The following is a 72,089-nucleotide window of genomic DNA, read 5'->3' as shown; positions in this document are numbered from 1 at the left end:
AGTGATGGAATGTTTGTAAAAGACGGATGAACATTGAGAGAAGGATCCTTTGGATACAAGCATCCGTCTGTCCAGAGATCCACATTCTTCTCCCCTTGAGTGCGGCGTTCGTTGGCTGAAGGTAATGTACCCAAGTATGTTTTCTTTGTCGGAACATACTCTTGAGGTAGGCGTAGGAAAAGCCCTGGAGACCTACCGCGTGAAGAGCTTGCTGGGACATTGGTCACGTCGTCAAGAGGCATTGTAGGATGGAGAGATGGAGCTTGAAGGATGGAGAGATGGGTGCATAGGTGCAGCAGCAGGTGCAGGTGCAAGGGGGATGGGTGTAGGAGAGGAGCTTAGATTAGGAGAGAGAGTTTTCAATTTTGGGGGGAATTTTCTAAACGTTTGGAGGGAGTCAAAAAATGTTGAATTTTGAGTAATTTAACTTAAAAATCTTTTTTTTATTATGTGTATATGTTGGGGGTACTTTTTAGGGGAGAATAGAGTTTTTTTTTAAGTTTTTGAAAAAAGTCATTTTTTTGACCTCTTTGACCCACGGATTTGCTTAGGTGGCATGGGAGAGTTAAGAGGCCACTTACAAGTTGGCCAAAAAGGTAGAGAGAGAAGACCCCCTACCCCCCTACTTTTCAAATGGTTTACCCCCCCCTTCCCTACTTTTTAAATGGTTACCCCCCCCCCCCCCCCCCCTTCCCCCTACCTTTTTAGGGGTCAAAGGTGGAGGAGACCCTACCAAAATAGCCCCATTCAAAGCCTTTGTCCCCCTTAATCTTGGCAGGCTTCCTTTAAATTAGGGATTCTTACAAGGCCCATGGAGAGTCCATTTTTTTCCTAATGTTGTTCCTCACATCCGTTCAGCAAAATCTGCAAAACAGGCTTGGGATATTTTGGCTAGTCTTTATGCAAGTCGCAATGAGGCTAAAATTGCTTTGTTGCGTAAAGAGCTGGAGTCAAAGATTATGCATGAGGAAGATGATATGGACACTTTCCTTGCTAGTGTCAAGGATATCAATGAGCATCTTATTTTTGCAGGTGAAGTCATTTCAAACTGTTCCCTTGTGTAGACTATTCTTGATGCCTTACCAGACTTTTGCTAGTACTTGGAGACTTATGACCTAAGAAAATCCCGAAGTTGTCAAGTTTGATGCATTATGCACATTGCTGTTGCAAGAGTCACTTTCCAGAAAAAACAGGACTAGGCAGCGTGCAGTTGAACAGGCTTTTATTGCTTCTCAAAGAAAGGGTGGTAACAGTAATGCGGCCACTTCTTATGGTTCTGTTGCGAGTGGCAAAAATTCTATTCCTAATGCTTCTGCTGGAAGCAATTCGTCTGGAAATTCTGGTGATAAGGGAAAAAAGAAGATGTGTTGCCATTATTGCAAAGCTAATGATCACTTGATCAAGTAGTGTCCTAAGTTGAAGGCCAAAGGAGGCTAAGAAGAAAGAGGGTGGTTCCACTGCAAATGCTGGTTCCACTACAAATGCAGTCATTGTTGAGTCTTCTGTAAAAGGAGACTGTAATGCTGATGTTGATGCAGAATGGGCTTTTAGCGCAGAGTGCACTTACAATCCTGATTTCCATGATGCATGCTTGTCAGTTGCTGCAGATTCACATGTGTGGTATTTCGATAGTGGTGCTACAAAGCACATTACCTCACATCGTGAATTGTTTACCTCTCTCGAGTTTGTCCCTCATGGAAATTCAGTCACTTGTGCCAACAATGCCTCTTATCCAGTTCAAGGAGTTGAAAAGATTGTGCTTACTGCTGCTAATGGCAGTTCTTTCACACTTGTTGATGCACTTCATGTACCTGGGATCAAGAAGAATCTCTTGTCTGTATCCGCACTTCCTAGACTTGGACTTGTAGTCAAATTTGTGGATGAGGGGGATAGATGTACAGTTCATGATCTCAGTTTCGGTGATGAAATTGTTGCATCTGGCATTTTGTGCCGTGGGCTGTATAAGCTCACTTTGTATGACAAGTGTGGACAAAATTTTGCAAATGCTATTGCAGATTCAAGGGCTATTTCAGATGCAAAACTTTGGCATGCACGTTTTGGTCATCTGAATTTTACCAGTTTGCTGCGTTTGCAGAAATCTGATATGGTTGCTTCTTTGCCGCCTCTTGAAGCACCTGTCAAACATGTTTGTGAAGGCTGTATTTTGGGTAAGATGCAGAGTTCTAAGTTTCCAAAGGATGGTTCACTTCGGGCCACATGCAGGTTGCAGCTTGTGCATAGTGATGTTTGTGGGCCCATGCAAACTCCGTCCTTGGGCAATTACCTGTACTTCGTGACTTTCATTGATGATTACTCCAGGCATGCATGGGTATTTCCGCTTAAAGCGAAGTCCGAAGTTTTTATGTGCTTCAAACATTTCTAGCTATGGCTGAAAATGCCTCGAAATGTACTATGGACACCCTCCGTTCCGATCGAGGGGGGGAGTATATGTCTCATGCATTTAATGCATTTCTTGCTAGTCGTGGGATAAAACACCAATGTACAGTGCCTTATACGCCTCAGCAAAATGGTGTTAATGAGAGGAAAAGCAGGTCACTTACGAAAATGGCATGATGTATGGTCAAAACTCAAGCTTTGCCAGATTCTTTTTGGCTTGAGGCCATCATGTGTGCCACTTATGTACTTAACAGGTGTCCTACGAAATCTTTGCAGTCTATTACTCCATATGAAGCATGGCATGATAGACATGCTTGGGTGCCACAAACACAGGGCAGAAAATTGGATGATAAGGCTATCAAATGTATTTTTGTTGGTTATAGTGCTGAAAGAAAAGGTTACAGGTTGTATCATCCGCAAAAAAAAACGTATTCTGGTTCCACGGGATGTAGTGTTTGTGGAAGATTATGTTCAGCCCTTGCTGTCATGTACTAGAGACAGTAATGTAAGCTCACAGGACATTTATGACACTTTGTTTCCTCTTTTCAGTGGTGGAAATACGAATGTAATTTCCAATGAGGCAAATGTACAGCCTATGGGGGTTTCTAAAAATGTTATAGATCAGCCTATTACTGATGTAAATTTACATGATGTGCTTGATGAGGAAAGGGCTGAAAATGAGCAGGCTAGATGTATGCCAAAATGGCTGGTGCACACTTTGCGTGATAGTAAATTGGATGCACCTTTGTCTAGTCGTACTCATTCAGGCTCTCGCCATGCATCATATGCATCAGATTGTTATGCTTTGGTTGTGTCTAGCTTACATGATGTTAAGGAGCCTCTGTCTTTTGATGAAGCACAAAATTCAAAAAATTGGATGGCTGCCATGCAATCAGAATATGATGCACTTATAGAAAATGACACATGGAATTTATGTGATTTGCCTCCTAGAAAAAAGGCCATTGGTACGAAGTGGGTTTACAAGTTGAAACGCAAGCCGGATGGTGAGATCGATCGCCATAAGGCTCGACTTGTTGCAAAGGGTTATGCATAGCAAAAAGGCATAGATTATGAAGAGAATTTTTCCCCCACTTGTCGTATGACTACTGTGCGTTTTCTATGTGCATTGGCAGCTCATTTTGGTTGGGATGTACATCAATCAGACATTGTTACTGCTTTCTTTAATGGTGACATATTTGAGGAAGTTTATGTAACGCAGCCTCGCGGTTTTGTCAAAAAGGACAAGAGGACAAAGTGTGCAGATGTAAGAAGGCTTTGTATGGGTTGAAGCAATCTCCTCGTGCTTGGTATGAGAAAGTTGACACTCATTTGGTTAAACAAGGCTTTCGTAACAGTCCAACAAAAAGCACATTGTATGTAAAGCGTAAGGGTGATGTACTTCTCATTGTGGCTCTTTATGTCGATGATTTGTTGATCACTGGACCAAATGAGAGACATATTGTTGAATTTAAGACTGATTTTAATGCTACTTTCAAGATGAAAGATTTGGGGCTGTTGCATCATTACTTGGGTATACAGTTTAAGCAGTGTGATGGTGGTATTGCCTTCTGTCAAAAAAGTTACATAGAGACATTGCTATGTAAGTTTGGACTTGAAGATTGCAAACCTATTGCCACTCCCATGGAAACAAGTTTGAAGTTGAGTCTACATGATGCTGGTGATCCTGCTGATGTCACTCTACTGTTGGCTGCCTCATTTATATATGCAACACGAGGCCAGATATTCTGTTTGCAGTCTCACAGGTCAGCAGATTTATGCATAGCCCAAGGTCTAAGCATTGGCAGGCTGTCAAGAGGATTTTCCGCTACCTTAGTGGCACTTTACATCTTGGCTTGTTTTATCCCAAGGGGGGACCATTGCCGCCAGACTTACATGCTTTTTCGGACTCAGATTGGGCTGGTTGTTTTGACACGCGAGTGTCCACAAGTGGTTTTTGTTTCATGCTTGGCAGTTCATGTATATCATGGTTGAGCAAGAAGCAACCTAGTGTGGCCACTTCGAGTTGTGAGGCTGAGTACGGGGCAATCTTCACAGCTATGGTTGAGTGTGTATGGCTCAGACGCCTTATGGCTGATTTGGGTGTTGGACAGGACACTGCCAACACTATCTATAGTGACAGTCAGAGCGCATTGGCAATTGCAAGGAACCCAGTTTTTCATGCTCTCACAAAGCACATTGAGGTGCATTACCACTATGTCAGGGAGAGGCTCTCAGCAGGAGAGATCAGCTTGGCTTATGTGCCAACACAGGACAACCTTGCGGATCTTTTCACAAAGGCATTTTCTCATGAGAAGCTTGAAGCTTTCTGCAAAGCTTTGGGCTTACTCCCCTTTGTGGATTGATCATGTCCTCAGGGCATGGCACTTCCCTTTACTCATGTGCTAGCTCTCGTTCACCGCATCACTCTAGGGGAGGTTTTTTACCATATACATGTGGTAGTGATGTGTGTGAACACACTAGGACCGTCGGGGCATTTTTTCCCCTCTTTAGGAGGTTTTTTCCCCCGAGCTCAAGTTTGTGATAAAAATACCTTCTGGAGACCAAGATACGAGCCAAAGTTCATGTGCTCTGGTCTTAAAACTGTTTTGAGTATTGTTTCATGTGCAGTCCACCAAAATTGATCTAACTTTTGATACACAACTCCAAATTGAGTCAGGTATAGCCATGTAGAAATCTTGCGGGCAATAGAATACACCACACTTGGTTTTGGTTTTAAAGCTGACTTTTAGGTACGCAAAACTAGTTTCCTGAGACCAAAAGAGTCATAAGTTCCTAACATCTGAGAGACCTAATTAGAGGGGGAAAGGGATAAGTTACACTAATCCAAAGTGGGCTTGTCAAGGACTATCTTGAGAGATTTGAGTAAGCCTTAACCATGACAAATCATCCACCACCAGGGTTTTCTACTCCACTCAACAGACATGAAAAACACAGAAAACATTGCAATGCCTTCAACAGCGGGATTGGGAGAATACCTAGAGGAGAGGCATCCTCTGATCAACAAACCAAGTGTGAGATTCATCAGAACCAATGAAAGAAGCCGACTCCAAAAAAGCGCAAATAAAAGTAGATGAAGGAAAATAATTTCCAAGTTTGGCATCAAAAGTTCAACAAACTAAAGAGCAAGAGAAGGATAAGGCTGCGACAAAAGATCGAGTGTCTCCAACAATGATCAAATTCAGCATATGTGGAGAAACACGACTTAAAACACATGTTCAATTGTCATACATCCAGAAGCGACAAAGAATATAATTTCTTATGGAACGTGGATAATGATGGGAAACCCACCAATCAAAGAACTAGAAGAAACAGTGTACACAAGTTCAAAAATTTTGATTCCTAGCTTCGGCGTGGCAGAAGCCGTACTCAAGTTGAGTACCGGAGAGTATAAAGATACTTTCCACATAATCGACTCACATCATATCAAAGAGAGTCTGATCCTGACAGAAATCTGGAGGAATAAGAAAAATCTTCAACAACAACACTAAAAGCCTTAGAAGAACTTCAGGTACATGCAAACAAGAAACAACCAACCATTGCAAAAAAAGGTAAAGCTAAGGTAAATGTTGAAGAAGATCACCCTCACAAGACGACTTTACCTTCAACGAGCCTCCCTCAAACTTTCCACGTAACGTCTACATCAAGAGCCACACCATCAACAATGCAATGGAGACCAAAGCAAAAAGTCTATCAACCAAAGTTGCCATCGCAATAAAATCTCCAGAAGAAGCCAAAGATAATCAACCATGTGTTAGCGTCCAAAGAACACATCCAAGTCAAAGATCCAGTTTGGATACCAACCTCAACAACAAAAGGTGACCAGGTGGGTAGTATCAAAGGAGTCAATCACTACTCAAGGCTACTTCCAAGGAAGCACCAGCGTTTGGGCCAAAAAGCCTAAAGTAACAACATAGATCTACTCGCCTCAAGAAAGAAGTTCTACAAGGAATAAGCCAAGCTATTAAAGGATAATAAACAACTCAAGCAAGAGAATGAACAACCATAATAGGCAAAAGAAAATATCAAAGAAACAAGCGATGCAACAAGTATGGGTGCCGAAGTCAGACCTCAGCCAAGGTACCCAACACAAACAGGTAAAGCAGCGGATGATTCCAATCAAGCTACTCTAAGCACAAGGGTTTTATAAAGGTAACACACAAATATGGCTACCAAAAATTGTAGCTCAACCTAAAAAATAGATCAATCAGGGAACATAGAGCTCCACCCAAAAGCAAGCAAAGACAACCAAGAGCCAACAAAAGCCAATCACAATTGAGGGTCATACAACCTCTAGATGGATACCTCATTTTCAACTACAAAAACAAGGCTTCTACGATGGAAACAATCAGATACGGCTACCAAAGCCTAGTGTCCATCAAGTCATTGAGCAAAAGAAGCAAATGCAAAAGACGGTCACACAAGTACCTAAGACAAGGTGGGTTCCATAATCGCTAGTGGAAACTCAATTACAAGGAACCCACACATATCGACAATCGCTTCTCATGGGAGATAAAGTAAAAACTACAACAGTCCCTACAAATGTTGAAGGACTTGTTACACAAAGTAGTATGGATATACGACAAGCAAGTCAAGAGGAGCCAAAATTTGCCACCCTACTTGACAAAATGGTGGCATCCAAAGACCAACACAATGGAAGGTGTCTAAATTTTTAGAACTTATAGAATTGGGATTATGGCCTTGAACAAACAGGTAAGTCCAAGTCGCCAAACATACAGAAAGCTAAGCCACTAAACGAGTGAGGCGTTAGTTTCAAACCTTCATGCAAATATTCTCATTTAGTTACTGCTCAAGTTGAAAGATTTGGGCATAATTACGTTGTGTCGCTCACGTTGGTATAGGTGAGCATAAGAGTCAAAGTCTATGTAAATTATGTGAGGAAAAGAGAAGGAAGTAGTCCAAAAGTCACTCGTGCACTAAGCACAGTGAGATATGAGTGGAGACGCTTCTACATCAAAAACCCTTATTGGAAATGTGCAAGCTATTGTGACATCTTTGATATCACATATTCTACATTTGTTCCTTGAAGCACCCATTAAATCCCTCTTTCGCATTGCATGCTTTTGTTCAACAAATTTTCATATGCATATAGAGTGTCCCATAATTGACACATGCATTAGACACTCTTCCTTTGTTTCTCCCAAGCACTCACATTGCATGGCAGGTACTTCAAGTCCAAATGCTCAATTTCAATAAGAGCGTATACCAAAGGAACCTTTTTTCCACTGGGGTTTTTACCTTTGGTCATCCAGGTTTTCTGGCCCTAATCTAGAGACAACCATCACCACACTCTTGTATATGTTCCTTCTACATCAACAATAAGGAAATGGCTACCCAAGTCATTCGTCAAAGAGAAAGGGGCAGATCTCCATATGCTTATCAAGAGTATCTTTTATCTTCAAGAGCGACAACAAAGCTCCACTAAAAAAATGGCAAGTGAAAGAATGGCCTACAATGGCAAGCAATGACGACATCACAAGAGATCTCTCAACAACAAAACATAAGGAGATCAATAGTGTTGAAGCTAGTGAAGTATTTCAAGCCAACCACAAAGGCAAACACATCAAGAGAAATCTTCACGGCCAAAAGTGACACTAACAAGAAGAATGAGCAACATATGCGAAATTCCCTTGATAATTAAAGTCAAACACATGCATCAAGAAGAACATAGAAGATATAAAGAACTCAAGGAAGGAGGGGGCGTCATCAACGACAAAGCTCTTCCAAAGCTAAAGACCAACCTTGAAGACAAAGCTGCAAACAAACCTAAAAACGTGGTTACACATGGTCGTGTCAAGGGACGACATGAGCTAAGAAGGAGAAAATGTTACGGGATTGACCGAACGAGCGTCACCTGGCCGAACACGTAGTTGGACACCACATTTGTACTCTATTAATTTTTCGAGCTAGTGTATTGATACTCTGTGTAAATCTTGATTCCAGAGTAGCAATAAATTTCCTGAGTTGTAACGATGTCATGATAATTGTAAAGGTTCGTGTGAGCCGGCCCCTGGCCATTTAAAATGTCATAGATATAAAGGTCAATAACTTTAATGTGAAAAGAAGCTTATCTTTAGAAACCAAGGGAGCTCTAAAAACGTACGCTCAAGCTACTAAGCTGCTCCAACTTGTAATCGACTTTTCTATTGGTTAGGTAATCCATTTTCAAATCCGAAACTTGCATTGTGTTTTTCTCTCTTTGCTCTTTCATTCAAGTGTAAGTATTATCAGTTTTGTTGTGGTTCACATCTACGCATTAGTGAGCCTTAATTGCAAATTTTAAGTGCTTAAATCACTATTTTATGACGTTTTGACCATAATAGAGTGTTCTTAGACCATAGGGCAACCTTTCTATATTGATCTCTTAGGACCTTTTTCATGATGGATCGTGATTTTGGTACCTTGTCGGATTGCGATCAGACTTGGTAGAATAGTGTCCCTCCTCCTAAAATTTTATTACATTTCAAGTCCATTCAAGTGACGAAATGGCATGATCACTTAGAGTTGTGAGAAAGGACAAACAGATTTCCTTGATCATTGAGTGATTGATTTGCTTATAGAGTTGTTGTGTTAGTTTGTTAACTTCACTTCTTGAGATTGACAACGTCAAGAAGCCTCCATGTCCCATCCGAGTCACTTCCCTGAGTATTGACATTATATTAGTGTCATATTGCTATGCTACAGACATTCGTCGCGGCGACCCGCTAACACTTTCTTTACTTAAAGGTCTAGCACAATTGATAGTAAAAGATTTTTTTGTTAGTTTCTGAAGTACCAAGCTATACTCACAGATATGTCAATTTGTTCATCTCTATATTTTACTGCTTAATGTAAATTAATTTTAATTTAATATTATGATGAAATTGAAAACCAGTGCATAGTCTACATCGTAGGTTCTCCTTGAGTTAAAGCCAAGCAGTCAGTAATGAGATAAAAGAGTATACAATCCGAGTTAAAGTAACCCTGCCAAAACTGTATTGTCAAAATAGTAACCATATGATCTAAAAAAACTACTTTTAAAATAACCTTTTATTGTAACCAAAAGTTTAATCATGTCCAAACCATCCATAAGCTAACCAAAACTTGTATGCAAAAGCAATATCAACATTGCTTTTAGGATCAGCAGAACCAGTATTATGTTGGTATCAAATGTTTCAACAAAATCAAAATCCCATAAGATCAAACAAAGCAATGCACAATAGGATAAAGAAAAACCTTACCATGCATAAATCTATCCTCAGCCAAGGACAGCAATCTCTATGTCTAAAGTAGGATACCTTAGTATTGAAGCATCATCCATCAAAAAAGGCAAATTCTAATAGCATATTGCAATAAGTTGTAGTAGTAAAACTCCAAAACCATGACTTTTGAAGCTAAGGACACATCTGCCCTAGTAACCAGAAAGGAGTCCGTCACATTAACTAACACATCATCCCTATTAGTGAGGTAATTCACAATATCTACATTCTCATGCTCAGCAAACCGGTTAGTAAAAAAGGCTAGATCGAGCCAAAATTTCCTCATACGATCAGGTGATTCCCATCAAGGAGGAAACCAATATCATGCAATAATTCCCATTTAAGATCTGAAAAAGATCACAATGTATAATTCAACAATAATAAAGGTATAGCAACATCATAAGTAGAGCCCGATAACTCTAATCACCTGCACAACAAGCTAAATTTATAGTTCATTGTTAGTAAAGGTAAATAACAACCAATCGGTGTGAAAAATATATTACAAAGTGACAAGAAAAATAGGTATTTCCACCGCAGTGCAGCCAAAATATTTATAGCTATATTTATAGCTGGTGCAACCGACCAGTATGCTCAAAAACATCCAGATGTAATTATCCAAAAAAGACCAATGTTCCACCAATCACTCATCTTCGAGGTTTTCACAGCCTAAACTTGTCCACACGTTATTTAATTAATAGCATCATTTTTTATCAAGCCAAAGCAATCGTCCAACCAGTAAGCTCAAAAAAAGATTGTCTTCTAGGTAATTATCCAAAAACCAAAGCTCAACCAATCCGACCATCCTCCAAGTTTTATAGCACAATCTTATCTACATGTTAATATCAATAATCATTCCATATGATGATAGCTTGAGAAGCAATCTTCCAATGCAAAACAAGCATAGGCCATACAAGCATAATCAATAGTCCCAAGTCGAGATCTGATTATGACCATAAGGCATAGTTTATGAGATTGAACTCCAATCAAGTTTTTTAAAGAGATCTAGTGCTACAATCTTTTACCAAAATACCACTGCGAGAAGAAAACCTCTAGCCCAAGATAATGATCATAATTCCACCCTATATAGGAGTATCAAGAAAAAAACATTCAACAAATCAACCAACCATTTAAGGTAGCCTACCAGTCACATATCATGAGTCTAGGGTAGGTTTTATTATAAGTAATAGATCACAAAAAATAGCCAACTATGATAAAAAAACAATAGCTAGCTATGCTAAGTGGAGGGTAAAAAGGACAGAGAAATAAAAAAATCCTATGCATACAATTCAACACGATAAATGATATATAACCCCAAGCATTTGAAGTAAGATTCTTCCAGTATTTCAAATAGTGATTAGAAGTGAGTAAAGCCCACAATACCTAGCAGCAAGTTAGCGAACTCGCAAAGAATTTTTCGTACAATGATCCTCGTTTTCTTATTAGCATAAACCCACTTTCACCATCTTTCACTCAAATTGTTTTGGCAAACATAAGTAAAATGAACCAAGACTTATTTTTCTACTTCATCATCGATCTTTAAGTGTTATCAACAAAACCATCACAACGCAACGACCAAACAACGACCTGTGATGTTGTTGCCCCTTCGATAGACTCCTTGAGATGCAGGATGATTGAAGTCCACAACAGTTATTCATAACAGAGTATCACTGTCAAAGAGCAAATACCATCTCTCTCTCTCTCTCTCTCTCTCTCTCTCTCTCTCTCTCTCTCTCTTTAACATAGAGTAGCCCTAATACTAAGTAAGGGATAGAAAAAATCCCTCACCTTTTATAAAGCCTCAGAGGAGGAGAATGTTACAACCAAAGTCTTGCTAAATGGGAGTCCAACAAGCCTATACCCTATGCCTTAAGAAGAACATTAAGCAAAATTTATCTCAACCAATAAGCACCTCACAATAACAAGAGAGTGTGACTACAATCCCTGTAGGGACTATCATGTCAAAGCAAACTATGGCATTCATATTATAGCATGTATGCTCTGTGTGTGTGTGTGTGTGTGTGTGTGTGTGTGTGTGTGTGTGTGTGAGAGAGAGAGAGAGAGAGAGAGAGAGGCTTTGAATCAAGAATCTGCTCAGAGCGAAACCATACTTTGAATAGAGAAGGACAAGCCTACGTAGCACCATCCACCAAGCCAAGCCTTAGCTAGTGTAGCATTATTGTTATTCAAGAGGAAGGCACATCGGTTCACTAAGAGCTCAAGAACGACATCCCATGACAGGGAAAGGGAGAAAATTGGGTACCCTAAGGGTGATCACCACACAAGGAAAGGGGCATAAGCCACGTGGTGTAGTTATCAAGCAAAGAGGGAGCACGATTCTACGAGTAGCAAACCCCTACAAGCAGCACGAAATATGCAGGTCAAGAGTAAGGGAGATAAAAAATCGAGCCATAAGTTGAAAGCACCACCAACCCCATTTGAAGAAAATAAGGGAATGATCACACCACCATCAGCCGAGTAAATTAGCTAGCGAGGGAGTCCTAGTTTAACACAAGTAAACCAATATAGTGTGTATATGAGTGAAGGATGAAGCATTCATAGCAAAGTATTGTGTGTGTGTGTGTGTGTGTGAACCACCCCTTATTTTGCTATTCACTGAGAATTCAAGAATTGAAGGTGAAGATTGAAGAGAGAGAATTTACGCGCAAATTGTGTTTAATCACACAAAGTTCACCTTCGGGATACAATTTCCATTCACAACCATCAAACTACAACAAAACATCAAAAAGAGATTTGTAATACTCGTGTGACAGAAATATATAACTGACTGTTTAATCATCCGAACTCAAAAATGCATTCATACAAGTATACTCAATTTCCCCAATGCAACGGTAAGACGTGAGTTTTTCTGTCAATTACATACAGACACTAGACATTTATGAGAAGACACCAATGAGCCCTGCAGAATCACCAAAACAAATAAGAGTGTGTAGATAAGTAGACACCTTCGGTATATTCATACATTGTCCTCCCACAGGCTTAAGCAACCAACCAAAAGAACTGCAGTAAACTATAGCTCAAAACATTCCTAGTTAATGTTACGTGATCGCAAGCCAATCTACTACAGCACAGTAGAGAGCCCTGGAACTACTTCCACTTTGAGATATTAATGAAAACATGGAGCAATAAACTAATCAGCAGGCAGAAGAAAATCAGAATTATATAAAAAAGCAGAAAAGAACGTGTTGCACTTAAGGGAGGTGTACATACAAGGCCCATTAGAGATGAGCCTTTGAAACGTCTTTGTCCGGGAAACCTTGACAACCGACCTGCCACATAAAGCAAACCACTTCAACAAAAATAGTGGTCTGTCTGTCCACCTTCAATGCCAACTTGCCCATATGCACATGAAGGAAACAGCTTAACAGTATTACAATGAACCTGCTGAGATAGCAAGAGGCTGGCATTATTGTGGGTACAATTTTCCCACTTGGAAAACTCAAAAGTATCTCGAGTCAATTAGCAAACGCTTTCTAAATATTTCTACGCCAATGTGGGTCCAAGCCTTCCTAACCTGAAGAAAAAGGAAAAGGATAAAATTCTGGCATACAAGAGAGAAAACCAAGGCAGACCCCAAAAAAGGCTTCATGGGCCTCAATGTCAAATAGGAGAAGTGTGTACACCAAGAAAGGACAAGGCCAGGGCAGCAAAACAAGGCATTTCATGCTCTTCAAAACCTTCTCATTCCAGCCCGACTATTGACACGCTCACGCTCGCCCCAATTCCCTTGCCTATCATTTGCTCTTGTCCAAATATCTGCACCACCTTCTTGCGAATACTCAGGTGCACCGCCCACCTCCGTAGGCAATGCTCCAGTACGCCGCCGAGGTCTTTGAAGTGAATCAAAGCTTCGTCCACTTTCACTGGAACCAGCCAAAGAGCCTATCCTCTCCAAGCCTTCCTGATTTCTGTTACCTTCAAAGTGAGTAGGACGTGACCACCTATCACCTGAATCCATGTTTCTACCTCCATAACCAGAATGTGAGCGTGGGCTTTCAGATGAGTCGAAATTCCTCCTTCCTGATTGCGAACCTGGTCTCTCTGATGGATCATAATTTCTGCTCACATCACTGCGCCCAGATCGAGAGCCTGGTCGACTCCCTGGGCGACTCCCTGGTCGGGACCCAGGCCGATCAGATAAATCATAACTCCTACCAGCATCACTGCGTCCTGAACGGGACCCTGGTCTGTCACCAATTTTCTGAGAGAAACGCACCTTGTCATCAAGGGCCCTGGTTAATACCTCTAGCTCTTTTTCTTTACTGCGCAACTCTTCAATAATATTTTCGTTGTTCACATCTTGATCGAGGACCACTCCATTGACTGGCTGGCCACCAGCTTCCTTTTCCTTCTTACACAGTTCTGAAAGCCTCTTTACTTCCTCTTTCAGTAACAATTCTTTCTCTGTTTCTGGCCTGAGGATTTAAAAGCTCTAAAAATTACTACGTACAACAATTACAGTTCTCACGCATTATAGAACCTTGAAATCATCAAAATGCTTACTGTTTAAACAACTTCCAAAAGGAGATTTATAATCCTGCCCTCAAGCAAAGAAAGAATTATCCTTTAGCATAGCAGTATTCATCAGGAGGCTTGCAAATGTTCGTGATTTAATGAAAGACTTCCCTCTTGACTACACACACAGTTAAACCTTCGATCTGTTTTGAATGGCAAATGCAAGCGATAGAAATGATTACCCCTATCCCAAGACAAGACTATGGAATTGTTTTGATTTTTACATTTACAACATAATTCCTACTAAACTTGGAGCTAAAATTGTAAGAACCAATAGTCACTAATTTCGGTTTCCTTAAGTATGCATACAATTGTGCTAAGAACCCTTTTACATTAACCTTCAAAGAAGCTATACACTGTAAAGTCTGATCTAATGGTATAAAAGGCTGTAAATACAATCCAAGACAGATAGTTTCATGTTTACAATACGACACGATTTAGTTTGAGCTTTCCAGAATTAGCTCATTATAGTATTTTATGGAGGCACATATTAGCTGGAAAAGACAGACCAGAACTGCTCACTTAGCATATCCTTCGGCCATGCTCACCATCCAGCTTACAATTCAACTTCTAAACCCACTTCATACTAATGGCTATTCTGCCAGTTGAAAAATCACAAAAAGACCATCAGCCATTCTGCACCATAGCATCAAACTCTGATTGCATGGCAGCCAACCAAGTTTCTGACTTTTGTGCCTTGTTAAAAGAATCTTTTTCTCACCACATACTTGAAACAGCCAAAGGAAACAATCTGATGCACAAGATGCATGGTGAGAGCGATGCATCTTATGCATGCAATTCACTCTCTCCTAAAGTTTACACTAGCCATTTTGGCATATTTCTAGCCTCATTAATTTGTGCCCTCCACATCAAGTACATCCCATAAATCTGCATCAACAACAGGGTGATCTCTCAGAGAAACCTGCATAGGCTGAAAATCTGTCTCACGACACTCTACATGTGATTATCCACCAAAAAGAGGCAACAGCGTCGCGCATGTAGGCCTATCTCCTTGGTACATGAAAGGAAAGGCTCACATCTCGGCTAACCAATATACACCTTTTCCATACGTATCAGCTAACCAAAATATGCTTTGTTTACGGACTATACAGCAGTCAACCTATAACCTTTCCATATTGTACCCAACCAAGGTACATTTGACAGCCTTATCATCCAATTTTCTGCAATGTTTCTCTCTGATTGTAGGTCATAAGAGGGTCATCTTCCCTCATCCTCAAGTGGTTCCAAGCTATATCCAAGATCACTATGAACCAAATCTAGAGGATTCAGTAACTCTCTATTCAATGGCGATGTGGTAAGCCAAGTCTGTTACCCGTATATGCAATGCTCACACAAACTAAAATCAAAATAGCAACATGCGCAAAAACTAGCACCCCATGGGTTGTCAGTACAAAAGTGCCACGCCAACACCTGTCAACGCGATCTGCAGAAGCGTCCATACAGCCTGCCACGTTAGTGCAGATCGCGGAAATCCATCTTGCAAGCCACGTCACCAGTTTTCACGTAAGCTAGTGTGTGTGTGTGTGTGTGTGTGTGTGTGTGTGTGTGTGTGTGTGTGTGTGTGTGTGTGTGTGTGTGTGTGTGTGTGTGTGTGTGTGTGTGTGTGTGTGTGTACGTGCGCGTGCTTTGCCTATCGGACAGGGGTACCATAAATTGTTGGGAGTTAGGATTTTAATCCTTACACTACTTTAATAATTGGGCCACTCGACGGGACTTTGTAAGTTAGTAAGTCCTTTTGCTTCTTCTGCTTCTGCTAGGGTTTAGGCCCCTCGACTGGGATCTGCAAGTTGACTACGATTATGACTAGGGTGCCCAAACCTTTTGGTCTTCAATAGCTTGCATCAACCGTTTGTGACATCCCCCCTTCTTCAAAGAAGAGTAATCGTCCGCAATTACATCTAGAAAACAACTCAAGTTAGCTCAAAAGCATCCGAGAGTCATTTAGTTTTTCATATCGGAATTCTTGATATTCCGAAGTAGCAAAATTAGCCATCACACCCAGACGGCATTGATCTGCAATTGGTGTCTCCATGCACTAAAATTACATACCCAAGAAATCTCACTCAAGTGGCACATCACGATGCAACACAGCACCGCAAACAACGTCATTGAGCACTCTCCCAAACAGACATTCTTAGGCATGAAGCTACTCAACAACTACTTCCTCGCTCCCCCCGCAAATACTGTAAGGTGCAACGGATGTGAAAGTTGAACTTTGCTCAAGATGAGTGCTCCGAACAGTTCTCAAGGGTCCCTTTTACTTACGGAAGGGAGAGCCTTCTGATCCTTTAGTGAGAGAGTGCAATGGACACAAACAAAGTGGTGAACACTGTGAATGAAGGTAATGAGACTGAGAGATAGAGAGAGAAGAATACGACACCAGAATGTTGTCAAACCCTCCTCCAAAGGCCCCACTCTCTATGGCGAGAGCGGTCTACTATTGATTGCACAAATCTCTACAATGCTTTGGACTTGCCGACGATGTCGACGACGATGAGGACGACACGAGACGGGCTGAAATCTGAAAACGCTAAGGGCTGAAATCTGCAAATCTTTATCTACTAAATTCTGACTCTATGTCGGGGACGACGGCGATGACGACGACGACGCACTGAAAACGCAGATGCTGAAATCCGCGTTTTCCGGGCTGAATCTGCAAATTGTGGCTGATCTGACCGTGCGGCGAGGATCTACTGCGGGAAGGTGAGATCTGCAAGGTTTGGGACTTCTACTGCGGTGTGTGATTACTGAAAATTGAAAACGCTGATGCTAATCTAGGTTCTATCGCCGAGGAACTGCAAAACTGTCACGTGACACATCTAACCCTATGTGTACGTGGACAAGCTACACCATGACCAGGGTTCAGTTCAATCAACTCAGTCTAAGAATAGAAAGTGATCTGGCACTTTTGTGAGTCTGTTTGCAGACCGTGCATGTCCAGACACTTAGATTAGATGCATAGGTTGCACACAACAAGACCATCAGATTTCCATCAGAACCGTCAGAAGCATTTTTAAGTGCATAGACCTATTTTCCCTATTTTTGACATTGTTCACTTATTATTTTTAAGTGACTTTTGTTGGGAACTAGGTAGGGCAAATTTCATAAGTTTGTATATAGGAAACCTAGCGCTAGCACTTTCTGGCAGAAGAGGCAACAGGAACTCAATTCAACGGGCACCTTCTCAACGAGACCCCCCCCAAGCAGTTGACCTAGTGTTTTCTACAAGGAGACCCAAATTAAGCCTTGGCGTTTTTGCATTGCAGATTAGCAGATCCACAGCAAGGCACAGCAGATCCAGAGCAAGACACAACAGACTTCCTAGAGTTAGCAGATTTCCACAGCAGATCCAAGATCAGCCCAGCGTCTTTGCATCAATCTTACAACCTCAATGTTTTTGCAGATCTTCGCAACAGAATCAGCCCTAGACTCAGCGTTTTCAGTTTTCAGTAGTTAGAACCCGCAGAAGAAGTTCCGAACCTCGCAGACCTCACCTTCCCGCAGCAGATCCTCGCCGCATAGTCAGATCCCGCGAAGTTTGCAGTTTCAGCCCGGAAAACGCAGATTTCAGCATTTGTGTTTTCAGCGCATCCTCGTCGCATCGTCGCCATCGACATTGTCATCGACATAGAGTCAAAATTCAGCAAATAAAGATTTGCAAATTTTAGCCCCTTACCATTTTCAGATTTCAGCCCGTCTCGTCATCGTCCTCATCGTCGTCGACATCGTCGGCAAGTCCAAGCATTGTAGAGATTTGTGCAATCATAAGTAGACCGCTCTCGCCATAGAGAGTGGGGCCTTCGGAGGGGGGTTTTGACAACATTCTAGTGTCGTATTCTTCTCTCTCTATCTCTCAGTCTCAGCACCTTCATTCACAGTGTTCACCACTTTGTTTGTGTCCATTGCACTCTCTCACTAAAGGAACGGAAGGCTCTTCCTTCCGTAAGTAAAAGGAACCTTGAGCACAGTTCGGAGCACTCATCTTGAGCAAAGTTCAGCATTCACTTCCGCTACACCTTACATTGGTATCACAGCTTTGGCAGTGTTCTGTATCCCTCAAGGAAAGAACCACAAGAACCACATAATTTTTTTTTTGCTTGTTGCGGTCGCACGTAACCCAAGACCACTTGGGCGTGTCGATTCCTAATCGTGTTTTTGAAGAGTGACAGAAATCCCAAGAAAGAAGGGCTTGTACAACCTCCCCTTGTTTCTCTTTTCACTCATTGAGAGCGGACCATGCACTTTGCGGCCGGCCAATCGACGTGAGGTGGGAAAAAGCAACCTTGGTGTGAGAGCAACGCCGCCAAGGGATGCGCCCGCAGAAAAGAGAAGAGCTCAGGTAAGAGAAGATCCTTCTCTAACACAGATTGCAAGCTAAAGAAGAACCTCAAGACTTCAGAACCTCAAGAACATCAAGACTCAAGAACCCAAGAACCACAAGAACCCAAGTTTCTCATGAACTTAAGAACCCGCGACTTCACTGTATGGTCATCACCCGAATCGGAATGGATACTTCGCATCGAGGTGATGAGCATGGCAGTGGCGAAGAAGAATTCTCCCCACCAAGAGGTTTTTTTTACTCTCCCCCTTTCCCATCTACGCCAAGGATTGCACCAAATCCTATGGAGGCTTTGGTCAAGTCGATGATGGACATGATGGTACGACAAGGTAGACAACGAGAAGTGTGGCAAATCTAACCCTATGTGTACGTGGACAAGCTACAGCATGACTAGGGTTCAGTTCAGTCAACTCAATCTAAGAATAGAAAGCGATCTGGCACTTTTGTGAGTTTGTTCGCAGACCATGCATGTCCAGACACTTAGATTAGAAGCATATCCTCTAGTTGCACGCAACATGACCATCAGATTTCCATCAGAACCGTCGGAAGCATTTTTAAGTGCATAGACCTATTTTCCCTATTTTTGACATTTTTCACTTATTATTTTTAAGTGACTTTTGTTGGGAACTAGGTAGGGCAAATTTCATAAGTTTGTATATAGGAAACCTAGCGCTATCACTTTCTGGCAAAAGAGGCAGCAGGAACTCAATTCAACGGGCACCTTCTCATCAAGACCCCCCCAAGCAGTTGACCTAGCGTTTTCTACAAGGAGACCCAAATTAAGCCTTGGCGTTTTTGCATGCAATTCAGCCCTTGGCGCTTTTGCATTGCAGATCAGCAGATCCATAGCAAGGCACAGCAGATCCACAGCAAGACACAACAGACTCCCTAGCAATAGCAGATTTCCACAACAGAGCCCAGATCAGCCCAGCGTTTTTGCATCAGCCTGACAACCTCAACGTTTTTTCCAGGTCTTCGCGACGGAATCAGCCCTAGACTCAGCGTTTTCAGTTATCAGCACTTAGAACCCGCAGAAGAAGTCCCGAACCTCGCAGACCTCACCTTCCCGCGACGGATCCTCGCCGCACAGTCAGATTCCGCGAAGTTTGCAGTTTCAGCCCGAAAAACGCAAATTTCAGCATTTGCGTTTTCAGCGCGTCGTCGTCTCATTGTCGCCATCGACATCGTCATCGACATAGAGTCAAAATTCAGCAAATAAAGATTTGCAAATTTTAGCCCCTTGGCATTTTCAGATTTCAGCCCATCTCGTCATCGTCCTCATCGTCGGCAAGTCCAAGCATTGTAGAGATTTGTGCAATCATAAGTAGACCGCTCTCGCCATAGAGAGTGGGGCCTTCGGAGGAGGGTTTTGACAACATTCTAGTGTCGTATTCTTCTCTCTCTATCTCTCAGTCTCAGCACCTTCATTCACAGTGTTCACCACTTTGTTTGTGTCCATTGCACTCTCTCACTAAATGAACGAAAGGCTCTCCCTTCCGTAAGTAAAAGGAACCTTGAGCACAGTTCAGAGCACTCATCTTGAGCAAAGTTCAACATTCATTTCCGCTGCACCTTACATTGGTATTAGAGCTTTGGCAATGTTCTGTATCACTCAAGGAAAGAACCACAAGAACCACATAAATTTTTTTTTGCTTGTTGCGATCGCACATAACCCAAGACCACTTGACCGTGTCGATTCCTTATCGTGTTTTTGAAGAGTGACAGGAATCCCAAGAAAGAAGGCCTTGTCCAACCTCCCCTTGTTTCTCTTTTCACTCATTGAGAGCGGACCGTGCACTTAGCGGCCGGCCAATCGAGGTGAGGTGGGTAAAAGCAACCTTGGTGTGGGCGCAAGGCCGCCAAGGGGTGCAAGAAGATCCTTCTCTAACACAGACTGCAAGCTAAAGAAGAACCTCAAGACTCGAGAACCTCAAGAACCTCAACACTCAAGAACCCGAGAACCACAAGAACCCAAGTTCCTCGTGAACTTAAGAACCCACGACTTCAGTGTATGGTCATCACCAGAATCGGAATGGATACTTCGCATGGAGGTGATGAGCATGGCAGTGGCGAAGAAGAATTCTCCCCACCAGAAGGTTTTTCTGACCCTCCCTCTTCCCCATCTACGCCAAGGATTGCACCAAATCCTATGGAGGCTTTGGTCAAGTCGATGAAGGACATGATGGTACGACAAGGTAGACAACGAGAAGTGTGGCACGAAGAAAGAATGGCAGTCATAGAGCGTGAGTGCGAGCAAGTACGCTTGGCGGCCACAGAAAGAAACACAGAGTTGGATCGTGAGTCCACAAAAAGACTAGCCGAATTGGCTCACGAGCGCAAAGAAAGACGGTTAGAGCGTGAAGCGTAGACAGACCAACACATGCAAGAGTTTGTCCTACTATTCTCTAATGTGCAGGCGTAGATTGAAGAAAATCAGGAAAAGGAGACTCAATCTCTTCTTTTCCAAAGCATTACACATGATTTGATGATGAATTGCATGATTAAGATGTGATTTCTCACGAGCATGATGATTTGTATGATTTGATGTGATTGTTCACAAGGATGATGTGTTAGTTGATACTTTCTCTAGTGAAGCTCACCTCATTGCAGATTCGATCAATCACGAAGAACCGATCTTGGCTCTCGAGTCGAGGTCTACAAAACCCCCTCAGGTAGAACCAATCTTGGCTCTCGAGCCTAGGTCCAAAGAACCCTCACAGGAAGTATTATGTGTTCGAGTGATTAGTCAGCACACATTGTACGAGTGTTTCACTTGTGATCGTTTCCTGTATTTTAGTCACCGTCCTTATGTGATCCCTTTTCAAAGGCATGCCATATTGTACGTTGAGCACGATTCACTCATGAATGAGTACGGATGTATGCAGATTTCTCATGAAAAGCTGAAAAGTATGCATTCAAGGAAGTCACATTCCATGTCTCTTCCTTTGCACGACATAGTCGTAGAAAGAGCACAAGAAGGATTGAGCATCAAGCATCGGCATTTCCATTATGATTTGCCACAGTTGATTGATTTAGATCAGAAAGTCAAGATTCAACCCCATTGTTTGCGTGTGTTTAATGAATGGTTTCACAGTCCGTCACTTTGTTCATTTGCATTGCATGCACAGTTTTTCGAAAAACTAGATTTTTTCAGTCACTTTACATGGAATGGGTATGTTCATGTTTTTGTATTGGAAGTGGTTTCAAGAATTTTCAGCCTCGGAGATTCTTGAAGAAGGTAGACGCATGACTATAGACGAAGTTGAAGTATTGAAGGAGCCACAGATGACTGTCGCTTTCGGCGCGGCCCAAAGAACCAAGCGTTGCAGACCTTTATGAAGTTCAAGTATCGCATGACCCACGCATCAGAGTGGGCCAACGAAGAGTCCTTTCCAGGATTCCAGACACTCTTGGCGATCTCCCTGACGCCATACAGTTCGGTAACAGTACCTCACTTTGAAAAGGAGGGGATGTCGCGTGACACATCTAACCCTATGTGTACGTGGACAAGCTACAGCATGACCAGGGTTCAGTTCACTCAAGTCAATCTAAGAATAGGAAGTGATCTGGCACTTCTGTGAGTCTGTTCGCAAACCGTGCATGTCCAGACACTTAACTTAGATGTATATCCTCTGGTTGCACACAGCATGACGATCAGATTTCCATCAGAAGCATTTTTATAGTGCATAGACCTATTTTCCCTTTTTTTGACATTTTTCACTTATTATTTTTAAGTGACTTTTGTTGGGAACTAGGTAGGGCAAATTTCATAAGTTTGTATATAAGAAACCTAGCGCTAGCACTTTCTGGTAGAAGAGGCAGTAGGAACTCAGTTCAGCAGGCACCTTCTCAACAAGACCCCCCCAAGCAGTTGACCTAGCATTTTCTGCAAGCAGACCCAAATTCAACCTTGGCGTTTTTGCATGCAATTCAGCCCTTGGCGTTTTTGCATGCAGATCAGCAGATCCACAGCAAGGCACAGCAGATCCACAGCAAGACACAACAGACTCCCTAGCGTTGGCAAATTTCCACAGCAGAGCCCAGATCAGCCCAGCGTTTTCGCATCAGTCTGACAACCTCAATGTTTTAGCAGATCTTCACGACCGAATCAGCCCTAGACTCACCGTTTGCAGTTTTCAGCAGTTAGAACAACCCGCAGAAGAAGTCCCGAACCTCGTAGATCTCACCTTCCCGCAGCAGATCCTCGCCCAATGGTCAGATCCCGCAAAGTTTGCAGTTTCAGCCCGAAAAACGCAGATTCCAGCATCTGCATTTTCAGTGCGTCATCGTCGCATCGTCGCCATCGACATCGTTATTGACATAGAGTCAGAATTCCGCAGATAAAGATTTGCAAATTTCAGCCCCTTAGCATTTTCAGATTTCAGTCCGTCTCGTCGTCGTCCTCATCATTGTCGACATCGTCGGCAAGTCCAAGCATTGTAGAGATTTGTGCAATCATAAAAAGTGGTTTCAGGAATTTTCAGCCTCGGACTTGAAGAAGGTAGACGCATGACTCTAGACGAAGTGGAAGTATGGAAGAAGCCACAGAAGGTTTTGTGTCGCTCTCGGCGCAGCCCAAAGAAGAAGACTTTGCCGACCTTTATGAAGTTCAAGTACCGCACGACCCACACATCAGAGTGGGCCGGCGAAGAGTCCCTTCCAGGATTCCAGATGCTATTGGCGATCTCCCTCGACGCCATACAGTTCGGTACCAGTACCTCACTTTGAAAAGGAGGGGATGTCACGTGACACATCCAACCCTATGTGTCCGTGGACAAGCTACAGCATGAGCAGGGTTCAGTCCAGTCAAGTCAATGTAGAATAGAAAATGATATGGCACTTTTGTGAGTGTTCGCAGACCGTGCATGTCCAGACACTTAGATTAGATGCATATCCTCTGGTTGCACACAGCATGACCATCAGATTCTAGTCAGATCCCATCAATAGCATTTTAACACTGCATAGGCCTATTTTCCCTATTTTTGACATTTTTCACTTCTTATTTTTAAGTGACTTTTGTTGGAAAGTAGGTAGGGCAATTTTGCTAAGTTTATATAAATAAAAACCTAGCGCTAGCACTTTCTGGTAGAAGAGGGAGCAGGAGCGCAAGCTCAACAAGCAACTTCTCAGCAGAACCCAAGAGGCCTAGCGTTTTTGCATCACTGCAGCAAAGCTAGCGTTTTTTGGACAAGAGCCCGGATCAGCCAGCGTTTTTGCATCTGCATAACCCGACAACAGTAAGGAATGGATCAGCCCTAGTGTTAGCAGTTTCCCACCGCAGAACCCCAACGTTTTTGCATCTGCAAGGACCTAGCGTTTTCACCTACAAGCAGCCCGACGTTTGTTGCACAGCAGATCAGCCCCGGTAGTAGCAAGACTCAACAAGAAGCCTAGCGTTTTGCAGTTGCACGACATCCGGCAGCAACAGGACCAAGATCAGCCCTAGCGTTTTTGGTTTGCAGCACAACCTCGGCATTTTTGCAGATCATCGCGACAGAATCAGCCATAAGACCAGCGTTTTCAGTTTTCAGCCTTTAGACACCGCAGATCAAGTCCCGAACCTCGCAGATCTCACCTTCCCGCAGTAGTTCCTCGCCGCACGGGGGGATCCATCGAAGTTTGCAGTTCCAGCCCGAAAAACGCAGATTTCAGCATCTGCGTTTTCAGCGCATCGTCGTCACATCGTCGTCATCGACATCGTCACCGGCATAGAGTCAGAATTCAGAAGATAAAGATTTGCATATTTCAGCCATTAGCAGTTTCAGATTTCAGTCGTCTCGTCGTCGTCGACATCGTCGGCAAGTCCAAGCATTGTAGAGATTTGTGCAATCATAAGTAGACCACTCTCGCCATAGAGAGTGGGGCCTTCGAAGGAGGGTTTTACAACGTCTCTGGTGTCGTTTCTCTTCTCTATCTCTCAATCTCATGCACTTCCATTCACAGTGTCCATTCACTTTGTTTGTGTCCATTGCACTCTCTCACTAAAGGAACGGAAGGCTCTCCCTTCCATAAGTAAAAGGAACCCTTGAGCACAGTTCGGAGCACTTATCTTGAGCAAAGTTCAAACATTCATTCCGCTGCACCTTACAGTTCATCGCATGCACAGTCTTTTAGGAAGACTAGAATTTTTCCAGTCACTTTACATGGAATGGGTATGTGCATGTTTTTGTGTTGAAAGTGATTTCAGGAATTTTCAGCCTCGGAGATTCTTACGAAGGTAGACACATGACTATAGACGAAGTTGAAGCATTGAAGGAGCTTTCGGCGCGGCCCAAAGAAGCAAGTGTTGCAGACCTTTATGAAGTTCACGTATCGCACGACCCACACATCACAGTGGGCCGACGAAGAGTCCTTTCTAGGATTCCGGATGATCTCCCTCGACGCCATACAGTTCGTACCAGTACTTCACTTTGAAAAGGAGGGGATGTCACCTGACACATCCAACCCTATGTGTCCGTGGACAAGCTACAGCATGACCAGGGTTCAATTCAGTCAAGTCAGTCTAGAATAGGAAGTGATTTGGCACTTTTGTGAGTTTGTTCGCAGACCGTGCATGTCCAGACACTTAGAGTAGATACATATCCTTTGGTTACACACAACATGACCATCAGATTTCCATCAGAACCCATCAAGAGAATTTTTATAGTGCATAGACCTATTTTCCCTATTTTTGACATTTTTCACTTATTATTTTTATGTGACTTTTGTTGAAAACTAGGTAAGGAAAATTCACTAAGCATGTATATAAGAAAACCTAGCGCTAGCACTTTCAGGCAGAAGAGGCAGCAAGAACCTTTGTTCAACAGGCACCTTCTCAGCAAGACTCCCCTCCCATGAACAAACCTAGCGATTTTGCATTTGCAAGCCTAGAGTTTTTCACCTACAGCAGTCCTTGCGTTTTTGCATGGCAGATCAGCCGGCGACAACAAGACACAGCAGATCAGCCCTAGCGTTAGCAGATTCCACAGCAACACAGCAGATCAGCCCTAGCGATAGCACATTTCCCACAGCAGACAGAATTCAGCCTACCGTTTTTGGAGCAACATAACAACCAGCATTTTGCAATTCCGTCGCAACAAGACCTCAAGAAGGACCAACGTTTTCAGTTTTCAGCATCAAGACTCTGCAGTAGAAGCCCCAAACCTCGCAGATCTCACCTTCCCGCAGCAGATCCTCGCTGCACGGTCAGATCAACGAGCATTTGCAGTTTCAGCTTGGAAAACGCAGATTTCAGCATCTGCGTTTTCAGCACGTCGTCGTCGCATCGTCGCCATCGACATCGTTATCGACATACACTCAGAATTCAACAGATAAAGATTTGCAGATTTCAACCATTAGCATTTTCAGATTTCAGCCCATCTCGTCGTCCTCCTCATCGTCATCGACATCGTCGGCAAGTCCATTGCATTGTAGAGATTGTGCAATTAATAGTAAACCGCTCTCGCCATAGAGAGTGGGGCGGAGGAGGGTTTGACAACATTCTGGTGGTGTTCTTCTCTCTCTATCTCTCGGTCTCAACACCTTCATTCACAGTGTTCATCACTTTGTTTGTGTCCATTGCACTCTCCCACTAAAGGAACGGAAGGCTCTCCCTTCCGTAAGTAAAAGGAACCCTTGAGCACAATTCGGAGCACTCATCTTGAGCAAAGTTCAACATTCACTTCCGCTGCACCTTACAACCTAGCAAGCTTTCAAGACAGTTTTTGCACGCAATTACATGACTTCTATGTTTGAAGTCCGGATTTTGGCAAAGTGAGGCAACTTAAAAATGCTTGCCACCGAAACCATGGACGACTATAACCAAAGGTTTTTCGACGTGTACGTTCCAATGTTCTTTAAGTTCATTTCCTTGGAGGACCAATGCGAGCGCTACACCATTGGACTACCATCACCATTGTAGGAATATTCTCTCCAAGCAAGTCTCTACCGTGCAAGAGCTTATAGACCATGCCGCGGTCGGATACAAACTGATGAAGGGAAAGCTAGAGTACAAAAGAACCTCCTGCCACTAACCACAACTCTCGCCAACAAAGAACAAATTCTCGAGAGTCTCATGAAAGTCAACCACAAAGGCCTCGTTTGACACCTCAACAACGAGACACCATACTACCAGAAGGACGATGTTTTGGATGCTTTCAAACAGGACATAACTATTTTGGTTGTCCCCAACGCACTGACAGACGTGCGGAGCCGACTCCTGCGTCGACGCTCCACAGAAACCCAGGACCATCTCTAGCCAAACGAGCTAAACCGGCCATTGGATTAGTACTTGACATCTATGGCATACGCCTTGAAAGTACAAATGAATTGTGTCAAGCATATGGCAAAGTCAACGGTTTGAAAGCCCTAATATTCTTTGACCCATGAGCTAAAGAGAACTTCATCCATTCACAATTATTGAAGCAAATGGACTTTGATTATGATACAGAGGGTGGAGAAATTGAAGCTGAGCTAGCCACAAGGCAAACTCAAAAAGTGGTACCACTCATTGGTGCTCTTCCACTGACTATCCAAGATTATCATGGAAAAGCCGATTTCCACATTATGAAGTTGGGCAATTATGACGTTCTATTAGGCATGCCTCACCATGACAAGAATGATGCAACTCTCCAGGTTCGGAACAGAACCATCACGTGATGCAGAAGGGCAAGCCAGTCGTCCTCAAAGTTCGGTTGTCCGAACAAAACCCTGAATGAACTCTCTAGTTGTTTTATAGTTAGATACTTTTGAACTTTGTTTGAGAAAGTATTGTTTGAAACTTTGTTTGAAATGGATGGTATTTGTTTTGAACCTGTCTTGGTGCCAATTTGAAATGTTTGACTCCGGTTTTAATATTGGTTTCAATGATTGGTGATTTTACTCCCGGTTGGAGGGTGAGAAATGATGTTTGAGAATGCTTGTTCATACTCATGGCCCGGACCCTTGTGGTTATTTGCGGGGGGAATATTGAATGATTGAAAAGTGTTGTTTTTACTCATGGCACGGACCCTTGTGGTTATTTACGGGGGGAGTATTGTTGTTGTTACTCATGGCCCGGACCTGCATGGTGATTTATGGGAGGAGTATTAAGAAGTCTAAGCAGTGGTTACTCTCAGCACCTCCAAACGACGCAGGCTGCGGTCTGAGGGACGTTTGGTTGTAAAAGGCCTCTATATCTCATGGCCCAAACCTTTTTAGGTTATTTGCGGGAGGAGTGATGAGGGAGTCGTTGAATAGCTCATGGCCCGGATCTGGATGATTATTTGCGGGGGGAGTGTCATCGACGGCTTTATGTTTTAATGTCTTGTAACATGCGTATGTGAGCATTTGTGTTGCATTGTGATGTGCCAACCACTGAATATTCCTAATTGGATGAGATTGCCTAGGTATGTAATTTTAGTGCATCAAGACACCCGTGGAAGATTAGTACGGTCTAGGTGTGATTGCTAATTTTACTACGCCGGAATATCAAGAGGTCCGATCTGGCCGAAAGGAGAAGCAAACTCCTTGATCAAAAGAGCCGAAAGGAGAAGCTAACTCCTTAACAAAAAGAGCAAACTGATTGTCCCTCGGAATGTCCCTCGAAAATTCTTGAGCTAACTTGAGTTGTTTTGCAGATATGCAGTAATCGAGGACGATTACTCTCTTTCAAGAAGAAATGTCACAAACTGCTGCCGTGTCAAAGCCCTCAAGAAGGGAGCCAACTTGCAAATGTCGGCCGAGGGGCCTAAACCCTAAGAAGAATAAGTAACAGAAGAAGAAGTCCTACCAACTTATGGAGACCTTGTCCGATGGGGCCCCCAAGTGACATAAAGGATTAAAATAAAAGCAAGACCCACACACACACACACACACTAAAAGTCTTGCATAGCAACTGATGACGTGGCAGCTGTACAGAAAAAACCCGAAAATTGCGCTGACATGATGATGTGGCAAACTGTACGGATTTTTGTGTTTTGCGCTGCCAGTTGTACGGAATTCTGTGATTTACGCTCGCAGCTTTTTGACATTGCTTTTGAACCAGAAGCTTTTAAGTTTGAAGGCTTTTCAAGTAAAACTGCTTTTGGGGCCTAGGGCCTTTAAAAATGAGATTAGGGCTCATTCTCTGGCATGCTTCCTGGAGAAGGTGCACAGTCTCGAGTATCGGCTTGTACTGTGTTGATGCAATATAAAGAAATACCAAAAGGGACGCCAAGGTTTGGGGCCAATACTCTCTGGGGTGGAATTCTGCCACTCCGTGTCGCGTGTCGTCTCTCTCTTTTTGTTAGGTGCAACGGAATGAATGTTTTCGCTTTACTCAAGATGAGTGCTCCGAACTGTGCTCAAGGTTCCTTTTGTTCTTATGGAAGGTAGAGCCTTCCGTTCTTAATGAGAGAATGCTATGATCACAAATAAAGTGAATGGACACTGTGCGTGCAATGTATGTGTTAGGTGCAGCGGAATGATTGTTTGCGCTTTGCTCAAGATGAGTGCTCCGAACTGTGCTCAAGGTTCCTTTTAGTTCTTATGGAAGGGAGAGCCTTCCATTCTTAATGGAAAGTGCTATGATCACAACAAAGTGAATGGACACTATGCGTGCAAGTGAATGAGACTGAGAGATAGAGAGAGAAGAGAATACGACACCAGAGACGTTGTAAAACCCTCCTTCGAAGGCCCCACTCGTCGGCGAGAGTGGTCTACTTAATGATTGCACAAAGTGGTACAATGACGATGCAATGGACTGATGCAATCTGGGACTATGCCGGTGACGACGACGGTGATGACGACGGTGACTTTAGGGCTGAAATCTGTGGTCTTCTATCTGCTGAATTTTGACCCTATGTCGATGACGACGATGCGACAACGACGCGCTGAAAACTGAAAACGTTGATCTGCTGGCTGAGCGTTAGTAAAAACACTGGCTATTTGGGTAGCGTTAGTGAAAACGCTGCTGTTCTGATGTGTTCACCGCTGAAAACCAAAACACTGGTGTTGCTCTGTCGCGATAGATCTTCAAAATGCTGAGGTTGCTGGCAGATGCAAAAACGCTAGGGCTGAAAATCTGTGTTTCTCTCGCCGGGATTCTGCAGATGCAAAAACACTAGGCTGATCTGCTATGGTCTTGTCCAAAAACGCTAGCCAAGTTGCTGTGGAGCAAAAACGCTAGAAGTCCTTGGGGTCTTGCTGAGAAGGTGCTTGTTGAGCATGTGCTCCTACTGCCTCTTCTGCCAAATAGTGCTAGCTCTAGTTTGCTTATATACATACTTAGCAAAATTGCCCTACCTACTTTTGTTGGAAAGTCACTTAAATTAATAAGTGAAAAATGCCAAAAATAGGTAAAATAGGCTAAATGCACTGGAAAATTCCCCTGATTGATTCTAATGGATTCTGATGGGAATTCCGATGATCATGTTGTGTGCAACCAGAGGATATGCATCTATGCTAAGTGACTCGGTATGCACGGTCTACGAATAGACTCACAAAAGTGCCCGATCACTTCTAATCTAGACTGACTGGACTGACTGAACCCTGATCATGCTGTAGCTTGTCCACGGACACATAGGGTTGGATGTGTCACGTGACAGTATGAGACTGAGAGATAGAGAGAGAAGAGAGATACGACACCAGAGACGTAAAACCCTCCTCCGAATGTTAGGTGCAGCGGAATGATTGTTTGCGCTTTGCTCAAGATGAGTACTCCAAACTGCGCTCAAGGTAACGGAAGGTAGAGCCTTCCGTTCTTAATGAGAGAATGCTATGATCACAAACAAAGTGAATGGACATTGTGCATGCAATTGTATGAGATTGAGAGATAGAGAGAGAAGAGAGATACGACACCAGAGACGTTGTAAAACCCTCCTCCGAAGGCCCCACTCTCGTCGGCGAGAGTGGTCTAGACTCTACTTATGATTGCACAAACAGGTACAAACTGAATGCATGTGACTGATGCAAGTCTAGGACTATACGGATGATGACGACGGTAATGACGACGACGACTTTAGGGCTGAAATCTGTGATCTTCTAATCGCTGAAATTCGGGGCTGTTTCGGTGGCTGAAAATGACTGTTTTGGCTGCGTTTTTATGGGCTGAAAATGGGGGTCTTCTGCAACCAATGGGCTGAACTGTCTGCTGCTAAGACTTGCTGAAAACGTTGTGTATCTGCTGCAGTTTGGGGCTGAAATTCAAAAACGCTGATGCATGGCTGAGCGTTAGTAAAAACGAAGCTTTGATGAACTCCAAAAACGCTGGAAGGGCTGAGATTGGAAAACGCTAGCAAGTTGGGATTGCTTGCGATGAGGGGAATCTGCAGTCGCTAGGTAATGCTGGTGACGATGGCGATCATGCAATGGATGGAAACGCCAGAGATCTGAAAATGCCCGACGAGGATGGGGATCCAAAAACGCTAGGGGTGCTGAAGGGGTTCCTGCTGAGAAGGTGCATGTTGAGCGGGAAGCTCCTGCTGCCTCTTCTGCCAGAAAGTGCTAACTTGGGTTTGCTTATATATTAACTTAGCAAAATTGCCCTATCTACTTTTGTTGGAAAGTCAGTTAAAATAATAAGTGAAAACTACCAAAAATAGGGAAAATAGGCTAAATGCACTGGAAAAGTCTCCTAACTGAATCTGATGGATTCTGAAGGGAATACTGATGATCATGCTGTGTGCAACCAGAGGATATGCATCTATGCTAAGTGATTGGGCATGCACGGTCTACGAATAGACTCACAAAAGTGCCAGATCACTTCTAAATCTAAACTGACTGGACTGACTGAACCCTTGCTATGCTGTAGCTTGTCCACGGACACATAGGGTTGGATGTGTCACGTGACATCCCCTCCTTTTCAAAGTGAGGTACTGGTACCGAACTGTATGGCGTCGAGGGAGATCGCCAATAGCATCCGGAATCCTGGAAGGGACTCTTAGCCGGCCCACTCTGATGTATGGGTCGTGCGATACTTGAACTTCATAAAGGTCTGCAACGCTTGCTTCTTTGGGCCGCGCCGAAAGCGACACAAAGTCTTTTGTGGCTCCTTCGATGCTTCAACTTCGTCTAGAGTCATGCTTCTTTCTTCTTCAAGAATCTCCACGGCTGAGAATTCCTGAAACCACTTCCAACACAAAACCATGAACATACCTATTCCATGTAAAGTGACTGGAAAAAATCTTGTCTTCCTCAAAGACTGTGCATGCAATGTAGATGAACATAGAGACGGAGTGACAAACCGTTCATCAAACACATGCAAACAATGAGATCGACTCGTTCTCTTATGATCTAGAGCAATCAACTGTGGCAATTCACAATGGAAATGCCCATGCTTGGTGCTCATACTTTCATGTGCTCGTTCGGAATTTACGTCATGCCAAGGAAGAGACATAGAATGTGACTTCCTTACATACATACTTTTCAAGTTTTCATGAAAAATCCGCATACATTCGTGCTCATCCATGAGAGAAACGTGCTCAACATACAATATGTCATGCCTAGGAAAAGGGATCACATAACGATGCTGACTAAAATACAGGAAACGATCACGAATGAAACATTCGAACAATGCGTGCGTATCAATCATGTGAACACATAATACTTCCTGTGAGTCTTTGGACCTAGGTTCGAGAGCCAAGATCGCTTCTTCCTGAATGATCGAATCGTCCTGTGGGGGTTCTTTGGACCTCGACTCGAAAGCCAAGATCGGTTCTTCGTGACTGATTGAATCTACAACGAGGTTAGCTTCCGTAGAACAAGCATCCACCAGCACATCATCCTTGTGAACAATCACATCATCTTCATGCAACTCACCATTCTTGTGAGAAATCACATCTTGATCATGCAAATCATCATGCTTGTCTTTGTCAATCAAATCATCATGCTGCTCACAATCATGCAAATCCTGTGTGTCATGCTTTGGAGAAAAAGAGACTGAGAGAGTCTCCTTCTCCTGAATCTCTTGCATTTGTGCCTAAACTTGAGAAAAGAGTCGCAAGAATTCTTTCATGTGTTGGTCGCTCTTTTCTTTCATGCCTTTGTTCTCGCGATCAAATTCTGCTTGTCTTGCTTTGTTCTCGCTATCAAATTTGGCTTGACTTTCTTTTTCTTCCAAGTCGTACTTACGCTCAGGGCTACCATTCCTTCTTCGTATTCACGATCTATGGTTGCTCTTCGTTCTTTGTAGGCCTTTCTTTCTGCTTCTCTTTCTGCTTTTCTTTCTTCGCGTTCTAACTATCTTTCCTTAAACAACTGCTTCAACTCCTCCATAGGAGTTAGTGCAATCTTTGTTGTAGATGGTGAAGGGGGAGGGTCGGAAAAACCTCCTAGTGGGGAAAATTCTTCGCCTCTCTCATGCCCATCACCTCTAAGCGAAGTATCCATTCCGCTTCGAGTGATGACCATCCACTGAAGTCGTGGGTTCTTGTGGTTCTTGGGGTCTTGGGTTCTTAAGTTCACGAGGAACTTGGGTTCTTGGGGGTCTTGGGTTCTTAAGTTCACGAGGAACTTGGGTTCTTGGGGATCTTGATTCTTGGGTTCTTGAGGTTCTTAGGTTTTCTTTTGCTTGCAAATCGCATTGGAGAAGGATCTTCTCTTCACCCGAGTTCTACTCCTTTCTACGGGCGGCGGGCGCACCCCTAGGCGGCCTTGCGCTCACACCAAGGTTGCTTTTTCCCACCTACGTCGATTGGCTGGCCGCCAAGTGCACGGTCCGCTCTCAATGAGTGAAAAGAGACACAAGGGGAGGCTGGACAAGCCCTTCTTTCTTGGGATTCCTGTCACTCTTCAACAAAACACGATTAGGAATCGAAATGCCCAAGTAAACTTGGGTTCAGGCGACCTCAACAAGCAAAAAAAAAAAAAAAAATATTGTGGTTCTTGTGGTTCTTTCCTTGAGTTATACAGAACATTGCCAAAGCTCTCATACCAATGTTAGGTGCAGCGGAATGATTGTTTGCGCTTTGCTCAAGATGAGTGCTCCAAACTGCGCTCAAGGTTCCTTTTGTTCTTATGGAAGATAGAGCCTTCCGTTCTTAATGAGAGAATGCTATGATCACAAACAAAGTGAATGGACACTGTGCGTGCAAGTGTATGAGACTCAGAGATAGAGAGAGAAGAGAGATACGACACCAGAGACGTTGTAAAACCCTCCTCTGAAGGCCCCACTCTCGTCGGCGAGAGTGGTCTAGTTATGATTGCACAAACTGGTACAAACTGAATGCATGTGACTGATGCAAGTCTAGGACTATGCCGATGACGACGACGGTAATGACGACGACAACTTTAGGGCTGAAATCTGTGATCTTCTAATTGCTGAAATTCGGGGCTGTTTCGGTGGCTGAAAATGACTGTTTTGGCTGCGTTTTTATGGGCTGAAAATGGGGGTCTTCTACAACCAATGGGCTGAACTGTCTGTTGCTAAGGCTTGCTGAAAACGCTGTGTATCTGCTGCAGTTTGGGGCTGAAATTCAAAAACGCTGATGCATGGCTGAGCGTTAGTAAAAACGCAAGCTTTGATAAACTCCGTGTTCGCGCTCCATTTCTGCTCTTCTTGCTTCACATTCTAACTTCCTTTCCATAAACATCTGGTCCAACTCCTCCATAGGAGTTAGTGGCAAGTGCAATCCTTGGCGTAGATGGGGAAGGGTAAGGGTTGGAAAATCCTTCTGGTGAGGAAAATTCTTCTTCACCTCTCTCATGCTCATCACCTCCAAGCGAAGTATCCATTCCGCTTCGAGTGATGACCATTCTGAAGTCGTGGGTTCTTGTGGGTTCTTGTGGTCTTGGGTTCTTAAGTTCACGAGGAAATTGGGTTCTTGAGGGTCTTGAGGTTCTTGAGGTTTTCTTTCGCTTGCAAACCGTGTTTGAGAAGGATCTTCTCTTCACCCGAGTTCTACTCCTTTCCGCGGGCGCACCCCTTGGCGGCCTTGCGCTCACACCAAGGTTGCTTTTTCCCACCTCACGTCGATTGGCCAGCCGCTAAGTGCACGGTCCGCTCTCAATGAGTGAAAAGAGACACAAGGGGAGGCTAGACAAGCCCTTCTTTCTTGGGATTCCTGTCACTCTTCAAAAACACGATTAGGAATCGACACGCCCAAGTGAATTTGAGTTCGTGCGACCACAACAAGCAAAAAAAAAAAAAAAAATCTCGTGATTCTTGTGGTTCTTTCCTTGAGTGATACAGAACACTGCCAAAGCTCTGATACCAATGTTAGGTGCAGCGGAATGAATGTTTGCACTTTGCTCAAGATGAGTGCTCCGAACTGTGCTCAAGGTTTCTTTTGTTCTTATGGAAGGTAGAGCCTTCCGTTCTTAATGAGAGAATGCTATGATCACAAGCAAAGTGAATGGACATTGTGCGTGCAAGTGTATGAGACTGAGAGATAGAGAGAGAAGAGAGATACGACACCAGAGACGTTGTAAAACCCTCCTCTGAAGGCCCCACTCTCGTCGTCGAGAGTGGTCTACTTATGATTGCACAATCTGGTACAAATGGTATGCATGAAACTGATGCAAGTCTAGGCTATGTTGACGACGACAAGGATGACGAGGCGGACACTAGGTCTGAAATCTGCAATCTTTCTACTGCTGTCCAAAAACGCTATGGGCTGAAATCTACTGCAGGTCCAAAAGCGCTGATTTGGGGGCTGTTTTCTGTTGGTCTTTGTCGCTGAAAATCTACAGGTTTAGGGCTGAAAACTGAGGTTTCTTAAGATTGAAAACTGAGGTTCTTATCGGGCTGAATCTGCTACACCTTAGGTGAATCTTGCTGGTCTTTATCTGCTGCTGAAATCGTTGTGGGCTGAGGCTGAAAACGCGAGGCTGATGGGGAACAAAAACGCTAGCTCCTGTGGTCTTCTGGCGATGGCAAACTGATGCAAAAACGCTAGAATCTGGAACTTGCTGGCGATGACCTTCTGATGGAGAAAACGCTAGCATGGGGGTTCTTGCTTGGAGAGGGAAACCGCCAAGGTCCTGTTGAGAAGTTGCCTGCTGAGCTTGGCTGTTGTTACCTCTTCTGCCAAATAGTGCTAGCTTTGGTTTGCTTATATATTTTCTTACCCAAATTGCCCTACCTACTTTTGTTGGAAAGTCACTTAAAAATAATAAGTGAAAAATGTCAAAAATAGGTAAAATAGGCTAAATGCACTGGAAAAATCCGCTGATGTTGCCTCTTCTGCCAAATAGTGCTAGCTTTGGTTTGCTTATATATTTTCTTACCCAAATTGCCCTACCTACTTTTGTTGGAAAGTCACTTAAAAATAATAAGTGAAAAATGTCAAAAATAGGTAAAATAGGCTAAATGCACTGAAAAAATCCCCTAACTGATTCTAATGGATTCTGATGGGAATACTGATGATCGTGTTGTGTGCAACACGAGGATATGCATCTACACTAAGTGACTGGGCATGCACGGTCTACGAATAGACTCACAAAAGTGCCAGATCACTTCTATTCTAAACTGATTGAACCAAACTGAACCCTGATCATGCTGTAGCTTACGGACACATAGGATTGGATGTGTCACGTGACACTTTCAGTTCAGTTGTTATTGAAGTGCTAAAATTATGTTCAATCTGTTCTTTTCTATTGGCACGTGGTAACCGTCTTGTGACAGAAACTGGGTAGGGCAATTTAGCAAACCAAGTATATAAGAAACCCTAGCGCTAGCACTTTCTCGCAGAAGAGACAGCAGGGACATGACATCCTGTCACGTGACACATCCAACTCTATGTGTCCGTGGACAAGCTACAGCATGACCAGGGTTAAGTTCAATCAAGTCAGTCTAGAATAGGAAGTGATATGGCACTTTTGTGAGTCTGTTTGCAGACCGTGCATGACCAGTCACTTAGATTAGATGCATATACTCTGGTTGCACACAGCATGACCATCAAATTCTAGTCAGATCCCATCAGTAGCATTTTCACAGTGCATAGACCTATTTTCCCTATTTTTGACATTTTTCACTTATTATTTTTAAGTGACTTTTGTTGGAAAGTAGGTAGGGCAATTTTGCTAAGTTTGTATAAGTAGAAACCTAGCACTAGAACTTTCTGGCAGAAGAGGCAACAGGAACTCCGTTCAACAGGCACCTTCTCAGCCAGGCCCTAGCAGGCCTAGCGTTTTTGCATCCCCAACAATGACCTAGCGTTTTGGACAAGATCAGCCTAGCGTTTTGCTTCTGCATCAGCTTGGCGACCAGGACCACAACAGATCAGCCTAGCGTTTTGCATTGCAAGGCCACCAGCACCAGCAGAAGACAGTTTTCAGCCCTAGAGTTTTTGCATCAGCATAGCAATTTGCCGTTTCACCGTGACGGAACACCAAGAAGCATCAGCGTTTTCAGTTTTCAGCCTTTAGACACAGTAGAAGAACCCCTGAACCTCGCAGATCTCACCTTCCCGCAACAGATCCTCCTCGCACAATCAGATTCCGCAAGGTTTACAGATTCAGGCCAGAAAACACAGATTCCAGCATCTGCGTTTTCAGCGCGTCGTCATCGCATCGTCGCCATCGACATCGTCACCGCCATAGGGTCAGAATTCAGCAGATAAAGATTTGCAGATTTCAGCCATTAGCATTTTCAGATTTCAGCCCGTCTCATCGTCGTCCTCATCGTCGTCGACATCGTCGGCAAGTCCAAGCATTGTAGAGATTTGTGCAATCAATAGTAGACCGCTCTCGCCATAGAGAGTGGGGCCTTCGGAGGAGGGTTTTGACAACATTCTGGTGTCGTATTCTTCTCTCTCTATCTCTCAGACTCATGCACTTTCATTCACAGTGTCCATTCATTTGTTTGTATATCCATTCATTTGTTTGTATGTCCATTGCACTCTCTCACTAAAGGAACGGAAGGCTCACCCTTCCGTAAGTAAAAGGAACCCTTGAGCACGGTTCGGAGCACTCATCTTGAGCAAAATTCAACATTCATTCCGTTGCACCTTACATTGGTATCAGAGCTTTGGCAGTGTTCTGTATCACACAAGGAAAAAATCACAAGAACCCCAGAATGTTTTTTGCTTGTTGAGGTCGCACAAACCCAGGTTCACTTGGGCGTGTCGATTCCTAATCGTGTTTTTGAAGAGTGACAGGAAACCCAAGAAAGAAGGGCTTGTCCAGCCTCCCCTTGTGCCTCTTTTCACTCATTGAGAGCGGACCGTGCACTTAGCGGCCGGCCAATCGACGTGAGGTGGGAAAAAGCAACCTTGGTGTGAGCGCACGGCCGCCAAGGGGTGCGCCCGCAGGGAAGAGCAGAACTCACGTGAAGAGAAGATCCTTCTCTAACACAGATTGCAAGCGAAAGAAGAACCTCAAGAACCCGAAGAACCAAGACCCACAAGAACCCAAGTTCCTCGTGACCTTAAGAACCCAAGACCACAAGAACCCACGACTTCAGTGGATGGTCATCACTCGAGCGGAATGGATACTTCGCTTGGAGGTGATGAGCATGAGAGAGGCGAAGAAGAATTTTCCCCACCAAGAGGTTTTTCCGACCCTCCCCTTTCCCCATCTACACCAAGGATTGCACTAACTCCTATGAAGGAGTTGACGCAGTTGTTTATGAACAACAAGTTCGAACGCGAAGCAAGAGAAGCAGAAAGAAAGGCCTACGAAGAAAGTAGGGCAGCCATAGATCGTGAATACGTCGCTAAAATGGAAGCCATCGAGCGTGAGCACGAGCGCGAGAACAAAGAAAGACTAGCAAGATTTGATCGCAAGAACAAAGCAAGAATGCAAGAGATGTTGCGACTCTTTTCTCAAGTGCAGGCACAGATGCAAGAGATTCTGGAAAAGGAGACTCTCTCAGTCTCTTCTTCTTCAAAGCATACCACATAGGATTTGAATAATTATGATTAAGCATGATGAGCATGATGATTTGCATGATAAGGACAAGCATGATGGTTTGCATGATCAAGATGTGATTTCTCACAAGCATGATGATTTGCATGAAGATGATGTGATTGTTCACAAGGATGATGTGTTAGTTGATACTTTCTCTACTAAAGCTAACCTCATTGCAAATTCAATCAATCACGATCTTGGCTCTCGAGTCGAGGTCCACAAAACGTCCACAGGAAGATTTGACCAATCAAGAAGAACCAATCTTGGCTCTCGAGCCTAGGTCCAAAGAAATCTCACAGGAAGTACTATGTGTTCGCATGATTAGTCAGCACGCATTGTTCGACTGTTTCATTCGTATTCTTGTATTTTAGTCAGGGGCTTTATGTGATCCCTTGTCCTAGGCATGACATATTGTCCGTTGAGCACGTTTCACTGATGAATGAGCACAGATGAAAGTATGCATTCAAGGGAGTCACATTCCATGTCCTTCCTTGGCACGACACAGTTGTAGAAAGAGCACAAGAAAGTATGAGCACCAAGCATGGGCATTTCCGTTGTGAATTGCCACAGTTGATTGCTTTAGATCAGAAGAGAAAGATTCGATCTCATTGTTTGCGTGTGTGTGGTGAACGGTTTGGCACTCCGTCTATTTGTTCATCTACATTGCATGCACAGTCATTTAGGAAGCCGAGATTTTTTCCAGTCACTTTACATGGAATAGGTATGTTCATGTTTTTGTGTTGGAAGTGGTTTCAGGAATTTTCAGCTTCGGAGAAGATGGACCTACATTCATAGACAAAGTTGAAGCATTGAAGGAGACTCAAAAGACTTTGTGTTGCTTTCGGCGCGGCCCACTGAAGCAAGCGTTGCAGACCTTTATGAAGTTCACGTACCGCACTGTAAGGTGCAGCGGAATGAATGTTGTATTTCCTCAAGATTAGTGATCTTTATTGCTCAAAGTTCCTTTTAGTTCTTAGGGAAAGAGAGAGCTTTCCGTCTTATGGAGAGTGCTATGATCACGAACAAAGTGAGTGGATATTGTGCGTGCAAGTGAATGAGACTAAGAGAAGGAGAGAGAAGAGATACGACACCGAGAGGTTGTAAAACCCTCCTCCGAAGGCCCTACTCTCGTCGGCGAGAGTGGTCTACTTTGATTGCACAAAGGTGTACAATGCGAATGCAATGGACTGATGCAATGGGACTATGCCGATGACGACGACAGTGATGACGACGACGACTTGATGGCTGAAATCTGGGATCTTCTAATCGCTGAATTCGGGGACTGTTTCGGTGGCTGAAAATGACTGTTTTGGCTGCGTTTTCTTGGCTAAACTTGGGGGGACTTTTGCAACTGAATGGGGGCTGATCTACTACTGTTCCTCCGCTGAGAATCTGCGTTTGTCAATGGCTGAAATCTGCGTTTTTGTCAAGGCTGAAAACACTGGAATAATGCTGCAAAAACGCTGATGCCAAGGGGTCCTTTTGTTGCAGACTAGGTGAATCTGCAACCACTAGGTGACTTGGAGGTTGATGACGATCAAGCATGGGCTGAAATCGCCATAGGGCTCTAGTACTGATGAAGGCAACAAAAACGCTACAAGGTTGATGTTGAGGGCGAGGATGCAAGAGAGGAAACGCTGAGAATCTGCTACTGCCGGCGGTCACTGTGAAAGCAAAACGCTGGCTGATATCTGTATCCCAAAAACGCCAAGACTCTGATGGAGCAGGCGAGGGATGGGAAGTCAAAAATGCTAGAGGGTCTGGGGGGTACTACTGAGAAGTTGCCTGTTGAGCGGGAAGCTCCTGCTGCCTCTTCTGCCAGAAAGTGCTAACTTGGGTTTGCTTATATATTAACTTAGCAAAATTGCCCTACCTACTTTTGTTGGAAAGTCGCTTAAAAATAATAAGTGAAAATCCCAATAAATAGGAAAATAGGCTAAATGCACTGGAAAATTCCCTTAACTGATGCTAATGGATTCTGATGGGAATTCCGATGATCATGTTGTGTGCAACCGGAGGATATGCATCTATGCTAAGTGATTGGGCATGCACGGTCTACGAATAGACTCACAGAAGTGCCAGATCACTGCTAATCTAGACTTGACTGAACTGACTGAACCCTACTGTGGTATAGCTTGGCCTTGTCCACGGACACATAGGGTCGGGATGTGTCACATGACATCCCCTCCTTTTCAAAGTACCGAACTGTATGGCGCCGAGGGAGATCGCCAACAGCATCTGGAATCCTGGAAGGGACTCTTCGCCGGCCCACTCTGATGGGTGGGTCGTGCGGTACTTGAACTTCATAAAGGTCTGCAATGCTTGCGTCTTTGGGTCGTGCCGAAAGCGACAAAATCTTATGAATCTCCTTCCTTGCTTCAACTTCGTCTAGAGTCCTGCTTCTTTCGTCTTCAAGAATCTCCATGGCTGAAAATTCCTGAAACCATCTCCAACACAAAAACCATGAACATACCCATTCCATGTAAAGTGAAGGAAAAAAATCTTGTCTTCTCTAAAGACTGTGTATGCAATGTAGATGAACATAGAGACGGAGTGACAAACCGTTCATCAAACACATGCAAACAATGTGCTCGAATCTTTTCCGTTTGATCGAAATCAATCAACTGTGGCAAATCACAATGGAGATGCCCTTGCTTGGTGCTCATACTATCATGTGCTCTTTCGGAAACTGTGTCATGCCAAGGAAGAGACATGGAATGTGACTTCCTTACAAACTTTTCAGCTTTTCATGAACAATCCGCATACATTCGTGCTCATCCAAGAGAGAAACGTCCTCAACATACAATATGTCATGCCTAGGAAAAGGGATCACATAACGATGCTGACTAAAATACAGGAAACCTTCATGAATGAAACACTCGAACAATGCGTGCGTATCAATCATGCGAACACATAATACTTCCTGTGAGGGTTCTTTGGACCAAGGCTCGAGAGCCAAGATTGGTTCTTCTTGAAGGGGTTCTTGGGACCTAGGCTCGAGAGCCAAGATCGATCCTTCGTGATTGATCGAATCTGCAACGAGGTTAGCTTCGCTAGAAAAAAAAGCATCAACTAACACATCATCCTTGTGAACAATCACATCTTCTTCATGCAACTCATCATGCTTGTGAGAAATCACATCTTGATCATGCAAATCATCATGCTTGTGAGAAATCACATCTTGATCATGCAAATCATCATGCTTGTCATTGTCATCCAAATCATTATGCAAATCATTGGCATCCAAATCATCATGCTTATCATTGTGCTTCATCATGCAAGTCATTGTCAATCAAATCATCATCATGCTTCACACAATCATGCAAATCCTGTGGGTCATGCTTTGGAGAAGAAGAGACTGAGAGAGTCTCCTTTTCGTGATTCTCTGCAAAGTACGTTTGTACTTGAGAAAAAAGTCGCAAGAACTCTTTGTTTTGTCGATCGCTATGTTCTTGTAGTGCTTTGGTCTCACACGCTATGGCTGCCATTCTGTCTTGGTACTTACGCTCGATGGCTGCCATATCTTCTTCGTAGGCTTTTCTTTCTGCTTCTCTTTCTTGGTCCAACTCCTCCATAGGAGTTGGTGCAAGCTTTGTCGTAGATGGGGAAGGGTCGGAAAAACCTCCAAATTCTTCTTCGCCTCTCTCATGCTCATCACTTCCAAGCAAAGTATCCAATCCGCTTCGAGTGATGATCATTCTGCAATCATGGGTTCTTGTGGGTTCTTGGGGTCTTGGGTTCTTAAGTCCACGAGAAACTTGGGTTCTTGGGGGTCTTGGGTTCTTGAGATTCTTGAGGTTTTCTTTCGCTTGCAAATCGCGTTGGAGAAGGATCTTCTCTTCACCCGAGTTCTACCCTTTTCTGCGGACGCACCCCTTGGCGGCCTTGCGCTCACACCAAGGTTGCTTTTTCCCACCTCACGTCGATTGGCCGGCCGCTAAGTGCACGGTCCGCTCTCAATGAGTGAAAAGAGACATAAGGGGAGGCTGGACAAGCCCTTCTTTCTTGGGATTCTTGTCACTCTTCAACAAAACACGATTAGGATTCGCCACGCCCAAGTAAACTTGGGTTCGTGCGATCGCAACAAGCAAAAGAAATTCCTGTGGTTCTTGTGGCTCTTTCCTTGAGTAATGCAGAACACTTCCAAAGCTCTGATACCAATGTTAGGTGCAGCGGAATGAATGTTGTATTTCCTCAAGATTAGTGATCTTTATTGCTCAAGGTTCCTTTTAGTTCTAAGGAAAGAGAGAGCTTTCCGTCTTATGGAGAGTGCTATGATCACGAACAAAGTGAGTGGATATTGTGCGTGCAAGTGAATGAGACTAAGAGAAGGAGAGAGAAGAGATACGACACCGAGAGGTTGTAAAACCCTCCTCCGAAGGCCCTATTCTCGTCGGCGAGAGTGGTCTACTTTGATTGCACAAAGGTGTACAATGCGAATGCAATGGACTAATGAAATGGGACCATGCCGATGACGACGACGGTGATGACGACGACAACTTGATGGCTGAAATCTGGGATCTTCTAATCGCTGAATTCGGGGACTGTTTCGGTGGCTGAAAATGACTGTTTTGGCTGCGTTTTCTTGGCTAAACTTGGGGGGACTTCTGCAACTGAATGGGGGCTGATCTACTACTGTTCCTCCTCTGAGAATCTGCATTTGTCAATGGCTGAAATCTGCGTTTTTGTCAAGGCTGAAAACGCTGGAATAATCCTGCAAAAACGAGGATGCCAAGGGGTCCTTTTGTTGCAGACTAGGTGAATCTGCAACCACTAGGTGACTTGGGGGTTGATGACGATCAAGCATGGGCTGAAATCGCCATAGGGCTCTAGTACTGATGAAGGCAACAAAAACGCTACAAGGCTGATGTTGAGGGCGAGGATGCAAGAGAGGAAACGCTGAGAATCTGCTACTGCGGGCGGTCACTGTGAAAGCAAAACGCTGGCTGATATCTGTATCCCAAAATCGCCAGGACTCTGATGGAGCAAGCGAGGGATGGGAAGTCAAAAATGCTAGAGGGTCTGGGGGGTACTACTGAGAAGTTGCCTGCTGAGCGGGAAGCTCCTGCTGCCTCTTCTGCCAGAAAGTGCTAACTTGGGTTTGCTTATATATTAACTTAGCAAAATTGCCCTACCTACTTTTGTTGGAAAGTCGCTTAAAAATAATAAGTGAAAATCCCAATAAATAGGAAAATAGGCTAAATGCACTGGAAAATTCCCCTAACTGATGCTAATGGATTCTGATGTGAATTCCGATGATCATGTTGTGTACAACCGGAGGATATGCATCTATGCTAAGTGACTGGGCATGCACAGTCTACGAATAGACTCACAAAAGTGCCAGATCACTGCTAATCTAGACTTGACTGAACTGACTGAACCCTACTGTGGTGTAGCTTGTCCACGGACACATAGGGTCGGGATGTGTCACGTGACACGCACGACCCACACATCAGAGTGGGCCGGCGAAAAGTCCCTTCCAGGATTCCGGATGCTATTGGCGATCTCCCTCAGCGCCATACAGTTTGGTACCAGTACCTCACTTTGAAAAGGAGGGGATGTCACGTGACACATCCAACCCTATGTGTCCGTGGACAAGCTAAAGCATGACCACGGTTCAGTTCAGTCAAGTCAGTCTAGAATAGTAAGTGATCTAGCACTTTTGTGAGTCTGTTCGCAGACCGTGCATGACCAGTCACTTAGATTAGATGCATATCCTCTGGTTGCACACAACATGACCATCAGATTCCAGTCAGATCCCATCAGTAGCATTTTTACAATGCATAGACCTATTTTCCCTATTTTTGACATTTTTCACTTATTATTTTTAAGTGACTTTTGTTGGAAAGTAGGTAGGGCAATTTTGCTAAGTTTGTATAAGTAGAAACCTAGCGCTAGCACTTTCTGGCAGAAGAGGCAGCAGGAACTCAGTTCAACAGGCACCTTCTCAACAGGACCCAACAGGCCAAGCGTTTTTGCGTCCCCAGCAATGACCTAGCGTTTTGGACAAGATCAGCCTAGCGTTTTGCTTCTGCATCAGCTTGGCGACCAGACCACAGCAGATCAGCCTAGCGTTTTGCATTGCAAGGCCACCGTCAGCAACAGAAGACAATTTTCAGCCCTAGCGTTTTTGCATCAGCATAGCGTTTTGTAGTTTCACCGCGACCGAACACCAAGAAGCATCAGCGTTTTCAGTTTTTAGCCTTTAGACACAGCAGAACAACCCCCGAACCTCGCAAATCTCACCTTCCCGCAACAGATCCTCGTCGCACGGTCAGATTCCACAAGGTTTACAGATTCAGCCTGAAAACGCAGATTTTAGCATCTGCGTTTTCAGCGAGTCGTCGTCGCATCGTCACCATCGACATCGTCACCGACATAGAGTGAGAATTCAGCAGATAAAGATTTGCAGATTTCAGCCATTAGCATTTTCAGATTTCAGCCCGTCTCGTCGTCGTCGACATCGTCGGCAAGTCCAAGCATTGTAGAGATTTGTGCAATCAATAGTAGACCGCTCTCGCCATAGAGAGTGGGGCCTTCGGAGGAGGGTTTGACAACATTTTGGTGTCATATTCTTCTCTCTCTGTCTCTCAGACTCATGCACTTTCATTCACAGTGTCCATTCACTTTGTTTGTGTCCATTGCACTCTCTCACTAAAAGGAACGGAAGGGAGACCGTAAGTAAAAGGAACCCTTGAGCACAGTTCGGAGCACTCATCTTGAGCAATTTCAACATTCATTCCGCTGCACCTTACACATCCAACAGTGCACCTTCTCAGCAAGACCCCCGGGGCGAAAAACATAGCGTTTTCAGCCAAAGAACAAGCCTAGCGTTTTCTACAAGTGCAGATTCAGCCAAGCGTTTGCAGTTGAAGATCAAGCCCAGTATTAGCACACACAATAAATCCATACCTCGGAGGAGGGTTTGACAGCATTCTGGTGTCGTATTCTTCTCTCTCTATCTCTCAATCTCAGCACCTTCATTCACAGTGTTCACCACTTTGTTTGTGTCCATTGCACTCTCTCACTAAAGGAACGGAAGGCTCTCCCTTCCGTAAGGCTCTCCCTTCCGTAAGTAAAAGGAACCTTGAGTATAGTTCGGAGCACTCATCTTGAGCAAAGTTCAACATTCACTTCTGTTGCACCTTACATTGGTATCAGAGCTTTGGCAATGTTCTGTATCACTCAAAGTCCCAAGGAAAGAACCACAAGAACCATAGAATTTTTTTTTGCTTGTTGCGGTCGCACGTAACCCAAGTCCACTTGGGCGTGTCGATTCCTAATCGTGTTTTGAAGAGTGACAGGAAACCCAAGAAAGAAGGGCTTGTCGAGCCTCCCCTTGTTCTCTTTTCACTCATTGAAAGTGGACCGTGCACTTAGCGGCCGGCCAATCGACGTGAGGTGGGAAAAAGCCATAGTAACAGGGGACGGAGGGGACGGAGCCTAGGGACAGGGGACGCCCGGTTCTGGGACGGGGACGGGTGGGGACGGACGGCAAATGGCTTGCCAAGTGAGGCAAAACATTCCGAGGACGGCAAGGGACGGGAGGGGACGGCAGGGGACGGGAGGAAGTTAGAAACAAAGAAAGAACAGCAGAAAGAAAGGTAGCAATTGATCGTAAGTACCACGAAAGAATGGCAGACATAGCACGTGAATGCGAAGAGTTGTTGCGACTCTTTTCTAATGTGCAAGGGCAGATTGAACAGAACCTGGAGAAGGAGACTCTCTCAGTCTTGTATTCTTCAAACCACGACACAAGAATTACATGATTTGCATGATAATGATAAGCATGATGATTTGCATGATCACGATGTGATTATTCACGAGCATGATGATTTGCATGATCAAGATGTGATTGTTCACGAGCATGATGATTTGCAAGAAAAAGATGTGATTGTTCACAAGGATGATGGTTTAGTTGATACTTTTTCTAGTGAAGCTAACCTCATTGCATATTCGATCAATCACGAAGAACCGATCTTGGCTCTCGAGTCGAGGTCCACAGAACCCCCACAGGAAGATTCGATAGATCACGAAGAACCGATCTTGGCTCTCAGGTCGAGGTCCAAAGAACCCCCACAGGAAGATTCGATAGATCACGAAGAAATGATCTTGGCTCTCGAGTCGAGGTCCAAAGAACCCCCACAGGAAGTATTATGTATTCGAATGATTAGTCAGCACGCATTGTTCGACTGTTTCATTCGTGATGCTTTCCTGTACTTTAGTCACCATCCTTATGTGATCCCTTTTCACATGCGTGACATATTGTACGCTGAGCACGATTCACTCGTGAATGAGCACGGATGTATGCGGATTATTCATGAAAAGATGAAAAGTTCGCATTCAAGGAATTCACATTCCATGTCTCTTCCTTGGCATGACACAGTATCAGAAAGAGCACAAGAAGGATTGAGCATCAAGCATCGGCATTTTCATTGTGATTTGCTATAGTTGATTGATTTAGATCAGAAAAACAAAGTTTCGATTCCATTGTTTGCGTGTGTTTGATGAACGGTTTGGCACTGCGTCTATCTGCTCATCTACATTGCATGCATAGTTTTTTAGAAAGACTAGAATTTTTCCAACCACTTTACATAGAATGGGTATGTTCATGTTTTTGTGTTGTAAGTGGTTTCAGGAATTTTCAGCCTCGGAGATTCTTGAAGAAGGTAGACGCATGACTATAGACGAAGTTGAAGCATTGAAGGAGCTACAGATGACTGTCGTTTTCGGCACGGCCCAAAGAAGCAAGCGTTGCAAATCTTTATGAAGTTCAAGTATCGCATGACCCACGCATCAGAGTGGGCCGGCGAAGAGTCCTTCCCAGGATTCTAGACGCAGTTGGCGATCTCCCTCGACGCCATACAGTTTGGTACTAGTACCTCACTTTGAAAAGGAGGGGATGTCACGTGCACATCTAACTCTGTGTGTATGTGGACAAGCTACTTCATGACATGGGTTCAGTTCAGTTCAGTCAGCCTAGATTAGGAAGTGTTCAGGCACTTTTGTGAGTCTGTTCGCAGACCGTGCATGTCCAGACACGCATATCCTCTAGTTGCACACAGCATGATCATCAGATTTCCATCAGAACTTATCAGGAGCATTTTACAGTGCATAGACCTATTTTTCCCTATTTTAGCCAATTTTCACTTATTATTTTTAAGTGACTTTTGTTGGGAACTAGGTAGAGCAAATTCAATAGCCAAGTATATAAGCAAACCTAGCGCTAGCACTTATGGGCAGAAGAGGCAACAGGAACTTCGCGTTCAACAGGCACCTTCTCAGCAAGACCAACTTCCCGCAACAGACCTAGCATTTCCAGCCCATCTGAAAGCCTAGCGTTTTTGCATGACGGATCAGCCCTGGCGTTGGCATTGCAAATCAGCCCCGGCGACAGCAAGATAGCAGATCAGCCTTAGCGTTAGCAGATTCCACAGCAACACAACAGATCAGTCCTAGCGTTAGCAAATTTCTCCAGCAGGACAGAATCAGCCCTAGAGTTTTTTATTTGCAGATCAGCCTCGGCGTTTTGCAGATTCATCGCGACGCAACCTCAATAAGCACCAACGTTGTTAGTTTTCAACAGTCAGACACCGCAGTAGAAGTCCCAAACCTCGCAAATCTCACCTTCCCGCAGCAAATCCTCGCTGCACGGTCAAATTCAACGTAGTTTGCAGTTCAGCCCGGAAACGCAGATTTCAACAACTGCGATTTCAACACGTCGTAGTTGCATCGTCGTCATCGTCATCGTCATCGACATCGACATAGAGTCAAAATTCAGCAGATAAAGATTTGCAAATTTCAACCATTAGCATTTTCAGATTTCAGCCCGTCTCGTCGTCGTCGACATCGTCGGCAAGTCCAAAGCATTGTAGAGATTTGTGCAATCAATAGTAGACCGCTCTCGCCATAGAGAGTGGGGCCTTCGGAGGAGGGTTTGACAACATTCTGGTGTCGTATTCTTCTCTCTCTATCTCTCAGTCTCAGCACCTTCATTCACAGTGTTCACTACTTTGTTTGTGTCCATTGCACTCTCTCACTAAAGGAACGGGAGGCTCTCCCTTCCGTAAGTAAAAGGAACCTTGAGCACAGTTCAAAGCACTCATCTTGAGCAAAGTTCAGCATTCACTTCCGCTGCACCTTACATCAGCGTTTTCAGCACCAATACCACCAACGTTTTCAGTTCCAATATTCAGTGTTTTCAGCCTCAGCATCAACATTTTTTTAGCCCTCAACATCAACGTATCAGAGCTTTGTGCGTGCTTCGGCTTCACGAACTCAAGGGAAGAACCTAAAGAACCCAAGAAGAACAAAGAACCTCTCTCGGTTTTTTTCCCTCAAAGAAGCTTTGCATCTCGATCCCGGGTTTCTTAGCCACTGCCACCCTTAGTGCATCGCGCATCGCGCGCCCTCCCGTCTTCATCGCCATGTCTTTGAACGAAGATCAACATCGGATACACAAAAATCCATATCTTGAATACCAAGATTTGCTTGCCTCGAATGCACATAATGAAGGAGCTGGAGATAGGATCCCTAACCCTCTTCAACATTTGCATTCGCATTTAGCGTGCATCCACTTCTGTACGTGGAACCATTGGAAATACCTCCGAGCACCCTTACCTTTCATCTTCACCCGCAATGTTTTCATGACCGGACCATTCAAGTGGTAGTACTTGCTCACAAGGCAAAGTCAGCAATAAGGCTAGTATTCTGCGACAGTAGTAAGGCTACCTAGTAACTCGTATGGTCTGTGTTTACATCATAGCAATTCCTACATCCGCAATATCCGCAAGTGTGGAGGAGTTTTCATCGGTTTATGCATCCCCAAGCATCGGAAGCATGAAGTACAAAAAGCATCCAATGGAAGAAGTTCGGCAGCTATGCCTCACCTTTAACAGGGGGGATGTCACGTGCGCACTGTAGTTGCGCCACGTGGACAAGCTTCTGCTACAATCTAGCATCAGTCTTAGTCTAGCATAGGATCTAGCCTGGCACTTTGTGAGCCTCTAGCAAGACGTCCATGCCCAGGCAGGTCATAGTTGCATACCTTCTCTTGCACAGTACAATCATTTAAGCATTCAGTTACGTGAACAGTCCCTTGTGTCAATTTATTAATAAGTGACACTCTGACTTCATTTTTTTATGATGATCATAGTTGCAAAGCATGCTGCTCGACCCAGCATTATGGCAGTATATAGGCAGTCCAATGAGTGCTTGATTAGCAAGAAGCACTAGTAGTAGTACCAGCACCAATAGTACCCGCAGTACCAGCGTTTTCAGCCCATCAGTACCAGCGTTTTCAGCACTAGTACCACCAGTCTTTTCAGTACCAACACTCAGAATTTTCAGCACCAGTACCACCAGCGTTTTCAATACCAGCATTCAGCGTTTTCAGCCTCAGCATCAACGTTTTTTCAGCAGTCTCAGCACTCAGCATCAACGTTTTTCAGCCGCAACATCAGCACTTTCAGCCATCAGTTTTCAGCCTTAGCCTCGCCATACCAAGCATCTTCTCGCAGTACCAAGCATCTCTAGCAAGTACTCATCAGCATCTCAACATCTAGGATCATTGTAAAAACATTGGTGCAAGTAAATAAAGCAAGTACTTGCTCTGGCAATAGAGCAAGGGGGCCCTTGAGGGTGGTTGGGACCCGTCATGCAATGTCGTCTCTCTTTTCTCTCTCTCTCTGTCTCTCTCTCTCTCTCTCCTTCATTGTCTTTAGTTCAGATTCTCTTTCAAGTGGGAGTACTAGATCAAAGCTAAAACCTTAAACCCTTCTGCTGCACCTGATAGAAAGGCCTTGCACAGGGTAGAGAAATTCTATTTTAAGCCTTTATCACTCAATCATGCCACTTGAAATAGATCCACATAAAAACAAATCATGGACCTCGAAGGACATCAAACATTAGAGGTTCAACATGGTTGATAGTGAAATGATGAAAGGGCACGGTACTAAAGGACATAATAATATCTAAGTTAGTTGACAATTAGGAATATGAAAATGCACTTATATCATTAAATAATGAGCACGATTAGGGTATATGTTGCTTTAGGAAAGCATGGCAGCAATGGATTTGAGGTTAGCAATGGCTTTGAGGTTTAGAGCCCTCCTTCAGAAAAATTTATCATCATCATAGGATGCTAGACCTAGAAAGAAAGTTGTAATTCAACTTGAGCATAATATGGGGAAACCAAAAAATGGAAATAAAAACTTTCAAGATGGGGGAAATGGAAACACCACATCATCATGCAGACCCTTTTTTTTTTTTTTTTTTTGGGGGGGGGGGGGGGGGGGGGCGGGGGCGGGGGCCGCAAGTTAACTATAAACGAACAAAGTAGATGATAGAGGAAGGCCTATTTGCCAAGACAGCCGACTCTTACAAGAAGACTGAGTCGTTGGATTGATGACTCTAATAATAAGACTTGATGGGGCTGAAAGCTAAGACAGCATGACATGATTAAAGCAGATTGGCAAAAGTTGAAACTTGAGAGGAAAAAGCCAGTGTCCTAGATACTAGGGCAGCCATGATGAGATGACTCATCATCTTCTGGATCAAATTTTCTTCATTGATTGACAAGCTCTTCAGCACCTTTAATTTCTTGATCATCAATCTCATGCCATGTGCCTATATTGTTCTCATCTTTGAGGAGATCTTCTCACGAGTACATTCAGCCCTAGCTTGCATTTTCCCTTTCAGCATCTCGAGGGAAACAATTGGAGAAACACGTCCCTTGGACAGGGGAAACACATGCGGCGCCATTTCCCATGAGGAAACGTTTCCCCACATTTTCCAAGCGTTTCCACATTTCCCCACCTAAAGGATCATTTCCCCCATTTGCTGCAACTATAACGTGAGTTGCATCTACCCTATTTCTATGGTCAAAGCTTCTATCATGTAGCTCGCACTTCAACTCAATAGGCTACCTACACTTCTTAAGCCACACCGTTCTACCAAGATTGAGCAATCCATCACACAACCCACAAAAGTAAGTTTCTTAGCTAGCAACCATGACTTGGTAGGCGAAATCAGTAAATCCCAGACCCCTGTTTTAGTATAAGAAAGCCATCTCAAGGTCAATGTGCACAGCAAGAAAACAAATAGACATAAGCAAGATGAAAAGAGTGGGAACCATGATTGGCTCAGACTGACAACATGGTAAACTCGTCCAATAAGACTGCTATACATAGCATGTTGGTCTGGATGCCTACAGAAATAATGATAAAAACACCTTTTCCAATTTAGCATTTTTTTGCTGCCTTCAAGACTAACACATGACACGAGAGCAACAACATCCAGCTTTACAAGATATATGCACATCATGCAAGCAACATCATTAACCTTCCATCTCACAGTTAGCATTGCATGGCAGTAAGGCAAGGTACTTCCAACCAAGAGAAGGCACATACCTGTCGACACCACGGTGTTCATACTCAAAGTCCATTTTCCGCCAATCTTTGCCTCTCTCTTGTAGTAGAACTTCCCTAGGTTTCGCATTCCCAAAAGGATTCACCTTTGGCCTAGCTTGCACAACAGGTTCATGAGTGCTCTCTGAAATGTCATGCCTACTGGAATGGCTACTAGATGGCCTGCTATCTTGCTCATCCTTAGGCCTTGGTAAATCAATCCCTCTATCAGAAAGAACGTCTTCACGAGGGCGTGCAGATCCAAATGGATTCGGCTTGCTCTTAGGCAGTGGTGCATCTGATGTAGCTGCACTATCAATGCCAAAATCTGATTGATGAGGAGGACTTGACTGGCTTCTTGGCGCTATTACAAGAGGCTTTCTTTGTGATTCCACAATACCTTGCAAATCTGCCCTTCTTCCCCACCTGCCCTCCCTCATGTCTTGTACATGTGGAGCCTGCTTGGTTTCTGGGGGTAAAATCTTCTTGGAAGAAGACCAATTATCTGCCTCATCTGCACGGGACTGCAAATTTGCCACATCCTGAGCCACTGGGCGTGGTGGTAGTGGCTTCTTGGCTGAGGCCCAACTTTCTGTGTCATCTGCACGAGAATACTGATCAGAGGCATCCCTTCTGCCACTTGACCTTGCATCAGCAGTTGTCAGAGGTAGCGACTTCTTCACCAAGCCCCAATTTCCAACTTCATCAGCACGAGAAGGAGGCAATGGTTCTCGATCACCAAGGCGGGATCCTCTCCTCTCCCCATCATAGCCACCCGAATAGACAGGCTTCTTCGAAGAGCTCCAGTCGCTGCTGTCGTCAGCCCGCGAGGGCTCGTCTCTTTCTCTGTCACGAAGAAATCCACTGCCTTCTCTGTCACGGTCAAAACCTGCACTGCCCCCATATCCAGTCCTTCCTTGCTCACGATCTGTCCTGTTGTAATCTCTATAATCCCTAAAAGCTCCGCCAAGACCTCCTCGGTGCTCCTCCTCGCCGGATCTGTCGCGGGGACCCGTAGGAAGCATCATCATTTCGTCTGCTGTGAGGCCACGTGAATCTGACATGGAGCGAGACCTGCTGCCGGGAGCAACAGATGTGCCAATGGTAAGCTCTGCCAGGGAAAAGGTCTGTTGCTTCTTCTTTTTGGGCTTCACAGAAAGAGCCTCACCCAAGGTAGGAAAAGCTTCCATGGGAGGCGCTGCAACAGCAGCTGCAGCAGCCGCAGCCGCCCTTTCCTTCTCCTCGGCTTCTTCGCGCTCCGCCTCAGCTGCCCATGCCCCGATCCCCCATGGTTTATTCATGGCGAAGCTATGTTACTCTATCCCACTCAGATGGCTCCTGCGAGATAGTAAAACTATCCCGCTCCTGCTTGAATTTGTTTCTCTCTGCTCCGTGCCTGGCTATGGCGAGACTTTAGCTATGTGCTCAGAGACAATGGAGAAATGCGGTCTCTCCCATTTCCGTTAGCCATTTTCGTAACGTTTTGAAAGCGTCCTCGTCTTCCTCCAAAGTTGGTCAAATTTAGTTTGTGAATGTTTTAGGCTGTCTGTTTGAAGTTTTGTGTGCCACAAGAGAGGTGCATGTGCCCATGCATGCACATATGTATCGGTAAATGGTTCCTCCGAAGTTGGTCAAATTTAGTTTGTGAATGTTTTAGGCTGTGTGTTTTTGAAGTTTGCGTGCCACAAGAGAGGTGCATGCGTGTTTCCTACCGAAGATGTGCCCATGCATGTATGTATGTCAATGCATGTATCGGTAAATGGTTCCTCACAAACCACTCTTGTGTAAGTAGGCCTAGTTTTTCCTCCACATGCAATATGTCCAGTAAAAGTCCTTTGTAAATATGTTCCGATATGGGTATCATGCATTCCAATAAAGTGTCGTATTTAACCACTTCAAAAAATGGTCGAGTGAGCTAGATAAAGTGCTCTCTCTTTTTTTTTTAATGTGGGAGAAACAATTGCTATTAGTATTATGGTAGTTCAAATCCACTTTTCAACTAACTTCCTTAGGTTCCTACATACAATCAGAGCAATGGAAGGTGTTTTCTCGCCTTTGGCACTAGTAGGGTGCAAGCTTAAATTACAAAAACTTGAATCTGCTCTACAAGGGCTAGGCATTGCCATAAAATGTTTGTTTGATAGTATCATCCCTACAAAATTTCGATGATGCTAGCCTTGGGAGCATGTTGATTTCCTTGAGGTCCATGGAATCATTCGACTTCATGGATGAATAATGTACTCTATCATAACAAACCTACATCTTTTCCACTCTCGATCTTTTGCTCAAGTCTGTAGGCACCGTAACAAGAGAAGCAAGTATGATAAGAAATAACATTGAGTTGGGACTTGTGAGAGTTTGCAAGCGACCTTATGAATGATCGGATTGTTAGATGCCTCTCCGTTGTGCATTGTATGAGCTTATAAGAAAACACTTTTTTCCTTAGGGTTGTTCTCCCCATCCATATAGTGATAGGCCACTTAAACACCATTTGCTCTACTTTATGTATATTATATTTCTAATAAAGTCTATGGCTACTATCACTTTTGGGTTATTATGACTTCATGTGTGTCTACTCTCATCCTTGTCGTATTCATCATTGCTTTTAAACATTTTGTTATCAGAGCCTTTGCCTAGTGAGATTTTGTGTGTATGTGTGCATGTAATGTCAAGATGCTTTTGAGTTTGAATGATATTTGGTACACTCTGCCATCCAAGAGTTTTCTATATATGTGACCTACAGTTTTACCCCCTTTTGAGGTTGTTTCAAATTTTGAAGAGTTGGATGTAAGCAACAAATTAACAGATACCTTATTGCCACATATGAACACCTCCTACATGCAATCTTTACAAGTTTGAGGCTAGGGGATATGAAGCATAGCTCTCCACCCATCCATATGCCTACTTATAGGGAAACCCCCGAGCCCTTGCAGGTTCACATTGTCCTTGGCCTAACATTACTCCCGCCTTGGGTATTTCTTCTTAAGAACACTAATGTTTTCCCGAGTAGCACCTTTTTTAGGTGGGTCTTTCCACTTAACTAATGCTTGACAAAGCACATTGGTAATCGCAATTCAGCATTCCCAAGTTGCCGCTTCCTCTCCTAAGTCTATATCCACTTAACTAGTATCTCCTCTAAGTTTGTCCACTTAGCTAGTACCTGCTGGTACACTTTATAAAGTTTTTGCCTATCTTGATGCCCTAGAATCATTTTTGGTTCATGTGGTACCTTTTGTGGCTCTATCAACTCGCCCAAAATCTCTAGAGAAACTATGTTCTCCAAATCGTGAACTGATTTCTTCAATTTACTAACGTGGAAGAGAGGGTGAACTTGAGAACTTTTCAATAGCTCAACTTTATATGCTACATCCACAAATTTTTTTTAAACTTCCAAGGGACCACAGTATCTATGAGAAAGTTTGTCACACTTTCCCATTTTCATGGTTTCTAACTTCGCAAAAACCTTTAGGAAATATGAAGTCACCTAGGTACTTTTCTTCATCCTTTATCATCATATGTCTTAGCATGATCATGTGCACTATGCATGGTTTTCTCTGTTGCTTTCAGCATATCATTTATATCTTCAAGGAAATCCTTGACAAATTGAATATTCTCCTTCTCTAGGCCTACAGCTATAAGATCTCGGTTGGAAACCATGCATCAACATGAATGGTGTAAATCCAGTTGGCTGCATGTTTGAAATTGTTATAAGCAAATTCCAAAAATGGGTAAGTATTCTTCCCAGTTAGATTGTTTCTTACTTACATAAGAATGCAACTTATCCTGTGAGATTTGGTTAACCCTTTCGATTTGGCCATTAGACTGTGAATGTTCTGTTGTACTCATAGGAGTAGTATCCAATTTTTTGAAGACTCTGTGGGTAGGCCATATAGCTCGTAGAGATATTCAATAAAGAGTTTTGCCAACTCTTGCGTTTTAACCATTTTCCATGGCAATAAACTCTGCCATTTTGGTTAATCTATCCACTACCACCTACACTGAGTCATTCCCTCAACTAGTCTTTCGTAAACCAATAATGAATTCCATGGAAATGCTTACCCATTTCCCTTGAGGTATCTTCAAAGTATGGAGTAGTCCCCAACCTTGAGATGCTCATGTTTATTGATCTGACACTTATTACAGTTTAGCAAATAATAATGGACGTCCTTAAACAAGCTAGGCTAATAGAATTGTCTCTTAACTACTGTACATGTCCTTTGAATCCCAGGATGATCGACACTTGGACTATCGTGGCTTTCTTTAAGAATGCATGCGCGAGCAACAATGGTTGGTATGCACACTCTACCCTTGTAAAGTAAGTACCTGTCTTCAATGGAGTAGTTAGCATACTTCTCCCCCCGACGAAGTTTATCACCCCCCTTTGAAGCCGAAGCTGTCAAAGGCGATGAAGGATCTACCTCAGAGCTCTCCAGTCCCAAACTATACCAAAATGTCTCGGTTATCCTCTCTGTAGTAACTCTTGCTGCCCTATTTGTCGCACCTACGGCTTGTCTCTTCAAATCAAACTAGCACTACATGCCAATGAGGAAGGTGGTCACTTTGTGAAGTAGTGCAATCGTGTGCCGCATGTTAGACCTCTGTAAAGGATGGATTGTGCTCACATAAGCCACATAGTGACTCCAAGAACTCATTCTTGAAGATTGTGAAGCTTAATTCATTAATTTGTGGCATGTGACTAAGTGAATTTTCCACTACATTATATTTACCTCTTTGGTAACGTATTTGAAGGTCAAAACTTCTGTAGGATCTTGGCCCATTGAGCGGTTCTACCCCTCATTTTATTTTAACTTGAAAGCCATTTCAGAATCTTGTCCATCTGAACCTCAAAAGTAGCACCGTATAAGTAGTGCCTCCACTTTTTAAGTGCATATGCTATAGCCAATAACTCTCACTCATAAGTCAAGTAGTTATGTTGGGCACGATCTAACTTATTGCTTTCAAATGCAATCGGGCATCCCCTTTACATAAGCACGGCTCCAACGACTCCATTACTTGCATCTATCTCCAAGGAAAATGGCTCATTCGGATCCACTATAGTGAATGTAGGTGCAGTTGTTATAGCCAGCTTAAGCTTTTCAAAGCTTTTGTATTGGGTTTCCCCCCAACTTATATTCTTACTTTTTTACCTCAACTGGTCCATCAATGGGATTGTGATCTTCACGTAGTCGTTTACATATTATTATTAAAAGCCTGATATACCAAGAAACCTCAGCAATTCATTGAGATTTTATGGTGTTGCCCACCTGAGAATAGCTTCTACTTTCTCAGATTTCATATGCACTCCTTTCGCGGATATAATGTGACCCAGAAATGAATCTTAGTCTCAAAGAAATCAAAATTTTTTTTCTTCACAAGTAATTTGTGTTTTCTTGATATTCAAACACTAAACGATGCAAATATTCTAAGTGTTCTTTTCTAAATTTGCTATAAACTAGTATATAGTCTGGGAAAACTAGTACAAATTTTCTTAAGTATGGACGTAAAATGTTAAACATCGGCATCATGAATGTCACTTGTGCATTGGGTAGCCCAAATGGCATAACCAAGAACTCAAAATGCCCAAAACGGAAAAAATGTTGTCTTCACGACATCTTTTGGCCTAGTTCTGACCTGATGATAATCAAATCTTAGATCTATCTTTGAAAATACTTTGAAACCCAAAGAGTTGATCAAATAACCCATCCGTATGTGACATAAAGTACTTGTTCTTAATCGTTATCTGATTAAGAGCTCTATAATCTACCCACATCTGCATAGATCCATCCTTCTTCTTTACCACAAGAATAGGTGATGCCCATGGCTAGAACTAGGCCTAACGAAGCCTTTGTTCAAGTATTTTGTGAGCTGTTTTTCCACTTCCTGTGTTTTGGAGTGGCTTAATCTATAAGCAAATTTTGAACTCGGCAAAATATTGACGTTGTAGTCTACTTCCCGAGATGGTGGCAAGCCATCTAGTAAATCACCAGGAACTACATCCTGAAACTCCTCTAATAAATTCATTAAAGCATCTACGTACTTTTTCTTAAGGGTCTCTTTTGCCTTGGATTTTTTCATTTTAAATCACATGCATGCCAATTAGGGTTCTCAAATAGTGGGTCTTGTCCAAGGCAATGCTTTTAGTTGTGTTTGTCTATGCAAATATTAATTACAATTTCAACTACAAAAACACTTTTATTTGTCATGCCAAGGGTAAGACCAGGCATGGCCAAGGGTCAGGACAGACATGCAGTCAAGGGGTCCCTATATTTAGAAGGCCAAGGGCCTATATAGGGCATGGCTGGGTGGTGATGAGCATGTTCCAGTTCCCTTGCCCTTTCACTGGTATCATAGCAAACCGCGAGGGAAAACACGCCTCAGTATTGTCAGTTATCCAAGGGGATAGGCAAATTACAAAGTGTAATCTTGTGCTGAAGGATATGCCAAGTGGGTATGTTAGCACCAAGCGATCCAATCAGTAAGCATTTATTGCTCTACTTGGAGTGTGCTTACCATAAGTTAAAGCATGTTTGCGACTAGGTGTAGTCTCTTCATGTATAAATCAAGTTCTCAACCGTGAACACTAGTTATGGTGGGGTTGTTTACTGCTTGAATTGAAAAACAAGTCAAGGACTTAAACTTGGCTGATGAATTATGTTAGCAAGTTACTTTCATGGAAAGTGAAAAGAGGCACTCTTCAGGGTACGTCTTTGTGTGAAAAATCGTGTTGCATACTCATGTGTGTTCGAAATGGAGTCTATACACTAAGATTGGATAGGAATCGGAAACACAAGACGATTGCAAATGGACAACAATGTGAAAAATCAAGATGTTACTCTTGGTTTCATTGAACCTCCTGCTGAACCGTGTTCCGGTCAACCAAACAGTTGGATCCATGAAGGATGCCACTATAAAAAACATTAGTGTACATCACTCTTGTTTTTGAGGACGAAAACGCTTCTCCAAGGGGGGAGTAATGTCATGCCAAGGGTAAGACCAGGCACGGCCAAGGGCCAGGACGGACATGCAGTCAATGGGGTCCCTATATTTAGAAGGCCAAGGGCCTATATAGGGCATGGCTAAGTGGTGATGAGCATGTTCCAGTTCCCTTGCCCTTTCATTATTACTTTCACTTAAAACAACATAATTTAAAAGAGGGTAACATCTCTGCTATCTCGCCTCTGTGGATTGCTCTGTATAGCTCCATGGAAGAGATGAAAGGAGTAGAGGGAACACTACGGTCACCCTATAGGGTGATGATCCTACCACCATGCTCAAACTATAGTGAATTATGCAATTAACTCCTCACTAGACTAGGGTCCATGTTGTACAACCACTCTCTGCTTAGGTACACATCTACTCTATCCAAATACATGATCTGAAAGTCAAGCTAATGGAACTCCCAAGTCTACAATATTCCATATCGTCTTGTTATAACCATTGGTCAAACCGACAGTGTACTCACGATCGCTCACGGTCTCAAGCAACCTTAATTTTATTAATCAATGAGTATTTAAAGAAGTTATGGCTAGCTCCATCATCTATGAAAATAGTGACTACGGCCACCTATGTGTCATACATGTGCATCATGTCATGCAAATCTACACTAGGCTGCCACATAGCAGATGTCACCAAACAAGCATGGCAATCATCATAGTGGCACATTGTCACCTCCTTGAACTCCGGAGTTGAGAGGAAGCATCTGCACTGTGTGCAACTGCCTAGAGGATTTACCATCTCTCTTAAGCTCGCTAACACTCATGCTAGCTTTGAGCTTTGGGTGTTTGGCTTTGGTGTGTCCCACCTCATTGCAACTAAAGCACCGATTTTCCTTTTGCGCTTTAGCATAGCTCTCTTTTTTTTGCAGCTTGGATTCTCTTTTGTTTTTAAATGAATGCAGTTTTTTAGTCCAACGATCACCTTGACCACCCTCGTCATTCCTCTCCCCCTGCCTCTCACTACAAAACCCCTTTCTTTTAATCTTGACCCTTTTTTCTCTTTTTTTTTTCCAGCCCTACTTGCCCCATCTCGTGCACCATGGTGCTTGATGTCATCTTAGATGTGTGCATATTTGATTCTCTTAGATAAATCCTTCAACTGAAGAGGCTCAACGTACTCAAGATAGTCATTTGCGAGACCCCTCTTAAAGCCCTGCAAAGTCTGAAATGCATCAATTCCCTTTAACTTGAGTACTATCTCTCTGTAGTCTGAGATGTACTGAGTTAGGGACTTGTTCTCCATTGAGCACTTGTCCCATAACTCCCAATTTCTCTTTCTCTCATTTCCTGACAAGAATTCTTTTTGAAACATTGTTTCAAACTCTACCCAAGTGGCAGGACAGAGTGGTCAAACTCCCCCTACTTGTACGCCTTGCCAGTCAATAAGAAACTAGCCTTTATGGGTTGCACACGGCGAGCACACAACTAGGATGCTTTCATAGCACATGAATATATGACCACTTTGTTAGGAACATGCTCACGTAATCTTTGTTCCAATCTCTTTCCTTGCCCCAAAAACTAGGCAATTTGAAACCCTTGAGCAAAGTCAAGGCTGTCTCTATGGATGGCCCCATAGATGCATTGCCCTAGACTCTTGTAACCATGAGTAAGGCCATGACCACTTGTGTTGCGGGTGTCCTTCTACTCAAAGAAAGAGGAGATGCAACTAAAGCGACTATCCGTGCGTCTAGACATGTGGAGAACCTCTGTAGAGTCGTGACTACATCAACCTGTACTTTTCCTAAGGAGGTCAACTTGGCATTAAAATATTTGAGTATTCAGCTAGAGAGCTCTGTCTCCGTAAGGATATTAGCAGGCTTAAGATTGGGTGGATTCGTTCACGCGTAGAACATGACCCGAGCTCTAATACCATTGCCATTGTTAGATGCCTATAGTGCCGCTATGGGCAAACTACCCAAGAGGGTCAGGTCTTGATATTCACCACCCAACCTACAAGAGAATGATGCTTACCCCTCATTCCCAAAAAAATTATAATCTGTGGCATGACATCCACGTTTGTCCGATCGCTCGCGTGCGCTATGATCGGGCGGCCTGAACCTTGGTTTTTTGACTCAATGGTCAAAAAGTGATCGATCTCAATGTAGCCATTATAAGCTACATGACAATATCCATATGATCTTCAATAAATTTCTTGACCTGTTGAAGTTTTTCAATCGCCAACCCCACTGTAACTGGTGATCTAGGTTGAAAACCTATATCACCAAGTTGAAAACCATACATAAGCATGAAAGGACTAAACCTAGTCGTAACATGCTTTGCATTATTGTAAGAAAACTCTAAAATAGGGAGATAATCTTCTCAATTGGATTTCTTTTTGCTAACATATTCTCTTAGCATATCCTCTAGCACTTGATTAGCACGTTCAGTTCGACCATTTGTCTCTGAATGATCTGCAGTAATGAGTTTAAGTTGTTTTCCCAATCGTTTAAACACGGCTCTCTAGAAATGATTGTCAAGCTTGGGGTCATGATCACTCACAATATTGATGAACAATCCATATACAAATCGTCAACAAATAATTTGGCTAACTCCGGAGTTTTTATAGTAGACTTGGTCGAAATAAACTTACAAAGTTTGTCAACCGATTGACAACCACCCATACGAAAATATGACCTTGTATAGTGTTTGAGAGACCCACAATAAATTCCATAGAGATGCTCTCCCGTTTACCATTGGGAATCTCCTAAGATGCAAGAGGCCTCTTGCCTTCAGGTGCTTTGCTTTATTAACTTGACATTTTTTGCAATGTAAGACATATTCTTGAACATACCCATGCGAGCCTGTCTGGCTAGTGAAATTGTCATCCTATGAGTGCATAAGTTTTCTTTATGCTTGGGTGCCCTGCACTAGGACTATCATGACATTCATAAAGAATTTTGTGCCGAATGTCTATGTCTGTTGGTACACAAACTCTCCCCTTATCATGACATTCATAATGAATTTTGTGCCGAATGTCTATGTCTGTTGGTACACAAACTCTCCCCTTGTGGAGTATGTACCCATCATCTATGGAAATATTCTTCCATCTTTGTAGCTCATCACTCAGAAGAGAACTGGGTGTGGAAGAAATAGACACATTGCCACCATTGGAGTGAGAAGGATCAGTCATTTTGACATGGCTCTACACCTTGGAGTACACATCATCATGCTTACATTTACCCTTTAGAGATTCACAAAACTTACTTTGAAGTTCTATGAAGAGAAGAGACTTGATTTTAGGCATGCGTGGCTAAGAGCATTAGCTACTACATTGTATATGTAATAGAAATTGATAGTTTGTTAGTTACTACAGCTGACATGTGGAAAAAGATGACCGAGCTATAGACTATGCCAAAGGATATACATTTTATGTACATTTTATTATTCAAGTGCTCTGCTATGAGAATTATTATGTCCAATCGGGCAGCCTGTATTCATTTTGAGCATTCAAGAAATCTATAAATAAATAGCGTAAGAGGAAAATGCTCACTCTTGCACGGGGGGGGATTGCACCCAGTGCTTGTGTCTATTCTTCTCTCCTCTCCTCTCTTCTCTCTCACCGTGCTAGCATAGTAGGAGGTGCACTCTTTCATTCTCTCTCACTCTATGTCTCTCTCTCTCTCTCTCTCTATTCGTGTACGACTTTGATTATATGCTCACGTGCTCTCTCATTCTCTCTGGCTCTCTGTCTCTCTCTGTTCGCATACAACTTTGATTATATGCTCACGAGATCTACCAGGAATGCAAATTTGTTAATTTATGGCTTGCAGTATATTCCTATTTTGCAATGCCTTCCCCACTTTTGGTTATAGCAGTGGTATGAGTGCCAAGGTTACACTCCAAAAATTAAAGGTTTTTACAGGCGGCAGCTAAGTACTTTGTTAGTTGCTTCAACTTGCGTAACTAGTGTTGATTGCAAGATATAGTTAGTGATTTCTAGAATTAAAGAGGGTCTCTTCTTTATTATTATGATATAGTGATTGATAATAGTAGGAGAATTGTATAGGAGTAGAAGAGAACAAAGATTAATTCAATTAGAGTTTAGTTAAGGTAGATTAACATGGAAAGTAGAAAAAGGATTGATGATTAATTAGATGAAATAAAAAACATCGACTAAAACACACACACACACACACACACACACACACACACACACACACACACACACACACACACACACACACACACACACACAATTTACAAATGAAGTGCCTATTTGTGTGTACTACACAAATAAGGCATGTAGGGCAATTAGTTGAGTGCGAGTTAGTAAGTCTAGAGAGGGAGATACAGAGTAACAAAATTTTATGAAGCATATATACAACATAATGGAAAGAAAAGGTTTTCCTAATGGCTCTAAAAAAATTAAAAGGTTTTCCTACCTGCTCTAATGGCTTGAAAACGCTACAAGAGAGAAAATCAAGAAGAAAAACACCAATGTATAAGGTGCATTTGACCATCTCTATTTATATGCACATAGAAAGTCTTTTGACTTCCCACCTCCATGGTCTTTTCATTTCCTAAACTCACCCTTCACTTATGCACTCCAAGTGTCTTGGAAGGATTTTAAGTTTTTCGAGATTGGGGAGACCTAATGGAAGAATTATGAAACGGTATATATGTTTGAGATCATGAGGTAGTACTTAGTTCAAGGTTTTAGTATAGAGTAACGAGGGTTTTTGTGTGGATGTGAAGTGAGATGATGGTTTATGAAGGCAAGATGATCAGGCAAGGTAACATGTAGAGAAATATTGGTAAGATCATTGAAAATGCAAAAGGAGGAGTGGTAGTGATCGAGGGAAACTTTATCTATTGAAATATTAAGTTTAAGGAAAAAACACCTATGAGGAGACCACATATTGGGTAATGGTAACGGCAAGCAACAATACCATAGTGGCATTACACATAAGCAATACTATAGTGGATGGTACGAGGTAGACCCCCAATAGACGGCAACCTCGTTGTACGATCGACCCCCGATGATGATGACCAGTTGTACGGACTATCATCAAAACCACCCTCGACGTCCAACAATGACACCACTCTGGTGCCATTTTTTTTGTCCGCCAATACCTCCCTCATCCCAGTCCCTACCTATATCCAACAACACACTGCACGCTACACCAGTGGCATGATGCGATTGGATAGGGGTGCCACGTTTGCTTGATGAGCCAACAACTCTGATGACCACAATTGTTCGATAGTAATAGCAGTAGAAGATGACAAGCCACCAAAAACCACAAAAGAAGAAGTCTGCAGACTATTACTGGAGCTACATGATGGCACCATGCACATGCGTCGCACAACTACAATTCAAATACTGTGGCCTAACTTTTGAGTGCTATCTCTCTCAAAATCTCTCATTTTTGCCCACCTTTTCATGTTATGCATGGCAACGGCCAACCTCAATCATACACACAATTGCTTTCTCTCTTTCTCTCTCTCTCTCTCTCTCTCTCTCTCTCTCTCTCTCTCTCTCTCACCACAGCCAACAACCACCTACCCACTCATGGAACATATCCCTCTCTTAGGCTTTGTACTTCTTCTCTATTTTTTCAATGGCTAGCTGTAGCTTACTCTGCAATACCCAACCGCCTATAGTGTAAGCCTCATCATGCATCAATTATAGATCACCCACCCTTCTCCAACTCAAGCTATCAACTTCATGTTCATCGTAGTAGCACAGACCTCACCAGTGTCGGCAGTGCTGCATGTCGGCTCCTAGGTGGACTTTCAGAAACCACACTCACGCACTCATAAGCTATAGATTCATCCATGATAATTCTCTCAATGACATAAAATCTAATATCTAATTTTCCAAATAATTTTCTCATATTAAATTGGCCATTAAAAATGGGAAGATAAAGGGAGAAAGAGGCATAATAATAATATGTGCTCTTGGACTTATCTCAGTAGGGACCAGTAGGGGACCAAGAGGAGAGATAGTCTAGCAAAGAGCAAAGTGAACTCAATGAAGCTTTAAATGGCCTTAGGGTAAGCTTAATTAAGCCTCCAAAAGGATGGTATTAAAGTCCATTCGGCTTGGGATTAATGGGAAAGTCTATTGCCAACTCTAGGTATTTTAGACTATCTATAGAATGTTTTCTAAGGTTACCATGAGACACCAAGTAGGCAAGTGACACCCCCCACTTGAAAGGGGTGAGCCCTAGATGTAGGGAGATGAGAGAGAACACACAGACACACACACAAAGTCTTGATGTGAGAATTTTCCTATTTTATAGGCTTGCTTAGCTCACAATTACATGGTATTATTTCTTTGCCTGACCATGTTTCGTTTTTTCTTTTTTCATGACCACACATGTTGGTCATTTTTTGCTTTTACATTATGTTGGCCTCACTATTAGTAACATTATCGTATGGCTCTGTAGAGTTAAGGTTGAAACAATAAATTTCACTTGCTTGCACATGTATGCGTGATGAATTGGATCTGCAAGTTGTGGATTCACCCCTATTTTGGAGGTCGTCTGCTGGCATTACACATGGCCCCATTTATGGCAAAACGTCTTTCAACTAATGACTGGCCGAGGATGAGCGATGGAGCTGCACTTGGTTGTTACGAGCAGTTCAGCCTGATCTGTCAATCCTATTTAAAGGTGAGGGTCTCCCTCACTTAGCAAGCTCGTATATACTCTGTTGGTAGCCGTTGTGGTGAGGTAGAGTTGTCTAAGTGATTGTACTCTGAGTGTGTGACACTATGGCTAAAGGAAAAGAAAAGCAACAAGCTTTGGAGGTCCATTCTCTGGCTTCTTCTTCTCAGGTGGAGGTCCTTGGCTTGATGGACTAAGTTTTGAAAGTAATACTTTTTTGCTTGGTAATTGGGAACTTATGGACATTTTAAAATGTGTTTTGATGTGCTTATGGCGTGGGTTTGCTTGCGGTTTGGATGGGTGACTTTGGTCTTGATAGGTTTGTTATGATTAAATGAAAATGTATGGTAAGTATCCTTCTTGATATAGCTCATAGGGCTTCTTGGCTGATGTTGTATACATTAGCAAATATAGTTGTTTTTTACGGTTGTATAATGGAATTCTGCTAACTTATGACACCTCGAAACAGTGGATGACATGGCTGGATGGATATGGTTACTGGCTCTCAGTAGGAATCTTATAGAATTACCTTTTCCTAGTATAAAACTCCTGGTTTTTACATTTTTGTGCTTATTCTCGACATGGACAAAATGACCAGTATACGAGTATACCAGTAAATCGGTATACTAGTATAACAATATCAATACCATTACTACCAGTACCAGTACTAGCACTGAAAATCTAAGACTAGTACCAGTACTAGTATACCAGTAGTAGTATCAATAGCAGTACTGCCAAATACCAGTACTAGCACCGAAAATTTGAAGACTAGTACCAATACTAGTATACCAGTATACCGGTATAGAAGTATAGCAGTACCAGTACTAGCCCTGGAAATCTGAGACTGGTACCAGTACCAATACCAGTATTCCAGACTGTTGAAGTTTTATTTATGATGGTGTAATTGGCTACTAAAGTCTCTTGAAATTTCTCTTTCAATGATAAGTTTACTTGCACAAAAAAGTTGTACCTTTGTGACATGGATAACAACTAGGATGCACGTGCATCACCTGCATACAAAGCCAATGCTAACAGAATGTTGTGTTGTTTCTATGGGTGCACGTGAGGGATACTCTCTTTGGTTCACCTTTTTGGTGCTTTACTGTTTGGGAGATTGGCAGCTGGTTCGAAGTTTGTGAAGGAGTCTCTACCTTTTGGGATGGTGACTTGTACCAACCTGATGTTATTCATTTGTACAAAATCATGCTATCTAAGTTTGTTTTGTATAATAAACCTTGTATTTATGGGTACCTTGGTATGTGAACATGTATATGTTCGTCTATGGGTAATATAAGTAAATAACTAAAACACACACACACACACACACACACACACACACACACACACACACACACACACACACACACACACACACACACACACACACACACACACACACACACACGAGAACCCACCTCTTTCATATAAGGCATAAAAGACACATGTCACGCTCCCAACCATGTTACTCTCAACTAAGCTTGAATCCTATTGGCTAGCCAACTTGAAGAACCAATAAGAATTAAGCTTCATTAGAACAAGCTTAAATCTCATTGGATAGCCCACAAAGAGAACCAATAAGAATTGAGTCCCGAATGAGCTACCCTTGATCCCATTGGATAGCCTACTAGGGGAACCAATGAGAATTGAACATCCCATGAGTTAGCTTAAATCTCATTGGATAGCTTACCTTGAGAACCAATAAGAATTAAGCTCCATTTAATTAAAGAATTAAGCTATCTTCTCAAAGAGGGAATGAAGGACACTTGTCACAATGCTAACCCTCTTGCTTGTTATGAAGAAAGCCATTCATTGGATAGCCCCTAGCAAGGACCAATAGTCTTCAAGCATGCCACGACATATCACCAAGTGGAGCCGTCCAACTTACAACATAAGAGGGAGAGGTGATGTCTAACTTGATAAATGGTTGCAGATTGAAAGGAATCAACAATTGCTCACCACGGACGCTCAAAAAGATACATTTAGCTAAGGAGCGACAGAAAAGAGTTCAAGCAAATAAAGATCAAGCACAGGAGGAGGATGCTAAGTTACGGAGTTTAAAGCAAAAGAAGATTTTCACTCTTGTCTGGCAAAGTATTGAGCCATATGGACAAATTTTGATGAAAGAAATACTTAAGAGTGAGAGTATGTACATACGAGTCTGCAGAATAATTTTGGCAAGTTTTTTTGCCAAATAATAATATTGTTGAGTAATTTTCATTGCTTTTTAACCTAGTAATGATAAAAAAATTAATAAACAGAGCCAAGAATTTTGGATTCAAGATCTAAAAGCAAACGTTGAACCTGCAAAGCAAGAGCTTCGAGCATGAAAAATATGGAATGATTTGGCAAAAGTCAAACTTAGGGCTAAATTCAAATAGACCAGGATTGCAAAATCAGGAGTAAATGATGACCAAAAGTCCAAACAGTGAGTCGGCAGGTGATATGTCATGCAAAAAGTGGGCAAATAAAGTAAGCATACACATTGTATTCGGGGTGGGCCGGGCACATATAGTCAAAAAGGGGCAAAACACAACTCATTTGTATTCAAATAGTTTAGAGAGAGAGAGCTACAGATCTTGTGTGACCTATAGCACAATGCCACAATTTTTCCCACTACAACCACACCAGACGCTACACTTCACGAGATCGGTAAGGTATGAACCTCTTCATCTCTACAACATGTGTGAATTGCCAAAATCACCCAACACATGCATAAATAGCAAAATCAGTCAAATTAAATAAGGGATTTGTGCAAACTGATAGAAGGCTTTTGGAAGGGCAAACCAAGTTCAAATTCAAAGATAAGTACATGGGAATGCTCCGCTCACCCAACAGAACCTAACCATGCAATTTTAGTCCATGGATCGTGATCCATGACCCCCCACATCAATTGACATAAAAAAGTTATGCCAAATATTGTTTATGAAAGCGCCTACAACCTGATGTAATCACAGTTAAAAAATGTTGTTGAACATGGATCATGATCCATGCTAGAGTGATAAAATTTTTTCCCACACAGTCTTAACCTGCGTTGGAAAATGGGTACTAAAAATTTGAGGTGAAATGGACTTGGAGATCACCAAAAACCAAGACAAATGAAAAAGTCAGTCTCCAATTGGTCATTTTAGCCCACACTGGCAAAAAAAAAAACCCAAACTCAGGAAAAAGTGGACCATAGGTGTAGAAATCATTTTACATGCTATCCCCAAGGTTTGGTCAAATTTGGGTTCCAAGATACATGACCCCTTGAGCCAGAACTGTTAAAAACTGGTTGCAGATTGTGTGCACAATTCAAAGAGTATGAGATGAAGCAAAAAATCAGTATTTGGTAGTGTCAAGTTCTATGGTTCTCAAGTTTAAGCATTGTCTAAGTGTCAAAGTGCAAAAATGTGACCATGGGCAAAATTTTGGGTATCACATGAAGTAGTGAACTTATTCTAACTCAAGCAATGCCCAAAAAATGCCTAAGAAATGAATAAAAATGTCATAGAGCCTGGAAGGGGACAAACAAACTCCAAAGGAAGTGAAAATCAACACACATCTGGGATTGGGATCCTTGTTCAGCTCCAAAGCATCTAATGATCAAAATGCCAATAGGATTGATCACCATGAGGGATCTAAAGTGCCATCCAAAACCACATATGGCATAGTCGGACCAAATCAGACCATAACTTGGGAACCTAGAGATAAACTTGTCCAAATTGAAAATAACTTCACCAGTGCGATATGATACACTATAGGAACAAGCTCCCAGAGTTTCACCCCAAATGGCTGTCCAACATGGATTGCGATCCATGACCCTTTGTGAGCTGTCTAAGCAAAAACCATATCACCTAATCCCAAATATAAAGGATAACCTAACAATAAAGTCTCAATTCATTTGGATTTCAAAATCTTTACCAAAATGCCAAGAATCTCTAAGTCTGAGAAAAATTCCAAAATCTGACATAAAACCCCAACTAATGATCCAAATTCAGAAAGAAGTAAACCATAGAATCCCCCAACTCATGCTTAATCAAATGGTACCAACATAAGTTCAAAATGTTGTCCAACATGGAACACGATCCCTGACCCTCTGAGCCAGAATTGACCTTCAGCCATCTGACCTAGTGCCTGTAGTAGCTACCCTAGATGCACCGGTGAAGTTTGGACAAATTTGGACATGTTTTGATCAAGTTATACTCATTTTTTAGTTTATGGTCAAAGTTTGCATTTTTTGACTTTTTTCGACAACCAATTTTTGGATCTGATTTGTGGAATGTCTGATAACAGAATGCCTCAAAGACGACCAAAGAAGCAATGGGAGGCCCCACCCTACTAAGCGGTGGAAATTTCATCAAACGAGAAAGCTCATGTATCAGAGGAGGAGCTGGCTCAAATTGGTAGATTCAAAGCAGCCGACGGCACGAAAGTAAAGACCACCATTTTCCCTAAGGAACTCTGGAATCTACATCAACAACAGGAAGTGCTTGAGGGAATAAGGTGTCTTCAAATGGACATGTTTTTTTGTCTATAGCCGTGGGGTACATATTTCCAAAGAGCACATGAAATGATGTCATCAATTCAATATAGCGCAGAAGCAACTCTAACAGATAAAGATGGAGAAACCATGAAAGTTCGGGTCACTACAAATATGATCAACCAAGCCCTACACTTGCCACCAGGAAACGTGCTACTAAAGACCAAGGTTGTAGACAGTGACAAAGCTTTTGTCAAGCAGCAAGGGCATAAGTTCACTTAAAAAGATTTGTTGTATTCTGAGATAGAATTTCCACTATGTCTCATCTCACAACACCTGAAGGTCCAGAAGCCACCCAAATACATTGAACCTAATCTTCACATTGATGTGGTGATGGCAATCAAATTATCAAAGCAAAGGTTAATTAGATGTGATCTTGGAACCTATATACTGGAGAATATAGTGGAAGAAAATCTCAAGAATAGTGACAGAAAAAAGACCTATATGAATGGGGGACCAATGTTAACAAGAATTGCATACCAAGCAATGGGAATGATTGATGAGCTACCCCCGGACAAAACACAATTGGAATTACTACATAGGTCTAAGCATGCTGTTAGACTAGTGGCAGGACCCTCAACAATGCAACCCCCCAAAAAAGCAGCTGAGAGAGCTCCTGAAGGAAAATATTAGATAGTGAGGAGACGGAGTCCAACATAAAGCTCAACTAGAAATCAAACCAAAGAGCAAGGACACACCTTTTGAATACCAAACCTCTAAAGAGGAAGAGAATGATGAGGAAAATGAGGAATACACGCTCCATTGGGTACGCCTAAAATGAAGATTTGCTGAGCATAGAGATCATATATCGATCCCTCAAACACAAAGGTCTATGGAAGATGCACATGCACAAAGAGAGGAACTCCGTAGAAATAAAGCTGAAGAAAAGAGAAATCTGGGAGTTGAGGTAGATGATGAAGATAAACCGCTAGATCAGCGCAAGGCAGAAAGACTAGAATAGATCAAGAAGTACAAAAGAAGAGTTGCCAAATAATACTTGGGGATTGCCGACGAAATGCGACAACAAATTCAAAGAGAACTCAAGTGGAAAGCCGCTCAAAGGGAACAACATGAGTCAAAAAGGTAAAGGGTCGATGATCTCAAATCATCCAATGCACCTTCAAAATCTCAAAAGGAAGAAAAGAACCAAAGGGAAGAGGAAAAGACAAGAGAGGAGGGTGGTGTGGAACCCTTGGAAGTACATGATGATGTTACTCCACCCATCTCAAACCAACAGATCACCCTTCCTAAGACTCAAGAATCCACTAAATTAGCTATAGACACAGAAATTGACAAGCAAAAGGAACAAGTGTAAGAGGAAACATCGAAACAAGTACCAGGGATTTCACAAATAGTTGAAGACACAGCAAGGATGAAGGACCAAGAAGAGAAGAAGCTGGCCCCACGAGAGAAAAATGAAAAAGCACAGGAAAAGATCAAGGATGAGATGAAAAGCACAAAGGAAGAAATGAGCACCTCAAGATGACCGCACCCATCAGATAAGGAACCGTTGTCCCCCCGCTCTCAAGCATTATTAGAAGACAGAAAGAAAACGGTGCACTCATTTGATATTAATGAGCACCTTGAGCATATCAAATTGCAATTCAAGTGTCAAAGGGCTCTCACAAACCTCATAGAGTTGGATTTGGAAGAAACCAAAGCAGAAGCAACAAAGTACAAGGAATCAAACCACGAACTACAACGAAAGATTGAAGAACTCCAAGGCATGCAGTTGGAATTATAGTCTGAGCTTCAAAAGGAAAAGAAAAATGCTGCTCATTACTATCAAGAAGCTCAAGACTTTAACAAAGCCAACACCATTCTACAAATCAAGCAACAACGACTAGAAGAAGAGCTTGAAAAAGAGTGGCAAAAGAGCATCAAGCTAGGGGAGTCTTACAAGGTTGTCAAGACAACACTCAATTAGCTCCTGGCAATGCAAGACACCCCAGCCCTTGCTTCTACCTCCTCATAAACTTCGGTCTCAACTTTACAAGAGCTCAAGGATCTTAAGGAGGCTTTAGCTCAGGAAAAATATGACCAACAAATCATGACCGAAGGGCATAAAGCAATTCAAAGGCAAAAGGATGATGAGATCAAGATGCTCAAAGAGCAATTGGCTAAAGCAAAGGAAGAGCTGGCAGCCCAAATTGCAGTACATGCCCTTGGATTAAAACAGAAATATGCGGCCATTAGTGCCATAAGGGCT

General features: G+C 43.0%; 1 protein-coding gene across 1 annotated transcript; it reads right to left on the bottom strand.

The window, feature by feature from the left end:
- Window positions 1–12,823: 12,823 nt before the first annotated feature.
- Window positions 12,824–53,253, bottom strand: LOC147422173 (eukaryotic translation initiation factor 4B2-like). Its single transcript, XM_086502888.1, has 2 exons — window positions 51,762–53,253; window positions 12,824–14,107 (listed from the first exon to the last, which is right to left on the bottom strand). The coding sequence occupies exons 1-2, from the start codon at window positions 53,057–53,059 to the stop codon at window positions 13,363–13,365; spliced, it is 2,043 nt and encodes a 680-aa protein (XP_086359014.1). The 5' UTR covers window positions 53,060–53,253; the 3' UTR covers window positions 12,824–13,362.
- Between the last annotated feature and the right edge of the window lie 18,836 nt (window positions 53,254–72,089).

This window comes from Adiantum capillus-veneris, chromosome 27, assembly GCF_014529385.1.
Source record: "Adiantum capillus-veneris isolate H3 chromosome 27, ASM1452938v2, whole genome shotgun sequence".
Taxonomy (NCBI): domain Eukaryota; kingdom Viridiplantae; phylum Streptophyta; class Polypodiopsida; order Polypodiales; family Pteridaceae; genus Adiantum; species Adiantum capillus-veneris.
The sequence above is the reverse complement of the archived record's forward strand: the minus strand, read 5'-3'. Positions and strand labels throughout refer to the sequence as shown.

Coding starts and splice junctions, on each gene's coding strand:
- LOC147422173 (XM_086502888.1), bottom strand. CDS start 53,059: ATGAATAAACCATGGGGGATCGGGGCATGGGCAGCTGAGGCGGAGCGC. Junction 14,108..51,761: donor GAACACCGTGGTGTCGACAG/GTATGTGCCTTC, acceptor TTAAATCCTCAG/GCCAGAAACAGAGAAAGAAT.